This window comes from Gymnodraco acuticeps, unplaced genomic scaffold (assembly GCF_902827175.1).
Source record: "Gymnodraco acuticeps unplaced genomic scaffold, fGymAcu1.1, whole genome shotgun sequence".
Lineage (NCBI taxonomy): Eukaryota > Metazoa > Chordata > Actinopteri > Perciformes > Bathydraconidae > Gymnodraco > Gymnodraco acuticeps.
This window is the reverse complement of record NW_022991216.1, coordinates 4,400,133-4,460,947: the sequence shown is the minus strand read 5'-3', so window position 1 is coordinate 4,460,947 and position 60,815 is coordinate 4,400,133. Positions and strand designations below refer to the sequence as shown.

The window sequence follows — 60,815 nt, the reverse complement described above, 5'->3', positions numbered from 1 at the left end:
CGCCATTGTAACACATAATCACTGATGTTCCGCTGTAACGGTGGTGGACTCATCAGGACAGAGTGGGCGAGCTGACCAATCAGAGCACAGTGGGCTCATGGGGAGGGGGAGGGGGAGGGGGGGGGGGGGGGCAGGAGCCGTTTAGGACAGAGAGTGAATACACATACTATACAGACTGTGTGAGAAACCAATGTGATTGTGGAACATTGAACAATGTAAATGTATTCTGGTAGACCTCAACAATGGAATTATGATCAGTGATATGGCCATGTCATGGGACCTTTAAGATTCATTGAGAAACTTCGTCAACCCGAGTCCTCCAAAACGGAATACACACATTTTGGAAAAAACGAATATACTATTTTAGTATATTTATCAAGCAATCTCAAAGAAAGTGTAAGCTAAAGGAGAAGATAGAAAGTGTTTTTTCATCAAGCCTCCATTAGCCGTATACTTCTTTGACAACATTATGTGTAATTCGCCACAGTGAGGCTTGAAATGACCCCTGGAGTCAGAGCAGGGTCTCAGGGGAGATAAGAGGGTCATGATGGAGAAATATAATGTTAGGGAGAGGGGGGAGTGAGAGAGGGATGGACCGTGGCCAATGATCTGCAAGCAGAATAACTAAAGTAGAGACACAGAGGAGATTTCATAAAGCAAGCAACTCTCCACAGGCCAAAAAACACGAGCATGTCTCAGAGGATGACGATGAAGAGCAGCCAGGTGGTTTAGTCCATTTAGTGATTTTATTCATTAGCCGGGTCATTTCATAGATGCGCAAGCGTGGTGCAGGCCATCAACAAGGTTTAGACTATAGCATGAAACACCTTGTTTGTCCTGAATATGACATCGTTATCCAAGATCCTGCACTAGCGGAGGCTGAGGAGGATTGACGGAACGCATGATTGAAATAATCACGTTTCCTCCCCCCTTGATGTGCTCAAACGGAGGTGTGTGGAGGAGAGAGCGATTGCCGATGCCCGGAGAAAACAGCCGCCTGTGTGCAGGCAGCTGTGGACCAGAGGAAGGTGGTACCTGAGTGTTTATTATCCGGGATCTGACTCCGGAGGCGCGGCGCTGAGGCATGGGCTGCGCTCCCAGTATCCACGTCTCTCAGAGCGGGGTGATCTACTGCCGAGACTCGGACGAATCCAACTCCCCCCACCAGACCACCACCATCTCTCAGGGTACCGCGGCAACGCTACACGGGCTCTTCATCAAGACCGATGCGGCCGAGACCATCCCCTCCGTCCTCACCTACCAGAGCCGCCCCTCGCGGAACAACTCCTGCCGGGATCGCAAGGAGAACAGCGGCGGGCACATCCGCATCGAGGCCGAGACGCAGACCAGCCACAACAGCGTCAAGGTACGGTTATCTCATCTGTCAGAACACTGGCACAGCATCAGCACCGGGTCGTGAGTGGGAATCACACGTGAGGAGGCCTGTCGGTGTGTGTGTGTGTGTGTGTGTGTGTGTGTGTGTGTGTGTTTGTTACCGGAGGAGGCCCAATAAGCCTTCTGATCCGGTGCTTTAATTACAGTTCTGTAATGACTTCAGTTCATTCAGCCTCCTCTCATTCACTGCCTCTATCAGTTCCTCCCTGCAGCCAGCCATCAGTCATGATGCTAGGAGGCTACATATGATGTGACAGTGATCTCATACATGTCTCAGTGCTTTCAATGTTTTTAAAGATTGCTCACAAAGAAGCAGGCAGGTGGGCTATCAGATAAAAATAATGTTTAAAAAGAAAATGCCATTAGTTGGCCCTGACAGGATTTAGCCATTTCTTTAGAGGTCACGATGGTAGCACTTTACTTCAACTTTGGCACAAGTCACTATAAAACATTCATTTAATAGTGCATATCATACTGTATTGTAGTTGTATGCAAAAATTAGGAAATGTGTAAGTGTAAACAATAAAAACTTCTCGTATGAAGACGCATTTTATATTATTACACCTACTATATTTTAATTTATGTTTTTACAAGCTTCTACTGTACATATGGCTGCTGGTGGAAGACATATTGTTGAGAAAAATATGTATTCCACACTCAATCATACATTATAGTTCAATAATATTGAGCAAACCATGTATTTGCTTTCATGCTAAATAAAAGGCGAAATAAATAAAATGTATAAAACTGTTGCTGTGTAGTACAATTGAGTACTGGATGAAAGTGTCCCAAACTCAATATTTGCTATGTCACTATAAGTCTAAATGCGTGCTATAATAAAAGCCTGTTTTCAGATTATTGTTTATTATCTCTAATTTATGTACAGCCGTGCAGCCCCATGCAGGCAAAGGTTTCTAGAAGCAGAATACAGAGTCAGATGAGCAAATCAAATAGTTTTTCTCTTAAGCAACAAAGCACAGAGCACTCTCTGGTGTTCTTCACCTAAATTCAGATTACACAGTTCACGGCAGCACTGCTTCAAAGTTAAAGTTAGAACATAGGGAGACATTGTCCGATTTGGCATGGACACCAAGCTTCACAAGCTTTTTACCTGGTGAAAATATAGTTTTTTATTTGCATAGCTCATTGCATTCATCATGGGAGCTGCTGCATGTTAAAGTCAAGTGTTTGACAACAAAAAAGCCTCAACTCAGGTGTATTAACTAACACTTCCCAAAACTTTCAACCACATCTCAAGGTCTTCTGTTTCTGATGACAAATGAGCGATGTGCAGGAAAAAGAAAAGTTGTGGAAAACCTTTAATAAGTAGTTATTGAGATAGGATTGTTTTTGCCTTTTGTATTGGTAAAATGTAAGAAAACATTCACACACAAAAGTCAAGTTAACAATGCTGAACGTTCCTCACTTAATAAAACCAAATTAATAAGTAGTAATATGTTGGTGTGAAATCTGTGAAGGATCTATGTGTCTTGTAGCAGTTCCATTCAGAGTGTGTGCAGCTGAAACCCCCGTCCAGAGATCATAAACTTGTGCAGTTGTGTACACGTCCTGTCATATTATTTGTGTGCTTGTTGATGTATCTCTCTCATGAGGGAGCATGTGAACAGTTACTTTTTCATATGTATGATCCCCAGAGGATATAGACGGGTTTTGTTAAGAAGTAGTGTAGCAGAGGATCATCAGACCCTCAGAAAAGGTTAACCCATTCAGGCCTACAGCTACAAATTATAAACACATGTTCTATTACTATAACCCTACGATTTTATTCAAAAATAATTTTACTTTTGCACCTTACAATTTAAAGGCTTTCTTTTTGACATTTGTGGATATTTTTCTTTAAATATGTTTTTTTTTAAACTTTTGGCCGGCCTTTAGACATTTTAGGCTCTACACATTGCATGCTCTTTATTTCTGTGTGTGTGTGTGTGTGTGTGTGTGTGTGTGTGTGTGTGTGTGTGTGTGTGTGTGTTGCTGGTTATGTCAGCTGTTCCTTTGTCCTCCCTCAGTTCCTTTCTATCTAAGAGGCTTGAGAGAGGATCAATGATTACATTTATTATTAAAAGCCATCTGCCTTTCCTGCAGGATCTTGATAATCTGCCATGGTGTTGATCATGCACCCGTGTGTGTGTGTGTGTGTGTGTGTGTGTGTGTGTGTGTGTGTGTGTGTGTGTGTGGTGTGTGTGTGTGTGTGTGTGTGTGTGTGTGTGTGTGTGTGTGTGTGTGTGTGTGTGTGTGTGTGTTGTGTGTGTGTGTGTGTGTGGTGTGTGTGTGTGTGTGTGTGTGTGTGTGTGTGTGTGTGTGTGTGTGTGTGTGTGTGTGTGTGTGTGTGTGTGTGTGTGTGTGTGTGTGTGTGTGTGTGTGTGTGTGTGTGTGTGTGTGTGTGTGTGTGAAGTCATTTGTTACGCCTCTCGTCAGTATGGCAGGAGTGTGAACATTCCCATGTGAAGGAGCTGGTGTCCTGTACAGAGACACCCTCAGGGCCTCGTACACAGACACTGACTTATAAGAACTTACAGGGAGAGCATAATTTAGCACTTTTCTTAGCGTCATCGCAACAACCGCTATTTTAGACGCACAAAGGTTAAGTGATCATGAACAATACCGCTTCTGTGTTTTAAAAGAAATGGGGCAAACTTATGCTGGCAGGCACAGCTGTTCTATTCTGACAATAGCCCTGTAGAAAGTGACTTTTTAGATAAAATTACACCATTTAAAATAAAAAATATGATCATAACTACATGCAGGACAAGTGACAAAATCCAAAACAGTACAAGCAGTTGCAGGCCATTAAGAAACAGAAAAACAGTAGACTTAAAGAAACGTTTACATTTTAGAATTATTTGTTTTTTGGTAGAAAATCGGAGATCTCTCGCTTCATGCTTGGTTTTCCAGGTCTTCATGAATGGTTATATGAAGCTAAGCTGACTGTAAGCTAAGTTTGTATCCTTCTTCATGTCTGAAAAACAAGGCCAGTTACATCATTATTCTCACCAAGCAGTAATGCAGAGTAATGGTCTTGTTTACATACATCAGTGGTATCATGCATGGTACACAATATTAGTATTCCTTTATGAAAATTCGTGTCTGTCATGTCATCTTTTTTCCAGCTGTTGTAGTGTGGATATAGTCTGAGTTTTGGGATGTAAGAGGGGGATGTGTGAGAGCAGGAATGTCATCCAGGCTGTGAAGTGGAAAATAGTTTGAATGTTGGACTGGGACAACTGTTTACTTGTGAAGAAGTTCCAGTAGGTGTGTGTTTACATGCATGTTATCTCACTGGAGCAAAGTCTGAATGTGATATGCTTCCATGCTCTTTTTTGGTAATTTTGAAATATTGAATGATCAGTGCCAGGGATGGTAGCGCTTGAATGTTTGGGTGAATTCTGCACTTCAAACTGAGGATTTGATCACTTCACAATTATTCAGATTTGGACTTTCACAAAATTCAACTTTCTCTTCACCATTATCTTGGTCATAGCGAAGTTATAGCGGACCTATAGAACATGAATTAAAAGGATAATATTGCCATCAGTCAGATTAATCTAAGATTAATTAATTAATACGTTTATTGCCATGTAAGTTTATACATGAGGAATTTGATTTGGTGAGGTTCCCTCCCATGCCTCCATTGGACTCCTTTGTTTACTTCCTAACAAAGCGACATCACTATGTAACACCCTCGCTTCTATTAGCTAGCACTTTGTAGTCCAGCTAAGGGGCTGGACTGGTTGGTTGGCCAATCACACCAGAGCCGGCCAGCTAACCAATCGGAGCAGACTGGGCTCTGGTTTCAGACAGAGGGTGAAAAGAGGTGCTGCAGCACAGGCAGTATGAGAGAAATAAAGAGCTTTTTGAACATTAAAGCATGGAGACATATCACAGTAGAGACACTACATACAAATATGAACCTGAAAATTATCATAATGCTGTATGGCCCCTTTAAAGAAGATGACAGTAGCGGTGTGCAGGCTGAGGCGGAATTGAAGTCCTTCGAGGCATTTCAGTAGGCCTGCACTGTAGATAAGACTTGCTTCAAAAACTGTGATTCACATAAACTCCTAGGCCATACAAAATAAATCAAATAACATTTCACTGTTAATATACAGAGGGAAGTGCCCTAATGCATAGGATCAGAAGACTAAGCACTGAAAGCCACACTAATGTCATACTGTATCATATCTGCTCTCTAAACACTCTGGTGAGGTTCAAAGTAAAAGCCTCTCACAAGGTCAACTCTTCTACAACCCTGCTTTGTCACTTCCTCGCAATGATTAGGCATTGGCCAATAAATGTAAACAACTCTTTCTGTTCTCTAGCCATAAAGTAAACTCACTTGGCATCTTTATAAGCTAACATAATTGTAAACAGTGAAAACACCCTCAAAAGAATACATTAAGCATAACGTAACTGTGTTAAGTTTATTGCATTGTGAAGAATAAACTGCAATAAGATGGCAGAGCAGGTACAATGAAAGCAATGTTTAAACTGTCTTGTGTAATGTGTATACAGTATATGCACATGTACATGATGTACCTGGGCCCCAGTAAGTCATTAAGGGTTTATTTATACAGCACCTTTTTAGAGCCAACGTTACAGAGTGCTTCACTGAAACAATACAATGAGTGGAAATGACTTCAATGAAGAGGCTGCAGTCAAACAAAGAAAACGCTTTATAAGGTTAGCAATTAGCTACAAATCTAAATGAGAGTTTTACAACATTTGAGAGTTGGGTTAAGGGCGCAGAAGGAGAAACATGAGGCAAAGATAAAGCTTGAGAGACGCATGGTGCATGCTGGTGTTCTGAAACATTTGGAAGTTATTGTGTAAGTGATAATGTGCGGCAAGGCGGTCATTAATTTAAAAAAAAAAAACACTGTCATGGTGATCAGCATCCTGACGCGAAGAGGACTGATCTTACATCAACATGAAGGTTTTCTATTTTCATTAATAACCGCCTTGCTGTACATTATCCCACTTATAACAAGGCTACCTACTAATTAATCCAACAACTTGATCCACAATATTGTTTAAACACTATTTTATTGATTACATCATTAAAATAGTTACCAACGGCTGGAACGGCGCCGCTAGCAACGTTATTTAACATGACGGCAGCACTGATCGAGGTTCTCTGTATCCGTCCAAGTCTGTTCACATTTTATTTTCCATTAAGCAGTCTTTAAACACTGCAAAGCCATACCGTGTTCCTGTTAGTGTTGACCTCCTGTCGCTCTTCTTTTGCTCTGTCTGTTCCCCTCACTTTCAGTACTTTTATTTAATTTTTCGGGGTACAGTTTAGCCCTCATGAATCCGGATTTTCATTCTCTCCACAAATATGAAAATGTGTGTTCGAGTACGATTTAAAAAAAGAAGAAGAATGTAATTGCCAAGAGATCACAATTCGAGGTTAATTTCTGTTGCATGTCCAGTCACCGCAATAATTATTCATATAAAGGTCTTGCTTATCTACCTCTTTGGGTGTCTGATTGAATTGGTTTCTTTAATAATACAATTTCTCATTAGGTATGAAGTATTCATTTTTCTGTGTCCACATCTACAGTACATGTTCGCATGTACTGATAATAACAAAAATGGCAACACTTTAGTCTTTCTTCAGACTGACCTTTATTTTCTATCCACTTTGTCCTCTCTGTCTTCTGAGCCTCTTTGTTTTCTAAATCCTTACAAATCAAGTGAACTTCATCTCGCTTGTACTTTTCATTTGTACTCTAAGGCTCTTGTCTGTGTAAATCTTCCTTCACCTATTTCCCCTTCCTTTCTTTCCGTGAGTATTTGATCAGCTTCTCTAAGTAGAGATGGTGTCTTGTGACAGATTCACCCAACACTTCTTTAATCATAGTCTTACTGTAAATGTACTGACTCTCCAAATTGTTCTCTTTTTCCAGCGCCTTCCTTCCTGTTCTGTTTCACATCTGGCTGTGTCGTCCTCAAGTACAACACGATTACTCATTTTCTCTGACATCTCTGGAGTCTGTGCTTCTTGTTGTCACTGGAGCACTCAATAATGATTTAGTGCCTTCAGTCTTTTTGTCTCACAAGTCTTTGGCCTTCAACACTGAACCACCAGATGCTGCTTGTTCTCATACTGACTCTGTGGTTCTGTAGTTTAGCTCTCCCTTGGGTCATCTCTTACTCGATTGACCTCATTTCTTTGCCTTGTTGGACCTCATCATGATCTCTGACAACATTAAAGTGAATCTAGCTCAGACTTCCAAGTTCTTCCTCACTCCGAGACAAACAATATTGATGTGAGGTCCACATGACTGTGACGACACAACTGCTTCTCATATGTTGTGATATAGGTTTCTGTGCATGTAAACGGTCTGCAAAGGTTAACATCCCAAAGTTCCCAGCACTCCAATTGTAGTCCTTTGTTTACTTATGTAACATTGTGACATCACTATGTAACACTTGCGCTTCTATTGGCCAGGGCCGCAACACATTGTACGTGAGAGGCTTAGGGGCGGGCAGAAATCTAAGCGGTTCACCAATCACAACAGAACAGGCAAGCTAACCAATCATAGCAGACTGGGCTCTGGTTTCAGACAGAGGGTGAAAAGAGGTGCTTTTTGAACATGAATGCATGTAAATATGTCACAGTAGAGGAACTAAATACAAATATGAACCTGAACATGAGCATAATAGAGCTCCTTTCACTTTCACTGCCACATTTGGGTCAAACAAGCTTACGCACTGGTTACAAGTATGTAGATGGATGGATGTTCTCTTTTTACACCAAATTGGGAAATGATTGTGTTACAGCATTAGAAGGCTATTAATAGTTAGTAATTAGTTAATAAAGACTGCTAATATCAACAGTAGAAAGATCTACACATTGTCTATAGGATACACAAAATAAGCTATATAAAAAGTCACAATAAAAGGCTAAACTATTATTACCTACATAAAAAACTTGTTACTAAATATGTTAAACAAGTGTGAAAGCAGTTTCAAATTGTGTAACGGGGTAGAGTTTAATGTCGAAATTGTCCAATTGTGTGACAGTGAACGTGTTACAATGTGTCCAATACTAATGCTCACAAATGCTGCAATTATTCTACAGTAATATCATATTGCTCTACTAAAGCAACATAGATGCATGTAAACCAAAATCACGCTTTTTCTCAAGTGTCTCAACTAAGGCTCTTAATGACGTTATTGGCTAGTAGAGATGTGGGATGAAGTATGTTCACTTCTCAGCCTAATACCAACGGACAAATAATACCAATGTGTGGTTGAGTCACCAACTTGTGTCTAACTCACTGCTTTAGTCACACAGCTGCGTCTTGGTGACTGGTTAGAGTTTGTGTGTTGCATGTATTATTATGGAGCTTGTACCTCGAGTAGATAACATAAATCCCCTCCCCTTCTTTCGTTGTCCCTCCTCTCTCTTGGATACCTCAGATATTTGTCTTTAACTGGGAAGAGACTACTGTGGGTTATGAGTGCGTGTTTACGATCATAAGCAACAAAATCACATAAGCCACACGAAGACCTTTCAATGAGAAAAATGACTCATGAACACTGAATTTGCTCGAAAACATGCCTGATGGTTAATTCCTGGGCATGACACTCATAGCTAAAGTGATGCAGTATGATACGGTACACCGCTGATTCACTGCTTGTGGGGTAAACATGTGTGTGCTTATTCACACCAGAGTGACACATGGGGTTAAGAGGCCCGCTGGAGCTTCCCAGACAGGCTGTGAAAACACACACACACACACACACACACACACACACACACACACACACACACACACACACACACACACACACACACACACACACACACACACACACACACACACACACACACACACACACACACACACATATAGCTCAGTGTGTGATGCTCCTGCAGTAGGATTATGTAAGTAAACCTGGGAGTTCTATCTGCGGCTGTCTGCTAATACTTTCTTAAGACGTTTGCAGTAGACGGTTCCATTCTGGGCGGCTAAGACTGCGAGTAAATATCCACATCTACAGGGTAGGAGAGGCGTTAGAAAATGAAAACAACCAAGATGAATTGATATTTGTTTTTTCAGCAGACTGTTGCTCTTTTCAAGGGAATACTTGCGTTATTGCTGGACTTTTTAAACTTAAAAAAAGGGAGGTAAGAGAGAAGATTAACGGTGGTGAAGTGCAAGAATAAACAATATGCCAATATGCTTCTGGACATGAATGATAAAATGGTAAGAAGGGTTTTCAGCTTGTTTTGCGTTGTGTGTTTGGTGTTCCGTTTGTTCACATTTCTTCTCATCTGTGTCCTGCAGGTTTCAGCTACAGAAGAATGTGTAGGACCGATGAAACTGACTCAAGAGCCCATTCAGGTAAGAGACTGTGTAACTTCTACAGTCATGTTACTGTTTTCTTCACATGCAAGAAGCTGATGGCAACATAACAGTATCCTCATTTTGTGGTCTGCACAAAAACATTTATTTACATGTTGTATCACTGCATTTCACCAGGTTTAGCTTCCTCGACACCTTTTCATTATTGTGCAGCTGCAACTAAAGATGATGTAATAATTGATGCATCTGCTGGTTATTTTTTTATAAATAATTGAAAATGAAAGAAAATGGCAAATGCCCAAAACAAGTTTGCTCAAATGACTTTAGCTTGCAAAACTGACAAACGATTAATTGATGCATATCATTCATATTTATTTGTATTAATATTATGAATTGTTTAGCTCAACATTAATGATCATTTGAGTTATTTCCCTAGTTTTTGTCATATTATATCATTTATTTGTATTTTCAATTATTGTGCCAAACTGCCATTTTAAACTAGGGACTGATCGCCAATACAACAGTTTGTACTGTGCATGTTTACATCCAATGCTAATACAATCTTAAAGGATAGGTGCACAACTGTTCTGTCTTAAAACAATGGTCCATATAAACACAGAGACTTGAATTCAATCAATGTAAGCGTCCCTCATCCTAAGTTACACCCCCTCATTAACTCTACATTCATAGCTTTCAGAGAATCGTATTGGGGTCAGTCCTGCTGGGGTCTTGCCCTTCAGGAACTTCTAATATATTGCGGGATGGGCTGAGTCAGGGATTGTCTGCGCTCATCCTCTGGTTGGGGATTAGGCCGTGTGCTTGTCAGATTTATCCTTATGTAACAAAGGAAGTGTCTGAAGGTTACCAGCTGGTTGAACTGCAGGTACGACACAGCATTCCTCTCACTGCCAGTCCCTTTTCAGGAATCGGCTCCTTTTATTAGGTGCTTTGATTTAATTTGTTTGAGCTGTGCTTGTTTGACCGACCTCCAAGGCTTTCTGAGTTTAGTTCTTACTCCAATGTAGTGACGTGAGAGGCCTGGCATGCCGCTCAGGTTCCTGCTGAGCTACAGTACACTGCTCTCCACCTCTTTATTCTGCCAAACGCAGCAGGAATCTGTGGCAGCGTGCAGGCAAGTGGAGGGACCAGAGGCTTTATTGAAACGCCTTCTGAGACGTGTCTCAGGCCCCATAAAACCCTTAAACTGCCCTCCCAAAGTTTTACCTACAGCTTTGTGCAGGATCCATGACCTAACTCGCCCCTCTCCAGCTTCACCCCTTGCTCTGGAGCGCAGAGATGAAAAGGGGGAGATAAAGTGCTCTGCAGGAGAGAGTTATATACAGTGACTTTTCCTTGACATTTACTGTTACTGCCTCACAGGCCTGGAGAGTTTCAAGCTGTCCAGATACCTCCGCCTTCAGCTTATCGAATGATTCATGTTCCACTCGTTTATTACACAGATAAAATAACACACATGTTGTATTTTGCTATATTTCTCATACATGTCGTTTTTATATATCTAAAAGTGTTTTCATTCTGCTACTTTGATCCTTTAGTACCCTCTGTTTTTCCTGCAGGATGCTAACACTACATATAAAAGTATTTGGTCAGTTAAACAGAATCTATTAGCAAATGAATCAATTAAACAAGCAACTTGTTATTTGTTTTAGGGAAGTATATTTTAAGCTAATATTTTCTGGTTTTAGAGTTTTCTATGGTACAAAACTTACTAACTGGTCATTTGGTGTTCCCCTTTCCTGTAGTGCGTTATTGGTTTTTGTGCATGTAAATGGTCTGCAGAGGCTAAAATCCTTGTGTTCCTTCCAGAGGGAGTTTCTATCTCCCCCCCCCCCCCCCCCCCCCCCCCCCCCCCCCCCCCGCCCTCCATTGGACTCCTTTGTTTTAGTGACATCTCTATTCAACAGTCGCACTTCTATTTGCTATGCGCTCCAACACATTGAACGTGAAGGCTAAGGGGTGGGATATCTCTAAGTGGTTGACCAATCACAACAGAGCCGTCCAGCTAACCAATCAGAGCAGACTGGGCTCTGGTTTCAGACAGAGGGTGAAAAGAGGTGCTGCAGCACAGGCAGTATGAGAAAAACAAAGAGCTTTATGAACATTAGAGCATGGAGACATGTCACAGTAGAGGCATACTATTCTTTAACACATAGCAAATATGTGCTGGTTTTCAGAGTCTTTTATGATACAAAACTTTTGAATTGGAACTCTTTTGAACTATTTCATACATTTCTCACATGTTCTAGACCAAAGGAATAAATGTGAAAATAATCGTTGTCCAGATAAAATGTGATTTAGAGAAAACAAAGGAACCTTGGACGATTTCTGGCTCTCCAACATTATAGTAAATCCTGAAACACTTTATATCCCTAAATGATTGCAAAGGTTTTAAAAATGCAAAGGAGGGCTGGGTGTTGAAGGGTCGAAATCTTGATTTATAGTGAAGTGCTTTATAGCCTGTAAAGTATGATACAGTTTGTGTGTTGCAGAACCTGTGTGGCCTTTTTATATACACAGAGCTATCTTACATCCAGATACATTTCTAGCTTCAAGTGCAATAACTATTTTTATAAATAAATGTAACATTAGATCTCTATAAAGTATATAGTTTATAGTGAACCATCAAAATGTCCTAAAGCCAAGGTTAAGATATACAAATTGATCTTTTTAATATAGTCCAAAAACTAATATCTGCTTTTCTCCAGAAAGAGGATACTTTTTCAAAAATGTACATGTTTATCGCATTCATAGCAAAGCACACAATATGCATAAATAAAACATGTCCAAATAGGAAGTTCTTGCACAGTGGGACATCTTATTGGCATGTGTATAAAACACTGAAAAAAGTCCTTCCCAATGTCCATCACTTGCAGGTAAAATTGATAAAGACAAACAGCATTGGCACCATGTAAAACGGCCCACCAATCACAGAGCAGCAGCACCTTTACCTGGAATTGTTCGAAAACGGTCAATAAGCTCATACTTCATATCTTATACGAAGTTGCAAGTAGATGCAGGACTGAATAATATAAACATTTAAATCCTGATGCAGGACTCCTTTAAGACTCCGATGCTCCCACACGGATAAAGTCCTCAAAGCCTGTTAGCCCGATGACACCCCTCTGTGTTTGGGAATCTCCCAAAGTCCATGTGCAAACATGGCGGATCAACTTCTGAACTTAAATAATGTGAGTCAGCTCGCAGCAGCCGTCGGGGATCAGTCTCTGCGCCAGCCTACTGTGCGCTGTTTTCAAACAAACTAGGAAGTCAATACGGGACTGTGTTGTTTGTGTAGCTTCTCTTATTTACACTTCGTTCAAACACATTGGAATCAGCTGTTTTATTCTATTTACAGAAGCCTTTCCTTCAGTTATAGCTTTTGTACAACCACAACCACCTATAGAGCACCACACCAATACACACTGTAACAGTATCACTATCACAGATGTGCAATAACACTTTATTTTTACAACTTATTTACTAATTTGTTAACATTACTGGCTCCTTTAATACTTTTATATCTTCACTTGTTTTTTTACCATGGTGTACTTCTTTGTTTTTTTAAAGTGTGCTTGCCTCTTTACTTTATATGTACGTCTATTATGTAACGCCGTAATTCAGGTCAAATTAAAGGATATCTGATTCTGATATTATTTACATTTGAAGAAAGATTGAATGCATTTCTATATGTATTCAATTTCCACACAGTTTTGCACCTTAGGTAAGAATACTGTTGTAACTTATATTTTAAACTTGTTTTCCAGTAAAGAAAAAATAGAGACCCTGATTATATTGCCACAATGGGGCAGTTTAGCTCTAAATATTTTTGGAAGCCATTTTGTCTTTGGGTCTTCTACAGTCTCCTTCTGCAGTGGTTAGATTGAAGATATTTAAACTGGCATTTGTAATCAGAAATACTTTAATAATCCAAGGGGGAATTGATTTTGTGTGACAGTTGTCAACCCCATTACAGGATGAATAAAATAAAAGATTAATATAATATAATATAGGAAGTAAAAATGTACAAAAAAAGAATAAAGAACGATATATAAACATAAGATTTAGAGTAAAATGATAGGATATTGAGTATGAGTGCCTGATATATAACTCTAAAGCAACACACCAGCTTGTGAAAAGCATTATTGTGCATTTTACACTGCACACATTCTGATGCTAAGCTTCCAGTCTCTTTTAGCAATGACTGGTGACTTCTTCTGCTCTCTTTAAACTGTAGCTCAGAGGTCTTTTTGTTTATTTCTACCTTTGACTGTCAGATTGGTTGAGCCATTGTACAGTGTTTTGTTCTCCATGTACAAAGCCAACCCTTCATTCAAAATACCATCTATTAGTGAGGAGGAATGTCTACACCCTTGAAGCAGGAAAGACCACTCAAACATATAGAGTAGTCCTCTCAGTCTTTTCAATAGAACACTATTAAGCTTGTATACAAGGAAACGTTGGTAGCTTTGTATGTTAAAATGGACTTTAAAGATGCTGTCATGTACATTTTGTAAACATACATGTGTGTGTTTCATCAACAGTGAGTGACATTTCAGAAAGTGGTGCTGTGATGGAGTGCAGCCATGTGTGTGTACACTTTAGTTGGGTATTAATACCATCGCTGGTGACATACAGTATTTGGGTAGCGGGTCAGAGAGCCGTGCTGCAGGCATCGTCCAGGGGTCGACTGGGTACTGTGTGTGTGGAATTTCACATGTTAGCACCATGGTTACACAAAGCAGTGGCATGGTTACACAAGCCAGCACGGGATCAAAGACTGTGGGCTTTCACAAGCTCTCACCAATACCAGCTCACTTTCTCCCTCAGTCCTATTTTAGTTCTTCTTCTGCTGTTCTCACCTGTTATTCTCTAGATTCAAGTCTCTCCTAGAGGTAGACATACTAACTTACTGATTTTAAAACTATACGAAAGTGTGTATGTACCCTCTCTCTCTGCTGCACCTCCATGCACTCCCTCTACCCTTTGTTGTCCTTAGAGGGAGTCAAGAGGTGATGCTGCTGAGAGGCAGAGCTGAGTACTGTTGGTTTTGGCTGCAGCCCAGCTGTGTGTGTGTGTGTGTGTGTGTGTGTGTGTGTGTGTGTGTGTGTGTGTGTGTGTGTGTGTGTGTGTGTGTGTGTGTGTGTGTGTGTGTGTGTGTGTGTGTGTGTGTGTGGCCTAGCATTACTATACTTGTGGGGACCTAAATATGTTTACATAGTCACGTGTGGGGACTTGCCTCCCTTATGGGGACACATTGGAGGTCCCCATAAGGGGAATCATTCATTTTAGGGTGAAGACTTGGTTAGGGTTAGGGTAAGGTTAAGGTTAAGGGTAAGGGTTAGGGTTAGGCATGTGTTGGTTATGGTTAAGGTTAGGATAAGTCTCCAGGAAATGCATGTAAGTCAATGTAATGTCCCCTGAAGTGATGTGTGTGTGTGTGTGTGTGTGTGTGTGTGTGTGTGTGTGTGTGTGTGTGTGTGTGTGTTTATGTGTGTGTGTGTGTGTGTGTGTGTGTGTGTGTGTGTCTGTGTGTGTGTGTGTGTGTGTGTGTGTGTGTGTGTGTGTGTGTGTGTGTGTGTGTGTGTGTGTGTGTGTGTGTGTGTGTGTGTGTGTGTGCCATATGCCTCTATTGTATGTGTCTCTACAGTGTTGTATTTCCCCACCACTGTACCAAAGGTGGCTGGTGTGTTTGTGGTCATAACACAGTGTGGGATCAAAAAGTCTCCACTCTGCAGGCTTCACGTATGTACAGTAGGTGTGAAACGCAGTTTATAGTTTATTAGATTATTTGCTGCTCAGTTTTTATATTTATGGAATAATTCAGTGAGAGAAGACATGACGTTTACGTGACATGGTCTGTTAAGCCCAGGTGTCAGTTATATTTGATCTCCTATTGAGAGATATGGCATGCAAAGAGCAAAAGGCACTGACACCAGCACCCTATCACAAGGACAAATGCAGATGGTTGAACACACTCACTATTATGTAATGTGACTGCGAGAGGAAACCCCACGTTTCCCCAGAGAAAAAGAGGCAAACTGTGACAGGGTAACTCATTGTATGTAATCCATTTTATTTATTGATTTATCCTTTAAAATATATGTATTCATATTGAATTGGGGAATAACCCAATTGCAGTGTGTAATAGGATCTGTCCATCCGGTTTGGAAAAAAAATAGTTTTTGTTTTATAAATGTTGGTTCTGCCACCTTATACTGTACATGGTAAATAAATGTTTGTAAAAAATGAAGAAAGGCTAAGATTCTTAATGAGGATTTCCCTGCTGTGAGACATAAATGTAAACATTAAACCAGCGTAATATTTTTACCTAAATAGCACTTATTTTTCTTTGTTTTTTATTTAGTCAAAACGTTTTCGTAACTTTTTCTCTGTCACTAAGAAGCTGAACTTTAAATATGCATCATATAATATAGAACAGAAACATTTTGAGTTGCTGCATTCATAACTATAACTTCCCTATACTGATAATATTGAACATAAGATACACATAATGCTTGTGTTTTGTATTCATACATTCATATATTACACACTATAGAATATAATTACCATCTTTGTGGTTGTTTTCAATGTGTACACCCTATCCACAATTTCCCACAGACTATACCTTAAATCTTTAAAATATGGAGTCTTCCTAATGATCTAAAATAACCTACCCTCAAACGGTAGGTGGGTGTTAAAGGGTTAAATAGCTCTGAGAACTACTGTCAATCTAATCCCAAATTTAAGTTTTCAGGGTCTGAAAGATGGTCAACAGTTATATCTGTTACTGTGTTATTCAGGCCCATATTGAATTCATCACTATCGATGTAAACCTTTTGATACATCTGATAAACTCAAAGTAGTTGTGAACATAAATCAACAAAATGCTTGTAATCCACACTATGACAAGTTATGGTATTCCCCATCATTGTTGAGGTTTTCAAAGGATCCCCCCCACAGACCTCAAAAACCTTAAAAATATGGAATACTGTAGGCCTACAGGTGGGTGTTACGTGGTTAAATATCTCAGAGCTGCTGTCAATCTAATCCTAAATGTACGTTTTCCAAGTTTTAAGAGAGGGTCAACAGTTAGAACAGTTACTGTATTATTAAAGCCCATAATGTCAGTAACCCTGGTGGTACTGGAGCCTCGGTGTCAGGATCATATACCATCTGAAGTCTGGTTCTTGGATGTCTGCAGCTCTGGAGAATGTCCTGTCTGAGTAGTGAAAGTAGTGAGGACCTACTAACAGAGATATCCTATAATTATCACCGTAGTAGCAGCACTGTCTCACCCAGGCGTCCATTCCTCCCCTCAGGTCCTGCTGGTGTTCGCCAAGGAGGACAGCCAGAGCGATGCCTTCTGGTGGGCCTGCGACCGCGCCGGCTTCAGGTGTAACATCGCACGCACCCCCGAGACCGCCGTAGAGTGTTTCCTGGAGAAACACCATGAGATCATAGTCATTGATGGACGCCACTCACGCTACTTTGAGCCTGAAGCTGTGTGCAGGTGAGCCTTACAAAGTATTTGCTCATTCAGTGAGGTCGTTTCTTATTTAACCTTTAATCCAATGTCATCTGTAGAATCAAAAAAGGTTGCTTAAAGGACATTTTTAACATTTTGGGGAATGTCTGCATTTACTTTCTTTCTGAGAGTTACATGGAAAGATTGATTCCACTCTAGTCTCTGTACTGTTAATATGAAGCTACAGCCAGTTAGTTTAGCTTAGCACACATACTGGAAACAATTGGAAACAAACAAGAAACGCTCACTAATGATAATAAAATGTCACTGTGATACCATGAATGATTCAAACTGGACTTCTGTTGATGTTTTCTAACCAGAACGCATACTTGACATTAAACATAGAATTGAAGGGGCTTCATCTGCCAAAAGGGTCAGATTATTTCTTGAAACAAAGATTGTGTAATCCTTCACATCCACAAAAAGAAACAATTCTTTAACTACAGTATAACTACAGTAACTAACTTAAATCTGCAATGTAGTCAAATGTCCTGATTTCACATGAGAATATTGATAGCACTCTCATGTCTGTACTGTTAATATGAATCTAAAGCCCATTAGCTTAGTTTAGCACATACACTGGAAACAAGTGGAAACAGCTAGCCTTGTTATGTCCAAAGGTAAATAAACGCGCCTACAGTAGGCCAGGTAGGTATCTTGGTCTTTTATCGTTATCGTGATGAGATTGAATATCTACTCAGATTGTTGGATTGCAATGTGGTATGCGTTTTCTTTTCTTGGTTTGAAATGTTGCATTACAGTTAATTCATGTAATTTTCTGAATTTGTGAAGGCTTCAACCGTCAACCATACAATTTTGTCGAAATCAATGTAGAGGTCTGTGGTAAAAAATCAAATGTTCTCCTTTACAGTACCTACCTTCCTCAGCCCCATGTTCCAGTACTCTTTCACTGACTGATGGATATCCAACTAATACATAGTCTTTACTTGGCTTGTAATGTGTCCTGTGTTGAGTTTATGGACTCTGGATTTCATTACAGATGAATTAGAGAAATAGTTATTTTTGCTAATCCAACAAGCTGCTGGCCAAAGCTTCATGTTTACCAGACAGACAGTGACCCATACATCAATCCTTCATCTAACTTTCCAAAAGATATGAAATCATATTCATATTGAACTGTGATACCTTGAAGAACTCTAACTGGCACAGCAATCTGGCTTTTTTTGTTTTGCCATCTTCTAACCTGCATGTATGTTTGACATTAAACAAAGAGTTTGAAAAGGCTTCGTCTGCCAAAAGGGTAACAACAAATAACAAAGATATTATTATAAACACCCTTCACTTTAACAGTCAATACTTCAATTACAGCAGGAGGTTCTCCGTAAAACCTGTGCTATACTAAAATGACTTTCAGTGATTTAATTCTCAATGCAGCTTTTGAACTGTAGAAAGCTTTGGGATATTTCAGTGGAGGGATTGTTGGCGCCCTCTGGTGTTCTCTGAACCCTGAAGCTGCACACTGAAGTTACTTCAGTCTGTTGCTCTTACTGTTGCTCTCCCACTCTGTAAAGTGGAAGTGGCTATTTAGCCGAGTGGCCCTCGAGTAAGCCTGAACTACAAACTGTGAGTTTGTTTGTTTGTTTGTTGACATGAACGCTGGATCTTAGCCCAGGGGAACCACGAGTTGTACAAACACAGAAGCCTTTCTTTCTTTCATTCTTGTCCATTTTTTCAACAGCAAAAAAATCCCCTGGCCACTTTTCAGAATCCTCCTGTGTGTGTAGAAGAACCTTACTTCTTCTATTTTACCAGGTGTTAATTAGGTCCGTTTTGGAAATACGGCTCTGTGCTATGTTTGTCCAAGGTTACTTGATTTCTTCTTTTTTTTTAAACAATATCTTTATTGAGTTTTTTTACATATTTTTCCACAATTAGTTATGTTCACAAATACATGCTCAAGTCAGTCAGTTATTCATGTAACATATATATAACTCAGCTGTTTACACACTTGACCGACAACATTTTTTTAAATAATAATAATAGTAAAACACAAAATCAAGTCACAAGACCAGGGAGCAAATCAACATTACAGAAAAAATATATAAAAGTATTCAAATTTAAATAAAGGAATGAAAGACGGACATAAAAGCTCTTAGTATTCCAAAAATGTTAAAGTGGCTTTGTACATTGGCGTTGAATACTTTTTTAGTAAGGTATACCACACATTTAACATTTATTTAGGGAGCATTTAAAGTCTATGTTGTATAACTTTAAAGAGTTTCTTCTTCTTTTTGCTGAGGCACTGAAGAATATTCTAAACCTGTAGGTGATCGTAACAAATAAGGACTAGAAGCTGGATATTCCTTTATCTTTCAACAACTATGAACAAAAGACTTGTGTTAAGAACTTTTATAGGTGTCACATGCGTCAAAGTGTTTAATGTGTGTCCCATGTTTGACTTCATGCTGTGTGAATACCCTCTAGGCATCATTACTACATTTGTAAAGCCCCTTTATTTAGTTGAACTCTCCTTGATTCTCTCTTTGGGTATTCAACGGGTAATACTAATAATAGTGCTTTATCCTACATGCTTACTTCTGTCATTATTCCTACAGATGTGGGGCCGTAGTAATTGTTGGATACAGTACTAGACCATCCAACGTTTTTGGATACACTAAAAGTCACCGTCATATATTTTATCAAATGATTTATTTGCAAGTAAAGCAGCAGATCCATGTGTCTCTCCTGTCTCCTGATTACCACAGTTTGGCAGCTGCTCCGTGTTTGTCCTACACTCCTCCCCCTCATCAATATTCTTTATTCCCCTTCCTCATCCCGTATGAGGATGTCTGCCTTCATTATGGTCCTCCTCTCATCCTCCATCATGTCTTCTTTCCTCCTCCACCCCTTATGTCCCACCAGCAGTGTGGCTTTCTGACCCTCTGGAGCACATGTTTGGTGTTATTGTTTTAATTTCAAAAATATTCTCTTCTTTTCTTTTGTGGCAATGACATCAGCCCAAAATCTGCCCGCATGTTGATGCAAGACACTATTCATAAGCTCACAGTGTGGATTAAATGGACTCCTTTGACTCTGAGTTTTAATCTACATTTCCAGGTTGATCCGCGCCACAAAGCCCTCGGAAAACACAGTTATTCTGGCCGTCTTGCCACAGAAGTAAGTTTATTTTAGACTTTTATAAACTCTGTGTTAAAGGTGTTTTTGCACCATTGTACCTCACTACCCCTGACACTTCAAATCTTAGGTGTTTATATCTGTAAAATGGTTAATGAAAAAGGAGGAAAACGTAGGTTAATTTATTTAGTACTCTAAAACATCTGCTTTAAAGTCTTTTACCTCAATGAGCGAACTCAAAACCTCCTCAATGTTCGCCTTTTGTCTTAAAGTCCTTTACCACAACACTAATTATGTCAGTGCAGACAGTCATGTCAGCGGTACCACTTGGTTGTTTTTCCTCAATGTTAAGTTGGACCACAATTCAAAAAACATAACATTTTCTCAAATGTTTACATTAAAAGCTGCAGCCTTCCCTTTTATAGGTATGCTTTTACATTTAAGAGTTGTTTTAATAAGAGGATCTTAAAATGAATCGGAAATTCTGCAAAGAGTTGAAAACCGTTCTGTGTAAATACATTATAATGCATCTACCTAGTGTGCAGAGTTCCACCCACCTATATGTTCTTTTAAGCGTTGTAAAACAACCAAAAACAGTTTGAGCTTTCGCAGAATATACTGCATTTTAACGTAGGCACCCATCACTTATAGTAATTAATTGATCATGAAAATGTTTTTTTAGAACCTCTTATCCACATTTCCATACAAGTGTAGACCACTGCAAGTATTTGAATGAAAAAGGACTGTGGTTGAAGCTTGATGATTATCTTCTCCTCTCATGTGTAGAGCGGCGGACCAGGAGGAGCCATCTGTTCTTCCTCTCCTCTGTGCCGGATTCAGCAGAGTACGTCCTTGCCTCCGCTTGTGACTTTGTGTTTATATGTTGTTTCTGATAGATGCTTTGTATTGAGCCGTTAAGAGACTTCAGACACTAAAGTAGCATCGAGTTGCCGGTTTCGAAGGAAACACTTATTGTCAGACTGTTTGATTGTGTGAAAATGACATAGGAGGTTGCTACAGAGTAAATCCTGACTCATTCCATTTTCCATTGCCCTTTCTCTCTCTGTCTCTCTTTCTCCTTCAAACTCTACTTAACCCTGTGTATCCTCCAGAGGTTTGTGGAGAACAGCAGTGTGTCGGCCTGCTATAATGAGCTCATACAGATTGAACATGGAGAAGTGCGCTGCCAGTTTAAACTCAGGTACGGCAGGAAAAACACATCGCACATACCCAACGCAGCAATACACTCAGACCAAACTAATCTTTTATTCATTAATCAGGATTTGTTGTGGCTGAGCTAAATGGAGATATCATGGCTGAAAAGTGTATCTGCATGCTTAAATCTACAGTATTCAGTGTCATACTTTCTTTGAGCTTTTGTTCTTAAAGACAATCGAATAAAGTTTAACGCTGCATAAATCAAAGTGCGAATAATATCTCATCTGTGCCTTGTGCATAAATGTATGTTACTACTACTTTGATGGCTATATCAAATAAAATATACTAACTAACTTTTTCCATCCACAGAGCTTGTAATTCTGCCTTCACTGCTTTGGAGCACTGCCAAGAGGCTGTGGAGATCACCAGTGAAGATCACATCATACAGGTAGGTACTATACTCACACACTTGCACACAGAAAGAGTCAGAAGATCCACTTCTCAACAAAACATATCTGGGATAGTGCTGGTCGTTTTCAATTTTTGTGGCACTCCTCAAGAGGTAAAACTTGCCAAAAAATACTTCAAAAAAAGAAATAAGAACTGGTATTGGGTATGAGGGATGCATTCAAAAGAAACTACAGTTGGTGCTTTCATGGTAACAAAGAAACATGTCAGCTAGTGCAACAGTGTGGCTCATATGTATTTTTGGACAGCAATTGACCTCGATGGTTAGCAGAATATATTCTTTTTTGGTTGTTTTATGGGATTTGCTAAGTGTAAGACAATTATTACTGAGCTTAAAGTTCACTTTCTAACTGTACTTTGCTCTGTTTTTTACCAAGTACGTGAACCCAGCGTTTGAGCGGATGATGGGCTACCAAAAGGGGGAGTTGATCGGGAAGGAACTGACTGAACTCCCCAAGAGTGACAAGAACAGAGCCGACCTGCTGGACACCATCAACACCTGCATCAAGAAAGGAAAGGTGAGTCAACGGATCGAGCCACCAACACATCTGGGACATGAGATCAAACTGTATCATGGCTCACTGTTCTGCTGTCTCTGAAGGAATGGACGGGCATTTACTATGCCAGAAAGAAGTCCGGCGACAGTTTACAACAACATGTGAGGATAACGCCGGTCATCGGCCAAGGAGGGTAAGCTAAGAGAAATCAGACCAAACTTCTTACTGTGTGTTAACAAGAAATCAGAATTACTGACAGACTCTTATGTTGCCTTCAACAGGAAGATTCGACATTTTGTAGCCATCAAGAGACCTCATATTGACAACAATAATCAGGTGAGTCAAGTGATTATGTAATGTGTTCCAAAGAAAAGGATAAGATTAGATATTCTTTATTGAGCCCAAGGCTCAAGGCACATGAAAAATCTGATCAAATAAACTGAGTAAACTGTAAAAACCTACATATCAATAGTAGAAAATAAACAAAACAGTTAAACATTTATATATTGTGAGTGAAAGATATATGTCTAAAGATTATCTCTATTGAATATACAATATAAATATACAAAACTGACCATTTCACTTTATTTTTACTTTCAGTTATCATAAGAGAGAGCAAGGCAAGTTTATTTATATAGCACCTTTCAACACAAGGCAATTCAAAGTGCTTTAGAAATATTGCAGCGGAAACACATTATACAATGACATTTAAAAACAGTCATTAAAAAGCAAAGATAATAAAATAAACATGATTATTACATGGCTTAGTTGAATACTCGATTCTAATTGGTCAATTCAGAACATGTGACACATTGTTAATCCAGTAGTACAGACCGGGTCACATCTGCAGAAAGAAGTCCGTCAATTTAACTGTATAAAAGCAAACTGTATACTTCGCGTCGGCTCCCTGATCAGCCTGTCGGGTGTTCCTTTACCCATAATGACCGCCTCGCTGCACCATATCCCTTACATAACACAGGTATAAAATACGTGAATAAACCTGTCTATTAAAGCCTCCCCGACACCTTTTCAAGCGGCAAAAGGAAAAAGTCTTTAGCCTGGAATTAAAAGTAATAAGAGTTGCAGCGGACCTGCAGGATTCTGGGAGTTTGTTCCAGATATTTAGAGCATTATAACTGAACGCTGCTTCTCCATGTTTAGTTCTGACTCTTGAACTCACACAAGAGTTCGATCATCAAGAGTGGCAAAAATATCTTGTTTTTTAAACCTTTGCTTATTCAATTCAAACCTGGGCAAAGTTTTTTTACCCGCACAATTAGCAACTCGTGAAAATATGTTACCTATGTGTTGATTTGCAGGCGCAAAGCCCTACATCTCTAGTTGAAATGCCTACAAGCAGCTGTTTAGAGAAAATAAATGTGCACAACATTATAACTTTCAAAAGACTAATAATCCCCCTTTTGAAGAAACCACAGTGAGTTGTTTTTTCAGCCGTGCAGCTTGAACAAATGTCCATCAGCAGCCCTAATGCTGCAGCACGGCTCGGCCCAGTCAGGTCTCGTGCAGAGATGAGTGTGTGACTCAAACTGGACTCAGATTACTAACTCTACTGGCAGTAATCATTGTATAAATACGTCAAATGAACTGCAGGCTGCAAGTGTTGGATTTAAATACGTTATTGGAGTACTTTACCCTAGTATCTCTCTTTTATAGTACTTTAGACTTCTACTCCATAACATTTGGAAGCCAATATTGTAGTAATACTCCACCACATTTGTTTGACAATATTAGTGACTTCATATTTTTTGATTATTAGCTCATACATTACAAAATATAAATAAACTTATAATTCAACTATGACATATCATTATTGGTAAAATATGCAAAAGCAGTTTACCTAAGAAATTCAATTTAGCTTAATTTGTACTTGCTGTGATTAACACATTAATGCATCAATAGTAATTATCCAGTAATTAAATACTATATGTGATTCTGAAATGGGTTTTTATGCACAATAAGTACTTTTACTTTTCGTACTTTGAATATATTTTGATGCCAATACTTTTGCTTAAGATGGATTTTGAATGTGCGAGGTTATTTTACACTCTAGTATTGGTCACTTTCAGGTTTCATATTTGCATTTTGTGCCTCTACTGTGACATGTTTACATGCTTTAATTTACAACAAGGGACTTAGTTTTAAGCCTTTGCGGCCCAATATCATGCACCTATATAACACACTACAGGAAAGGGAAACCCCCAAAAAAGCACAATATGGACTCTTTCAGTAAAACATCGGAGTACTTCCTCCTCCACTGTGTCGCCTCACAGGCTTGCAGCTCTGTTGAGCAGCATGCACACTTTCTCTGCAGCAGCTGGGTTTCAGGCCAATAACGTCATACTATGCTAAGCTAGGGCTAAGCACCAGGATCCCCTGCTAAGGCCAGGCAGGGATATCAGCCAGGCGCCAGGGCTATTTATACCGCAGGCAAAGCTGTGCAGAGACTAGCTGTAGCTCATTGCTCTTTTCATGGTGTGGACAGAAGGTGAGTCAGACGTTGGCATCTGCCTGCCAAAGCCACATGGCATCCTTCTTGGGATTGGGAATCCTTAGACACGGCAGCGGCCTGATCATATTCTCGGAGGTCATCCCCATCTGAATCATGCAGTGTCCAACTGAATGGCTTTACCAGGGGGGCCCCTTCTTTTTTTAAAGCATTTTCACCACACTTTTTATTACGCAAAGTAGGAACAAAAGTGTTTTATTTGATGACATTTCAAATGAAATCATGCTTAGAGGCATGTACTGCATCTTCACTGAGACACTTGTATTCATCTGATGACCCGAGGCTACAGAGGTCAGGTTAACACTGATCTGATACTGTATCCTTTCTTATGACATGTTCCTCAAAGCACTTCAAACCACACGCTATTCCTCATGTATTCCCACCCAGACTCTTGGCTGTCGACCACGGTTTCCATTTCATAGTGTTGTTTAGTTAGCAGTATTTGTCTAAGCACTTCAGACTTACTGCAGGTTTAGGGTCAGTTTTGTTTGTCTTTCTCCTCTCAATTAAAGGCCATCATTATTTCAACTATTTCCCAGCTCTAGTCGAGTTAATTCAGAAGATTCTTTTTTGAGTTGTCTGTTTGTGTTTAGCAAACCAAGAAGCCCATTAAGATGTAGCCAGCAAAATCTGGCAACCATGTATGTCATTAGAAGTGTTTACACTGTCTTAATCCTATTTACTCAGTATGGGACACAGTGGAGACGTCAATGCAAGCGACATAGATATTTTAAGAATGGGGGATGTTTAATTTAAATCTAAGGAAATCAACTTTTCAGGAACAATTTCCTGTGTCAAATTATAAAAAATCATATATTTGTACAAGTAAAGGCATACATGTATTTGTATGTACACATTTGGCATTGCAAACATGTGCATGGTGAACTGTCAGCATAATGTAAAGGTGCAGTGAGTCACTGGGTGAGGAAAATCTTCTGTAACCGGATTCAACCGGATCTACTTATCCACATCTACATAACCTCAGTGTGACTAACAGGATGTTGCACACATTGTCACCTGCATGAAAAAGTGTTATTTCAAACAGTGGAAGTGTTCGCTACATTCATGAATAAAATAGAAACATGTGCTGTATATGTTATTACATTGATTTGGCATCATTCTTGTATACCATTAGCTGCACTTTAAAGGACCTTTTTCTGCTTTTTTGGGGGGGGGGGGGGTTCCCTTTCCTATAGTGTGTTATAAAGGTTTTTGGAAAGGCTAAAATATCCAACTTTCTGTCCCACACACTCTCTCTGACAAATTGGTGTCCGCTTCTTAAGTTCTGTTTTAGATCAGCCTGTTGATAGCTAAACAAATGAGATGTACTTTAAACTACACACACAGTAAAGGTGATGGAATGGAAATGTAACAGCTGGTTTCCCTTCAAAGGGAAACAAATTAATATCTATTATTTTTTTTGCCTCCTCTCATGAAATGATTTTGACAATGTGATTTATTCTTGATAGATAAAGTGTATATCTTCTCAGAAATGTATTGATTGATCTCTTTCAAAGATATCGCATTGAAAATGAAATAGGAATAAAAAGAGGAATGTGTCTGAAAACGAAATAAACAACTTTATGGGCAACAGTGTATGTAGTGACATCTTTGTGGCTCTTTTTAAGCCTGGTGATTATAATTATTTGAAATACAAAAGGTTGTTTGGGTGAGATGAAAAGATTGAAGTCCTAGGAATTAAGAAGTCATCTTGCCAGCGTGTTGCCTTCAAGGAGCAGGACATTAGGCTGATTAGGTTCCTCACAGCTGTGACCCTTGGTGTTGGTCCAACATCGACTTTGATCTCAATTCAAAGAAGCTTTATCGGCATGACCATATCAAAAACACAGTGTTGTCAAAGCACATTGTATAATGAACTGTTCCTCTGTCTGTCAGGTCCACAAGCTGAACAAGGAGGAGAAATGCAGCGGGGAGCATTCACAGTCAGGTAACTTAAAACACTGTTTTTAAATGTTGACAGTCTCTTTATTGAACTGGTATATTTTTATCCAAGCCTTAGAAGTAAATATAGTAATAAATGTAGTATGACATGCTTTAGATGAGCCCAAGCACTCTTCCATTACATTTGAATCACTGAGTGAAAATAAAAAGCCTCACAAACTGACTGTATTTTTCTTAGTGTGTTAGTATGAAGAAATGTAAAGTTGTATACATTTATATGTACATATACTTTATACTTTTTAACCTCCTATCTGTCTGTCTGTTTAGAAATGATGTTTGTCATTATATCATTTAAGACCTCTCATTTTCCTTTTTGTATAGATTTGATTTGGTCTTGGCACACACTCATTCATCTAATTTGCATTTCATTTTACTTTCCTGGTCACATTTTCACTTATCTAGTACTGTTATTATTATATCTGAATATGCATGCAAGTCCAGATGTGAATGTACAAAAACAAAATGAGAAAATGTCCTTTCTGGTTACCTGTGTTAAAAAAACAAGAGTTACAACTTTGGTTTGAATTGATTTACATTTTGTTATCAAGCAGCAGGCAGAATATGTTTTATCCATGTGGCTATAGCACTCTTTTTAAAAAGGATTATCATAACCTTTTATAGCAGTATTCATTGTTGTAAAATGCCCTAGCTGTCTCTGTATTGATGTATCGAGATGAATCCCCTCTGACTGCAGCTCTGTTTCTTGCATGTATTGCTAATAAATAGGACCTTAAAACTAGTGCAAGATTAAAAAATGGCTTCAGAAGAAAAGGAGCCCTTAAACTCACTTATATCAGTTTAAATCCTTCCCTTAATCAGTCTTAACATACTGCACATTTAATGAAATGAACAACTTCTCTGTACAGAGTGCCATTCTCTACGTCACCGGGACAGGAGGAAAGACTCGATTGATGCCAGATCCACCAGCTCTCGCAGTAGTGACGGTAAGACTTTTCTAATGTTTTGTCTGTCTTTAATTTGGACTATCTGGAGCTATAGTTTTTTTCGCTTTGGACAAAAGAAATAAAGTAATAGGAAGAACACAGAGAGATGTGGTGGGCTGATGACATTGCGTACCCCCCCCCCCCCCCCCCCCCCCCCCCCCCCCCCCCCTCGACTCCCTTTGATACAGCTGAGCCTATTTTCAGCTGCTTTGTCTGCTTCTTCAATCAAACCACTTAACCTCTTCCTCTCCTCCTTCATTACTCTTGTATCAACAATTTCTCTATTTTAAAATCTCCTGTCCTTTTTTGTTCATTTCCTGTATATCCTTTCCTCTGAAGCTTACAATTGCAGGCCCTATGGATGCTATTAATAAGTAGAAGATTAGGATCAACAAGCCACGCCATCATGATACATTTAATCTTTTTTGTTTGATTTCAGCTCCCAGTTTACAGAATCGAAGATATTCCTCCGTCGCCAGGATTCACTCCATGACTATCGAGGCTCCTATCACAAAGGTATTTCATGTTACACCTCTTCAATGATAGTCAAACTGTGTTAAACCTGAGAAATAAAACGTTCCCACTTCCAATTAACAATTGTATGCCTTAAGCACTTTTCAACACAAATGCTTCTTCAAGTGTAGAAATAACTGAGTAGAGTTCATTCCTCCATCAGCAGCACCAGGTTGCACATGTTGGATTTACACCAAGAATGTAGTGCTTTTATGATCCAGAACCAGCTGATGCTGAGCTCATGGCGTTATCTAAGTATGTCTATTCTCAAATTCTAACATTTTAGTGTAGGATAAGAAAACGTTATTGTCCTTACATAACATGAAACAAAATGGTGTATTAGTCATTCTGGCAACACGGTGTAAAACAGTTCAAAGCAGCTAACCATTTTTAACAGCAGCAGTGCAATCAGGGCAGAATGAACACATTACTTTGATACATTGCAAGAAAACTGTGCTATGTATCAAATCACCTTTTGAAGTCAATTTAATCCAGGGTCTCAAGAGCCGCTTCAACTTCAACCCTATTTCTAAGTTAAAGTCAAATGAATGAGAAGGGCCTCTGTTTTTTACTTTTCTTCAAATTGATTTCCTATTCATTCCCATGAGGGCAAAAGATAGCAGTTTTTTGTTTTTTTTGGCTTCTCTGAATTCTCCGTGACTGCTGTCATGCTGTGAGGGTTGGGGGGAGCAGAGCCCATTATAACCCAGGTCAGGCCGTACAGTGTACAGTACAGCACATTGTCCCGCTGCAGGTCCTGTGATGCTCTTGTTCTTTTGAGAAACAGATTTTTATTAGCCATTTTCACCCCAACAACATTTCTATAGCATCACATGCACATCTCACTGACACATGCACAAAGAAAGGAGCACTCTGTTTATAGCATGCTTTGCAGAGGGCCCTTTGTGCAAGTGTATGTATGTAGTGTCTGTTTGCAGCAGGAATAGAGACTTTCCTTCCCCCTCCCCAGGTAATAAACATCATCAATGCAGCCCAGGAGAGCAGTCCGGTGACGGTGGCCGAGGCCCTGGATCGGGTGTTGGAGATCCTGAGGACCACCGAGCTCTACTCTCCGCAGCTCGCCTCCAAAGAAGACGACCCCCACACCAACGACCTGGTCGGGGGGCTCATGAGTGTAAGACACAGTGTGGATACTTAGCATGGGGTGTAGGGGGCACTTTCAGATAAAAAAACAATACTGCATTAAACGCCCCCCGCAAACAATACATACTTTTTTACAACTAGTGCAGTGCTAAGCTGCTGCAAAGCGGGAGCAACAATTGCTTTACTTTTCTATATGTCATTAAAACGTACACTAAACGTGTAACAGGAAGTACACCCAGAAAGTGTGAATAGTCCTCAAGATTGTACATGTTCTCTTGTGCAAAGTGTACAATTCTTTGTGCACGCTATTTTCAGATTTTTTTTAACAAATGATCCTAATGCCAATGTCCCTATCGTCCCCAGTATAAATGACGCCTATGGTACTTAGTATATGCTTCATTCATAAGTACAAGTGGTTGAAAGTCTTTATGAGGAGAAGTTAGGTATAGTCTTTAATTGTCCACGCATTGTAAAAACGTTTCTTACCTCATGCGTGTGAAATGGAAAAAACATTCCTTTTGAACCAAGACATTTTTGGCTTCCAAAAACAAATCTGTGTTTTCAGAGTGCCAGAGTGTTTATTTATTTAACTTCCTAATTTGTTGAATAGTACCAACTATGAGGTGAGTCACTGCACGCAGATGTTGGTCTTACTGCAACTTCCAGCAAATACTAAATTATAACTTTTTCTAACCTTGTTCTTTTTTATTATTGCTGTGGTCTACCAATCTCATGTTAAGACCAAAACTAACAATGTCCAAAGCCAATTTCTGTCTAAGAAAGACTAAAAACAAGTGTGCCTTCATTCAAGGCTTTAAGCCATCCCAAACAAATGCACAAGTAACTTGTGTTTTATTAACCTGGTAACAATTACAGTGTGTTTTTTATTTATATATATTTTTATATTTATGATGTCTTTTTTAAGATTTGTGTCTTCAACTGTGTTCAAACGGTAGTCAGTGTACTGTTACAGTGGGTTATTGTCCTTTCATCTGGTTAGTTATAATATAAACACCAGTACATTTTTCTAATATGTATTTTGCAGAAAAAGATTTTAGATTAAATTGAGCTGCAGCTTATGATGAAATATGTTTTATTATTGCGATGACCCCTCATCCTAGTCACATTCTTTCCTAAAGATAATTAAACTTGTTCTGATGTCTTTCTCTCCAGGATGGGCTGCGGAGACTCTCTGGGAATGAATATGTCTTCTGCAAAAGTAAGCTTTAACCAACAATTGTATTGTCACATATCAGTTATCATGTATCAATCTGATATAATATCAATATTAATACCATATACTACCTCTTAAATGTCTGTCTACTAAATAACTTCGTTCATGGGTTAAGTGTATTGTACAGTAAATACTGAAAGGAGGGGGAAACTGTTATCCTTGCTCTGTCCAAAGTAACATAAATAAAGAATGTAATAGTGCTCTCATAATGTATGATATAGTATACATTAAGAAAAGGGTAGAAGGTGGCCTTCATCTTCACAAACAGTATGGAACATGAGGTCTGTTTTAAATAAATATTATTCATAAAGTGATTATTGCTGTGATTCTTCCATTTGAGTTTATTTCGTAACCCAATTATAATGATTACAATCACGAGAGTACTTAACTGAGAGAAAATCAAGGGCCTATTTTCCAGGAAATGGTCTTTTCTGTCTTTAAGTGGGAAACAGTATTGTTTTCTCAGAGCTGCAGCTATTTCTGCTCTTAAACAGACACCATCTTCTAACAGCATCTCAAAGGGAGAGATTCCCAAAGAGAGGCACTCAGCCAGGATGAGTGCACATGTATATAGATATCAGTATATAGAAGAGCTAAGATTGGTGAAGCCATTTATTATTTACCCGTCAAATCCAACACGGAGCCCCCTCACGGTTTGCCCCTTTTATGGTCAAATCACCAACTGTTAATGTGTGTTCGTGTGTCTATCTGCTAGATATGAGCCAGAGCCAGCTGGCCATCCCCATCACTCTGAGTGACGTCCCCCCCCCCCATCGCTGAGATGCTGAACGATGAGGATTGCTGGGAGTTCAACATCCTGGAGCTGGAGGCGGCTACACACAAGAGGTACAAGAGAAGGGGAAATAAAATGGACAGCGCGCCCCAAAATAAACAATATGTATTTCCTCTTACTTTAAGTGTTTTTTATTCATCTAGATTGTTTGACTGTCTCTGTTCAAAATTATTTAGGTTTAAGAAAAGCTAAATATTGCGTGGTTATAATTTGAGTTTTCAGTCAACCCATTTCTGTAACGAAACTCTTCTGGTGCTCTCTTTACACTGGCACGTTCATATCATTCTGCCTTCAGAAATATGGTTTAATCTCATCAATATCCTATGAATAGTGAAGACAAATGCATGAATGTTATTAAGTCGAGATGACAAAAACTGTTATAATCATCTCAAGTCCAAACATAAACAGTTGTTCAAGGTTTTGGAAATACACGTATTTACTATCTGCTGAGAGTTTAAAGAAAACATTGATCCTCTCATCTCACTAGTCGACCAAAGGACAGTCAACCTTTCTCATATTTTCGAATTCACTCAATTAGTAGGTAAGATACAGTAGGATGGGATACAGTAGGTAAGATACAGTAGGATGGGATAGAGTAGGTAAGATACAGTAGGATGGGATACAGTAGGTAAGATACAGTAGGATGGGATACAGTAGGTAAGATACAGTAGGATGGGATACCATGATGAAGCAAAAAGAGCCTAACATGAGTCAGCACTGTGTAAAGTGTTTTGTGTGATTCTGCAGACCGCTGACGTACCTCGGGCTGAAGATCTTCACGAGTTTCGGGGTGTGTGAGTTCCTGAGCTGCTCGGAGGCCACGCTGCGCTCCTGGCTGCAGCTGATGGAGGCCAGCTACCACTCCTCCAACTCCTACCACAACTCCACCCACGCCGCAGACGTGCTGCACGCCACCGCCTACTTCCTCCGCAAAGAGAGGGTCAAGGTTAGAAGAACATCTGATTTTGGACAAACTGACAACATTTTCCCTTTTTTTTTAAATAATGTGAACAGCTCTCAGGTAGCAGATGCTATACTAATAATGTTAAGTCTTAGAATACACACCTCTTATTCATTCTGCTAATGCTGTTTAACAAGTCATGGATTTCATAGCTTCACATGTTCATGTCAAGGAGCAGAGATGAATAATTAGGACCTGTAACCACAGATATAGTGTTTATTCATAAAGATCTGTCAGATTCTCGCAGTTATATATATAAGAGCGGTCCCTCTTTTGGTGCTCTTCTTGTGGCTTCTTTCCATTTTTGTATCCCTGTAAAAGCGCTTTCTTTGCAAAAATGACCTTATCCATGCTGTGATTCAATGCATTTCACTTGCCTTACATACTGTAGCAAATTAAACTCATCGAAGGGAATCTCAAGAATCACACTGTCGCAAAGAAATGTTGTTGCTTAAAATTATTATTATAAATTCTACTTGTGGTTGCTTATTTTTGAAGAGAGGTAGAAGTGATCTGAAAAAATCAGGGTATGATAGATCTAAGTATCTAAAACAATACGTAATCATTTGTTGTCTATCTGATAATCCATCATACAGATTGATCTATGAACACTACAGCATTAAAACCAGGCTGGTCAGCAGCAGTGTGTGTGACCCCCCTCTGTGTGTGTTTTCTTCAGAGCAGTCTGGACCAGCTGGATGAGGTGGCGGCCCTGATAGCGGCCACGGTTCACGATGTGGACCACCCGGGCCGGACCAACTCCTTCCTGTGTAACGCCGGCAGCGAGCTGGCCATCCTCTACAACGACACGGCGGTGCTGGAGAGTCACCACGCCGCCCTCGCCTTCCAGCTCACCGTCAGAGACAGCAAGAGCAACATCTTCAAGAACATAGACAGGTCCGTACCGGCAGGTTAGTCCCTGTGTTAGTATCAGAGGGATCCAGACCCTGACTTTATCCCCTTCACTGCTCACAGGAATCAGTTCAGAACACTGCGACAGGCAATCATCGACATGGTGCTGGCCACAGAGATGACTCGACACTTTGAGCACGTCAGCAAGTTTGTCAACAGCATCAACAAGCCAATGGCGGCCATAGAAGAGACCAGCACCAGTGTAAGTGTGCTGAGTTTGTTTTATTTTAAATTTAAATATGTCCCAGAAAATCCAGTGCAGAGAACTCCTACATTTTTTGCTGAGATTTTTTGAAAAAATCATTTGAAACATTCATTTTGAAAGAGAATGCTTTAATACTTTATGACTTTGCATTGTTAAGCTGTAAGGTTTAATAATTGTTACGGTGGTAATGCATAAAGACTTGTGTAAATAATTAGGAAGGAACCAAAAATGTAATAGTATGTTGTAAAAAATACAAAAATAAGTCATGGTAGTTTGAGAAAATCCTTAGAAAATGTCATAGTATTGTATCTTGTAAAAATATTATAAAATATGTCATTTAAAAAAGTGATTGGATAGTATGAAACAATAAAATATAGAGAGAACACAGAAAGTCATATTATATCATAAACATGGTACAAAAAGCCATCAAATAGTATTTAATTAAAAAGGTCATTAAAAAAACATATGATAGGATGACGTTTAATTAAAGATGCATAGTATAGTATACTATAGAAATAATTGAAAAGTGATAGGATAGCATGAAAGTAAACTATATAATAAAAATTAAACAAATATGGTATGTCCTATAACATGTCATAATAGTCAAAGTATAATTTATCATTTAAAAAATGGTTATCCGACAGAGTATCTCATTAAATGTGTGTATTAGCAAACATGTATCATCTGTATGTGCAGAGTGTGAACAGCGACTGTGACGGTCAGGCCAACATCAGGAACTCTCCGGAGAACCGTCTGCTGATAAAGAGGATGTTGATCAAGTGTGCCGATGTGGCGAACCCCTGCAGACCCCTGGAGCTCTCCATCGAGTGGGCCGGGCGCATCTCTGAGGAGTATTTTGCACAGGTAACACATGACAACACTCATTTGAGGACTCAAGGATTCAAAGGTTTTATTGTCAAAAGCAGAATAGCTACAACACAGAATTTGGCAACAATAATATTAAGTTACAGGGTCCTACAGCTGTGCAACATTCTATATACATACAAGAAATGAGGAAGTAAAATATAAAATAGTGCAAGTGATACAATGGTGCAAGTTAAATGCAGAAGTAGGTAAACAATGTAAGATAGAATAGGATAAAAAGTCAGCTCAATTTGATCGAACAATGCATTCAAAAGCTGAGAACTGTATATGTAAAGAGAGGCATGTTTATTTCTATCATTATTATCACCTCACTTCGTCAAATCTTTTATGCGGCCTCACATTCAAAGCTTCAGATTTAGCTTGACAGCTTCAATGTGCTTTCTCTGTGTGTGTGCGCGTGTGTGTGTGTGCGTGCGCGTGTGCGTGCGCGTGTGTGTGTTGTGCAGACAGATGAGGAGAAGAGGCAGGGGCTGCCCGTGGTGATGCCGGTGTTTGACAGGAACACCTGCAGTGTGCCCAAATCTCAGATCTCCTTCATGGATTACTTCATCACTGATATGTTTGACGCCTGGGATGGTAAGAGCAATATTTTCCTGTGTGTGTTTATGCGTGCATTTTTACTAGTATTTAAAAAAAAACTATTTAAAAAATGACAGTATTGTATATTGAACACTTCAGAAAAAACGACATGGTAAAGTATGTCTAGAAAAGTCAAATTTAAAGTATGTCGGAAAAAAAAACGACATACCATGCCCCTTGGGGCACTTGAGGGTTTTGCAGGTTGTACGTTTAAAGATTAGTGATTGCAATATATTTCTACAAAAAAGAACATTTTAAAATGAATTTCCATAAGTCTGGTGTCCTGCCTCCAGAACTATCAAAGCTCATGAAAGAAAAGTAACCTCAAGTGTTAAAATCCCTAGTCTTAGCAAAAGTTTTGAAACTGAGTATTGCTATTATTATTTTTCACTGACAATAAGTGTACATTTCAAGTTTAAATGTATTTGTATTGAGGGTGGTCATCCAAGTGATTTTCATCTGAGGAGCAGTCAGCTTCAATCCGGTTACACAGGGTTTAACACAAGAAAAAGAAAAGTCAAAGTAAAGTATTTTTTTAATTCCTGAAAAGAATGTCGAAAAAAAGACATAGTATAGTACGTCGAAATTATCAGGAAAAAAACAACATAATAATAACAGAAAAAACGTCCTAGTATAGTATGTTGAAAACTATAAAAGAGTCATATTATAGTATGTCGAAAACTAGTCATAGTGTGTCGGAAACAACTTAAATGTATAGTGTGTCAGAATAAAGTCATAGTAGCACGTCGATATTTTTTCTAAAAAACACCATAGCAGATGCTTAAGCTTTTAAACACTTTCTGTTCCTTTATATTGGCTTTTATTTCTCAAAACCAGCCTTATTGGAAGACTCTGAATCATTGCCCGCATTTCTGATTTGTTCAGCTATTGAAATGTAATGAACGAAACAAAACATCAGACGATAAAACAGAGCATCATAAATCATAAATGCCTCCAAGGATTTCTTCATTTTTCTTGGCAGATTGCAGGGTAGGAAATCAGAGGAAGGGGATGAGAAGGAGACAAGAGAAGTGGGAAGAGACATCATGGTTCTTTAAGTTCTTCATTCCCACTGAATTTCCTTTTATTTAGTCTCCCCAAGAGGGAACTTGTTTACTGTCAACGCAGCTCTGATGTCACGGAAAGTTTCCAAATGCCAGTGGGACGGAGAGAAACTGCGAGGCTGTGAGGGGAGGGGGAGTTGGGAAAATAGTAAAGGGTATGGGGGTTCACGATCACTCGGTTAAGGGAGGGAAGAGCACAATTTCACTTACGAATAAACACTAAAACACATGCAGCAGCCGCTTTCAATTCACCAGGGTCGCTGTGGGTCACCAAAAGAGGAAGTAAACAACACACAGAGGGAAGGGGGATCCTTTAATGTGGGAGCAACTCTGATGTGTGTTAAAACATTAGCAAATATACATGAACCAAACACACACATCTTCCTGAGCGCATGCCTGATAGCAGGTCTATCTCACCGATTTCTGAAGCGGTTTTTATTTTCACAGAATCCTTAGGTCTTAAAACGTGTGCACTGGAAGAGTTATTCGTTGTGAGTGTTCCTGCAGTTTATGCAAGATCCCCCCCATGATGCAATTTGAATTTTAAGACTGAAATCAGCAATCCCTTTGTACACAAAACGAGTAAATATGAGTCAGTTAGTCTAATCAAGTAGAATTTTCTTTAAAGTTAGTCAACTTGGCACTAAATGATTGAGCCTTAAAGGTGGGGTAGGTAAGTTTGAGAAACCGGCTCGAGATACACTTTTTGTTATATTCCATGGAATGCTCTTAACATCCGATAGCAATGAATATCTTAAGTGCTTTGACAAAAAATCCATAAAAAAATGTTCATCTGTGGAAGCCGTGGCGCTGTAAAAAGCACGACCAATCATCTGACCCGGCCCGGCTAAAGTAACTGGATGGCCTACCTGCCTGTCAGCCTTCCATCTGTGCACAAACTTATCTCGTGCCCTCATTGGTCATGTGCGCGTTCGTGTGTGTTGGAGGAGGGGCTCTGTAAGGAAATGGCATATTTTTTCCGGTTGTGTATTTTCAAATTCTAGCGCACTCGAGCTGGTTTCTCCAAAATTACCTACTCCACCTTTAACAATTAGGTCATTTATTTAGTCATTCTAAACCAAATTAATCAGCATCCTTTTAAAATAAATAACAATTTAAGCTAGGTTTTTAGGGAAGCCGCAACTTCTTCAATGTGGGGATTTGCTGACTGAGGTTAAATAACATTTTAAACTGAATAATGTGGATATTTGAAACAAAACAAGACATTTTAAGATGGAGCACTTTTCCTCCTTATTTGTTTACATTTCAGAAACATATACTTTATTGCTTAAACAAGTCATTTAATAATGTGCAGACTAAACCATAATCCGGCCTACACATTGCTTTCCCAGGCATTTCTGGCTGAGCCCCGGTGGAGGGACATTATTCATAGTGCAAAAGTAAACCCAGACTGCTAGAGCCTCAAGTTAACTGGATTTTACACACATTTTTACAAAAAACAAAAACTGTTTCCATCTCTTAAAAGAAAGTCTATCTTAACAGCCAGTATGAACAGGAGGAATGATTAAGCTTATATTAGTATTGCTGAAAGACCATCTTAACTTGTGTGTGTTTCTCCCGTCAGCCTTCGCCAGCCTGCCTGGTCTCATGGAGCATCTGTCGGAGAATTACAATTACTGGAAGGGCCTGGACGAGATGAAGTGTAAGAGCCTGCGTCCTCCTCCTGCTTCTTGACGGAGTCCTCGGAGCATGGCAGGACAGCGAACGCAGCCCCGCGCTGGAACAATTAGTCTCTTCTGCTGTGATTGGACGGGGACACGGCCCCGGAGCAGGGCCCTCGGGACCCTGAGAGCAGACAGGACGGACACTGAGACGCCGTTTCAATCTCAAATCACAGCCTCTTTTCCTTTACGTGGTTCTCGGTTGAGCTGGGGTTCTTCCAGAGGACACCAGGTTGTCATTTGAGGGCCCTGTCGACTCACTACTCCTAAAAACCCCTCCATGAAACTGTGTGGCCCCTGCGGCCCACCTGACAATCTGCACCATACAGTGTAACACACCACAAACCTGCACTTTAGCTTATCAAGACTATTCCATTTGGAGCGTCCTCTTGCTTTTCACAGTTTTTTCCTGTAAATCTTTTCACTCTACGTCTGTCTATTGCTGAATACGATGGTGACCAAAGCTACAGGCACTGAAGTGAAAGCTTGTTCCTTCAAGATGCCAACTTGTGAAGGTGCTCACCTGGAACCATCCATTACTATGAGCTGTGATGCTGTCTACAGTATGAGACTCTGACTTGTGTCTGGGACCAAAAACTTTAATGATAAAGTATCAGAAATCATATTTAGCCAATTACCAGGGTCCAATCAGAGAGGGAGAACATGCTTCTAAATGTCCAGCCCCGTATCCGAGCTGCCATGGAAGAAGGGCTGCTGCGTTTGAGATTATGTCTTGGTTTAAAGATCATGTAGCTTCATCACGGTATCATTGTCCTTTGTGCACTGTGGAAGAAGTCAGTTAAGATCAAATAGAGGAACATAATTGCACTGTATCAGAGCTGCTTAATTTAGCTGTGATTAAGTAAAAATATAACATAGCTTTGTGACACCAACTGTAGACACCCACATAGGAAGGACACATTTGACTTGGGAGGATCTAAGCAAGAATAACCTTTCCATGAATGTTGTACTGTACGAAATAAACAAATCCTGTAGAGTCCATGCAACGTCAAAGCAGTGAGTCGCTGTGTCTGACCTCTCGGTGACCTCTCGATGTAGGAACAGGCTCCTCATCTTGTTTGGATCCAGCTTGTAAACAGCAGCTGCAGATCGACCGTCTGCTCATCTGCTCCCGCTCTCACGTGGTTTCTGCTGAACCGGTTTGACTGTTTCTAGAAATCTTGCAACTCACCTTGCATTCGGGGAAAAAATCTAGTCTGCACATGATTTTCAGATTATTTAATTTCAGAGAAACAAGACCCTCAGATGGTGATATGTGCAGGAAGTGTCTGCCCTCTGGTGGCCACATGGGGGAATTGCAGTAGCAACATTAAATCTGTGAAAATCAGATTTAGATACATTACCCCACTTTTACCAGAAACATTTCTTATTTTGCTTTAATATGAGCATTTAACTAGAATGACCTCTTAGTGTATGCTTCTGTGTAACTTTCAATTTTAACATAAAACAATTGGGTTGGACATCAAACAGTAATCAATCTGCAGATATCCATATTACCCTTGAGTTTAACTCCAACAAACGCTCATTAAAGTATTAACTAAAGGCACGGAAAGTTATATACTGGTGCCTTATTATTTTATAATTTCGTGCAAACAGAAGTACTTTTAGTTGCAATATGTCCTCCTCTTCTCTCAAAAAAAAGCCATACATGTTTTAGATACTTTAGAATAAAATAACGACCTACAATATGTTGCTTTATGGTCTGTGCTACCGTTTTGTGAGTCAGTGTTAATGGTTCTGTCACAATGGTCCTCACATTTGATCCTTTCTGTTTTGTACGACTGAGGTTGAATCAGGGGAAGTTAGATCAGATGTGAATTCCACTATTGCTTTTAGAGATCTCCTTTCAGTTCCCTTTGTAGAGAACTGGTCCACTTTCAATGTGTTCAGAATAATGTGTTGTCATTTTATTGATGACCAAGGTCTTAATCAAAGCCTTAATCTTGTCATGTCTCAGTGTTTTAGGCCTGCTATTGTTGCAATACACTGTAAACTACCTAATGTACCTGCTGTTCCTGTAAATACTCGCCCACTTTATTATTTTTGCTTTACATTTTCAATTATTTGCTTGTCACTTTTTTTTAGCGGTTATGTGTCGCAGGGGTGATTTCCAAAATCTCAGACTTGAAATGTGGCTGCAGCCCTGAATGTTTCATCACATGAAGATATTTTTGCTAGTCGATAATGAAGATTTCTATACACAAAGACGATTGAAATATTTTAGATTGACATGCCTTTCCTGTGAGCAGCAGTGACTGGAGTTTGATGATATGGATTAGATCAGATCTCAGTCTGCTGAGGCACTGACAGATTGTGGAACTGCTTGTTATGAACTAATGATAAGCCTTCATCACGAACAGTGATTTCTATTTCCTCTCTTCCATCTCTGACACCGATGGCCGTGGCTGCGTGCCAATCCTGTGTGGTTTTCTATCATTTATAAACAACAATTAGAAAGTGACAACATTATATACAGAACAAATTATTTTTCAAAGACAGATTATTGGCCATGAGAACTGTAATGTGTGTTTTGAAAGATGTTACTGCCTCGTGCATAGTTGTGAACAAAAAGCTTTCCATCAGATCAACTAAATCTCTACCTTGTTTGTTTGAAAAGTTGAATTAAGTTTGCTCTCTGGATTATGATGTCTTATTTTGATGTTCTCTGTCAAACACCAAAATGTATTGTGAGAGACGATTAAAGCATTCTTTAAATATCAAGTTGTGACAGGAATGGCATTCCAGAAATGTTAATGAATAGTTTTGACATTTTGGGAAATGTACTTATTCGCTTTCTGGTAAGGAGTTGGATCAGAAGATCTGTCTACAGCCAGGAGATGGATAGCGTTGTCAAAACAAATATTCTTAATTTGACTAATCATCACATCATAGGTTGTTTGTTTTTTTCAACCGAAGCATAAACATTACAAATTCACGATTCACTGGGAGTATGTGACAGGCGATACAATGAAATGAATTCTAGAGGTGATGGTAGCCAATCGTTTCCCTATTCCCCATCTTTATGCTAAGCTAAGCTAACTGGCTGCAGCTTCATATTTAGGGGACAGATATTTAGCCGGTAACGATCTACCAATCTAACAGGAATCTACCAATCTAACAGGAATCTACCAATCTAACAGGAATCTACCAATCTAACAGGAATCTACCAATCTAACAGGAATCTACCAATCTAACAGGAATCTACCAATCTAACAGGAATCTACCAATCTAACAGGAATCTACCAATCTAACAGGAATCTACATATCTAACTTTTTCAGGAAGCAAATTAGCATTTTTCCCAAAGTGAGAACTTCAGAAAAGCAGAAGCCAATAATATACGTGCTGAGCTCCGAGATGTCTGACTTCACATCAACCATATAATGCTTAAACACAGATTGGAAATTGGAGGAGTTTTTTAAGTTACATACTTTAATTGAAGGTGCAAACAACAAACATGATCATTTAAAGCAAACAGTACATTACAAAGATAAGACCATCACGGGAAAGCTTTACATCTCAAGGCAGCAGGTCAAAGGTCAGAGTCCTTCATTCTCCTCCAGCTTCTGGAACAGTGCCAGGCTGCGGAGCTGGGACTGCCTCTCTCCGTTCTTCCACAGGATCAGCAGGTGGTCCGTGGAGCAGGTGACCAAACCGTTCTCCCTGAAGCTCACGAACATCTGACACAGGCACAACATCGGTGAAGCACTTCTGTCTCACTGTTTTAAAGTAGAACATACGTTTGGAAATCATAAAGATCATACCTGGACAGCTCCTGAGTGTCCAATGAGATCCCCCGTCAGCTCCAGCATCCGGATGTTTGGGACGTCCACCACCTTCTTTAACGGAGGAGCGCTCGGTTTGTTCGCCCGGCCGAAAGTCCACATGCCAAAGAAGCCTGGGGTAAAGCACAGAGGAGAAAAAGAGATATCGACGAATATTGGATTGATGAAGACTGCACAATATATATATATATATAATCTATTTTTGTATTGACTGTTCTTGTTACTTATATAATCACAGTTGGTTGTTGATGCATGGACAACATGTGTTTCTGTAGATTCAGATGAAGATAACAGCCAAGTAGGATTGCCTTTAAATAAAATGTCTGAACTACATTTAAACATTGTATAATCAAAAATGTTTGACATAATGGATCAAATGACAACATGACTTCTTCATATTTCTATGTTTGCTTTCTTTCTGACTCACACATGTTTTACCTTAGATGTAATATGGTGAACTTGTAAGCAAACATTTCATATTTACACATCCAGCCGTTAAGGAGCAACATCGTCCACTCGATGAATTTAAATCTAATATCCACTCTCTTTTAAACTTAGTTTTAAAGTCACCTGAGATAAATGTCTGGTTTGTTCAGCCTCTAAATCCTCAACCACCTGCTGATTGCAATTATTCAGATAATTGATTCATCATTTCAGTAATTTTTCAATAACCAATTAATTCCAATATGCTCACTAAAATGAGAAATTCTTGCTTTTCATTGTCATGTATCATTATAAATTAAATGTTTTAGGACCCTTCCACATTGCTACAATTATGGCTAATACACTTGGTTGTATTACAGTTTACATTAAAGAGGCAAGACATTGATTTCTGGTTTCCTGGAGAAATAAAATAACAAACAATAATAATGTATATGAACGACTAATAACAGCTAGACCATCAAAGACAGCACAAACACACACACACACTTCAGAGCAGCCCACTTCAGGAGGAAACACACCTGAGTGCTACAGTAACTCTCCTTTGATATATACAACACACGCCATCTGGACTGCATTACTGCACCTCCACCCCACCATCAAGACACTCAGCCACACATACCAACATTGAGTGCAGGCAATTTCTCCTCATTGAACTTTTGGATTCATACCTATGTGCTACTTATGTATTCTATCACTGGGAACAGAATCCAGTTAAAGTGGAAAATCCACAAGAAGAAATGGGACGATGGCCTACTTCTTGATACACTGAACAAAAATATAAAAGCAACACTTGTTTTTGCTCCCATTTTTCATGAGATGAACTCAAAGATCTAAACATGTTTCTATATACACAAAATAACCATTTATCTCAAATATTGTTCACAAATCTGAAAAAATCTGTGATAGTGAGCACTTCTCCTTTGCCGAGATAATCCATCCCACCTCACAGGTGTGGCATATCAAGATGCTGATTTGACAGCATGATTATTGCACAGGTGTGCCTTAGGCTGGCCACAATAAAAGGCCACTCTGAAATGTTCAGTTTTGCTTTATTGGGGGGGTCCGAAAACCAGTCAGTATCTGGTGTGACCACCATTTGCCTCACGCAGTGCAACACATCTCCTTCGCATTGAGTTGATCAGGTTGTTGATTGTGGCCTGTGGAATGTTGGTCCACTCCTCTTCAATGGCTGTGCCAAGTTGCTGGATATTGGCAGGAACTGGAACACGCTGTCGTATACGCCGATCCAGAGCATCCCAAACATGCTCAATGGGTGACATGTTACATTACATTACATTACATTGCATTTAGCTGACGCTTTTATCCAAAGCGACTTACAATAAGTACATTCGACCAGGAAGACACAACATTGAAGAAAACAGAATCATATAAGTACATCAGGTTTCATAGAGCCAAACATTTCAAGTGCTACTCAACTGGCTTTAGGTAAGCCAGTCCTTTATTAGTATAAAAGTGCTTCGTTAATAGTTCTAACGCTCGAAGTGGAGTCGAAAGAGATGAGTTTTCAGTTTGCGCCGGAAGATGTGCAAGCTATCTGCCGTCCTGATGTCAATGGGGAGCTCATTCCACCATCTTGGAGCCAGGACAGCAAACCCACGTGTTTTCGCCGATGGGAACTTGGGTCCCCCTCGCAGCGAGGGCGCAACGAGTCGTTTGGCTGATGCAGAGCGTAGTGCACGCGCTGGGGTGTACGGTTTAACCATGTCCTGGATGTAGGAAGGGCCAGATCCATTCGCAGCATGGTAAGCAAGTACCAGTGTCTTGAAGTGGATTCTAGCAGTTACCGGAAGCCAGTGAAGGGAGCGGAGGAGCGGAGTGGTGTGGGAGAATTTAGGAAGGCTGAAGACCAGACGAGCCGCTGCATTCTGGATGAGCTGCAGAGGTCGGATGGCACATGCAGGTAGACCAGCCAGGAGGGAGTTGCAGTAGTCTAGGCGTGAGATAACGAGAGCCTGGACCAGAACCTGAGTCGCTTTCTGAGTCAGCTGGGGACGTATCTTCCTGATGTTGTAAAGCGTGTATCTGCAGCAACGGGTTGTAGCAGCGATGTTTGCAGTGAAGGACATGTTGTTATCTAGGGTCACACCCAGATTCCTTGCAGTCTGAGTCGGGGAAACAACTGAGGTGCCGATGTTGATTGTTAGGTCAAGAGTGGGACAATCTTTTCCCGGGAGGAAGAGCAGCTCAGTTTTGTCAAGGTTGAGCTTGAGGTGGTGAGCAGACATCCACTGAGAGATGTCAGCTAGACAAGCAGAGATGCGTGCAACGACCTGGGTCTCTGAGCGGGGAAAGGACAGAATTAATTGGGTGTCATCAGCGTAGCAGTGGTAAGAAAAACCATGCGGGCTAATGACTGATCCGAGCGAGTTTGTGTACACGGAGAAGAGAAGGGGACCAAGAACAGAGCCCTGAGGGACCCCCGTAGTTAATTGACAAGGGTCGGACTCAGACCCTCTCCAAGTCACCCTGTAGGTACGGTCTTTCAGGTATGAGGTGAGGAGGGAAAGTGCAGAGCCTGAAACTCCAAGTTTTTGGAGAGTGCGAAGGAGGATCTGATGATTCACCGTATCGAATGCAGCAGACAGGTCCAATAGGATGATGACAGAGGAGAGGGATGCAGTTTTGGCAGTGTGCAGTTCCTCCGTGACAGCAATGAGAGCAGTTTCTGTGGAGTGACCTGCCTTGAAACCAGACTGGTGCGGATCCAGAAGGTTGTTCTGATTGAGATAACAGGAGAGTTGTTTAAAGACAGCGCGTTCAAGTGATTTAGACAGGAACGGGAGGAGAGAGACAGGCCTGTAGTTTATAACATCAGACGGGTTGAGAGTGGGTTTCTTTAGGAGAGGGTTTACTCTTGCCTCCTTGAGACTGTTTGGAAAGTGACCAGAAGTTAGAGAAGTGTTGATGAAATGGGTGAGAAACGGTAGAATATCAGGAGCGATAGTCTGAAGGAGGTTTGAAGGGATAGGGTCCAGAGGACAGGTGGTAGGGCGGGCAGAGGTAATGAGGGTAAGAACCTCACTTGGAGAGAGAGGGGAAAAGGAGGTAAGTGTGTTGGTGGAAGGAGGGTCTGGTGACCCAGCGGTGAGTAAAGGTGAGTCAGAAAAAGAAGAGCGAATATCATCAACCTTTTTTTTTTTTCTCAAAGTGGGTAACAAAGTCGCTTGACAGAAGTGAGGAGGGGGGAGGAGGGTAGAGAAGATGGAAAATAGTTTTTTAGGATTGGAATAGGAAGATTGGATCTTATCTTGAAAGAAAGTGCTTTTTGCCTGAGAGATCGAAGCAGAGAAAGAGGAGAGGAGAGCTTGATAGGTTAGGAGGTCGTCACGGTGTTTGGATTTCCACCATTTCCGCTCTGCTGCCCTAAGGACGGTTCTATTAGCACGCAGTGCATCGTTTAGCCAGGGAGCAGGAGGGGACTGACGAGCCTGCCGAGATGTGAGAGGACAGAGCGAGTCCAGAGTGGATGAGAGAGTAGAGAGGAGAGTTTCTGCAGCAGAGTTTGGAGGCAGGAGATGGAACGAATCAGAGGAAGGGAGGGCTGAGAGCACCGACGAGGCAAAAGTAGAGGGGGAGAGGGAGCGAAGGTTACGGCGGACAAGTGCAGGATGGGAAGAGATTAGTTTGTTATGTTTGGAAAGGGATAGAGAGAATGAAATGAAGAAGTGATCGGATGTGTGGAGCGGGTTTACAGAGAGGTTAGAAGTAGAGCAGTTCCTTGAGAATATGAGATCAAGGACATTGCCAGCTTTATGAGTTGGTGGGGACGGAGACAGTGAGAAAGCAAAGGCGGTTAACAGAGATGTTAGTTCGTCTATCTTCCCCGTCTGGAGGTTGAAGTCTCCGAGAAGTACAGCGGGAGGGCCAGTTTCAGGGATAAGTGAGAGGAGATTATCTAATTCCTCCAAGAAGTCCCCCAAGGCGCCTGGTGGACGGTAGAGAACAACAATGGTTAACTGTATAGGATGGGTTACTGTGACGGCATGGAATTCAAAGGTGGAAGGAGTGAAGTTAGGTAGCTTGAAGAGGGAAAAGCTCCATTTGGGAGATAGCAGGAGACGAGTGCCACCTCCTCTGCCAGTGGGTCTGGGTGTATGGGAGAAGGAATATGCAGTGGAGAGAGCTGCTGGGGTGGATGTGTTGGATGGAGTAATCCAGGTCTCAGTGAGAGCAAGGAAATCCAGAGACTGCAGGGAGGCGTAGCCAGAGATGAAGTCAGCCTTGGGAACAGCTGACTGGCAATTCCACAGGCCACCAGAAACTAGATGTTGGATCTCAGTGGAGCACGTGGGATAGACGAGAGCAGGCCGGTTATATCGATTAGGAGATACACGGGGCCAGTGATAATTGCGAGAAGACACATGAACAGGAATGGAGAAAATACACATGATTATAGCATGAGGGGCTAGAAAACTAAAGAAAAGATAAATAAGACACCAGCTCAATCAGAGTAGGATTTGCCTCCTCTTTGCCTCCCTCGTGACTCCCGCAGGACTCCAATGTCTTTGTCAGTCTTCGGCTGTCTGACGCTGAAGCTGATGCTCCAGGAAAGAGCTACCCAAAAATGGACGCCTGATTGCTCAGTTCACACAGCTGTAGGGCCACGGCCCTCTAATTAGTTAACTATCTACAGCTGATGGGCGACAATAGACTGGCCGTGCCTATATTAATGCAGGCTTGAGTGCTGAGACCTGTAAAGCAGGTTTCGCCTGAGCAGATCTGAGATTTAAAATCTCTCAAACGCGATTTAGCCGTTAAAGCTACAATAACAATTTATACAGAGTCGAATAAATGAAACAGAGAAGTCTAATTAAACAAGAATATAACTTACAGTGGTTGCTGCGTCAATAGGTAATGTCGTCACCGGGTCCAGATGCACACTGAGTTCATCAGATTTTAAATGCGGTATTTAAATGCTTTTTAAGGTACAAAATGACTGAGTCACGCGGTTGTACTTCACGCTATCAATAGACTGGCCGTGCCTATATTAATGCAGGCTTGAGTGCTGAGACCTGTAAAGCAGGTTTCGCCTGAGCAGATCTGAGATTTAAAATCTCTCAAACGCGATTTAGCCGTTAAAGCTACAATAACAATTTATACAGAGTCGAATAAATGAAACAGAGAAGTCTAATTAAACAAGAATATAACTTACAGTGGTTGCTGCGTCAATAGGTAATGTCGTCACCGGGTCCAGATGCACACTGAGTTCATCAGATTTTAAATGCGGTATTTAAATGCTTTTTAAGGTACAAAATGACTGAGTCACGCGGTTGTACTTCACGCTATCAATAGACTGGCCGTGCCTATATTAATGCAGGCTTGAGTGCTGAGACCTGTAAAGCAGGTTTCGCCTGAGCAGATCTGAGATTTAAAATCTCTCAAACGCGATTTAGCCATTAAAGCTACAATAACAATTTATACAGAGTCGAATAAATGAAACAGAGAAGTCTAATTAAACAAGAATATAACTTACAGTGGTTGCTGCGTCAATAGGTAATGTCGTCACCGGGTCCAGATGCACACTGAGTTCATCAGATTTTAAATGCGGTATTTAAATGCTTTTTAAGGTACAAAATGACTGAGTCACGCGGTTGTACTTCACGCTATCAATAGACTGGCCGTGCCTATATTAATGCAGGCTTGAGTGCTGAGACCTGTAAAGCAGGTTTCGCCTGAGCAGATCTGAGATTTAAAATCTCTCAAACGCGATTTAGCCGTTAAAGCTACAATAACAATTTATACAGAGTCGAATAAATGAAACAGAGAAGTCTAATTAAACAAGAATATAACTTACAGTGGTTGCTGCGTCAATAGGTAATGTCGTCACCGGGTCCAGATGCACACTGAGTTCATCAGATTTTAAATGCGGTATTTAAATGCTTTTTAAGGTACAAAATGACTGAGTCACGCGGTTGTTGCCCGAGGCACGGGCCGAGGAGGTGGAGTTGCAGCCATCTTTGACTCAAGTTTACTTATCAATACTAAACCAAAATTAAATTATACCTCCTTTGAAAGTCTCGTTTTTAGTCTTACGCATCCGACCTGGAAAACTTTGCAGCCAATCTTATTTGTTACAGTGTACCGTGCACCAGGTCCTTATTCAGAATTCTTATCTGAATTCTCTGAGTTTTTATCAACTTTGGTACTTAAAACAGATAAAGTAATTATCGTAGGTGACTTTAATATTCATGTTGACGATGATAAAAATAGCCTTACTGTTGCATTTAACTCTATATTAGATTCTGTTGGTTTTTGTCAGAGTGTAAATAAACCAACCCACTGCTATAATCACACTCTCGACCTTGTTCTGACTTATGGTATTGAAATTGAGCAACTATTAGTCGAACCGCATAATCCTGCTTTATCCGACCATTTCTTAGTAACTTTTGTAGTACTGTTACGAGACTACAAAGCATTAGTCAAAAGCTCCTGCAGCAGAAACCTATCTGTTAGTGCTATAGCCAAATTTAAGGAAGAGATTCCACCAATACTTAACTCGATAGCATGTCTGCATGTAAGGGAGGAAACTTATACAAAATGTACACCACCCCAAATTGATCATGTTGTTGATAGTGCTACAGATGCGCTGCGAATACAATTAGACTCTGTTGCTCCTTTGAAAAAGAAGAAAATAAAACAACATAGACTAGCTCCATGGCATAATGCCGAAACCCGCAAAATAAAGCAAAAGTCGAGACAACTTGAAAGGATATGGCGTTCTACTAAACTTGAAGAATCTCGTTTAATTTGGCATATTACTCTCAATGAATATAAGAAAGCATTGCGTAAAGCGAGAGCAGCTTACTACTCTTCATTAATAGATGAGAATAAGAATAATGCAAGATTTCTTTTCAGCACTGTAGCCAGGCTGACAGAAAGCCACAGCTCGATTGAGCCTTCTATTCCCATAGCACTCAGTAGTAATGATTTTATGTGCTTTTTTAACGATAAAATTGTTACTCTTAGAAACAAAATTAATGACCTCTTGCCTTTGACCAGTATAGTGTTATCAATAGCTCCCGGAAACGTAAGTTCTAATATTACACTAGATAGTAAACTAGAATGCTTTTCAGCCATAAACCTTGAACAATTAAATTCAATGATTCTCTCTTCTAAACCATCAACGTGCATGTTAGACCCAATTCCAACTAAGCTGTTGAAGGAAGTTTTTCCATTAATTAGCACTTATTTATTAAATATTATGAATATGTCTTTATTATCAGGCTATGTTCCACAATCATTCAAAGTAGCAGTGATAAAACCGCTTCTTAAAAAGCACAACCTCGATCCAGAGGTTTTAGCCAACTATAGACCTATTTCTAATCTTCCGTTCCTCTCAAAAATTCTTGAGAAAGCGGTCGCAAAACAGTTGTGTGATTACTTAAAAAACAATGATTTATTTGAAGCTTTTCAGTCTGGCTTTAGAACACATCATAGCACAGAGACAGCTCTGGTTAAAGTCACAAATGACATTCTAATAGCCTCTGACAAGGGACGTGTCTCTATTCTTGTTTTGCTCGATCTCAGTGCTGCATTTGATACTATCGACCATGATATCTTATTGCAAAGACTAGAGCACTTAGTTGGCATACAGGGAACTGCTTTAGACTGGTTTAGGTCCTATCTATCTGAACGCTCTCAGTTTGTACGTGTCAATGATGAATCTTCCACGCAAACCAAAGTTAGCCATGGAGTGCCACAGGGCTCAGTGCTCGGACCTATTTTGTTCACATTATATATGCTTCCGTTAGGCAATATTATAAGGAATCATTCTGTAAACTTTCATTGTTATGCGGATGATACTCAACTATATTTATCAATCAAGCCTGATGAAATTAATCATCTAAATACAATTCAAGACTGCCTTAAGGACTTAAAAACGTGGATGACCTTAAACTTTTTGATGTTAAACACGACCAAAACTGAAGTTATTGTACTTGGCCCGAAGAATCTACGAAACAAATTATCTAAGGATATACTAACTATGGATGGCATTAATTTGGCCTCCAGTGAGACTGTAAGGAATCTTGGTGTTATATTTGATCAGGATTTATCCTTTAACGCCCACATAAAATCAATTTCAAGGACCGCCTACTTCCATCTACGTAACATTGCAAAAATCAGGCATATCTTGCCTCAAAACGATGCAGAGAAACTAGTCCATGCATTTGTTACTTCAAGGCTGGATTATTGTAACTCTTTATTATCAGGGTGTACCAAGAAGTCAGTCAAGTCGCTTCAGCTGATTCAAAATGCTGCGGCTCGTGTACTAACCAGAGTTAGGAAAAGGGACCACATTACTCCTGTTCTGGCTGCCTTACACTGGCTCCCTATAGAACACAGGATAGAATTTAAAATTCTTCTTCTCGCCTACAAAGCCCTTAATGGGCAGGCGCCATCTTACCTTAAAGAACTCATTATACCCTACTGTCCTACTAGGGCATTGCGTTCCAAGAATGCAGGGTTGTTGGTTGTTCCTAGAGTCTCTAAAAGTACAATGGGAGCCAGAGCCTTTTCTTATCAAGCTCCACATTTGTGGAATCAGCTTCCAGTTTGTGTTCGGGCGGCAGACACCCTATCCGTTTTTTAAGAGTGCGCTTAAGACCTTCCTTTTTGATAAAGCTTATAGTTAGGGCTGATTAGATCCAGCCCCTAGTTTTGCTGATATAGGCTTAGTTTGTCGGGGGACATCTTACTTCTTCCTTCTCTCTGTCTATACCTGTGTACTCTCATGTTCCGATTAACCCAGCTTCCCCAAATGTCTTTCTTTTTGGTGTCTATATACGCCGGGATCTGGAGTCATGGATGATCCTGCGCTCCTCTGTCCTGGATCGCGAGCCCTGGATCTTGAGTCGTGGCTGTGGTCCTGGATCATAGGTCCTGGATGGATATCCTCGTGGATTCATCTTCCTATTATACACACATGCATTTCCAAACATTTGGACTACCTATGTTGCAAATGTATTATCTTTTCAATTTACACACGGCATCTATTGCACGTCTGTCCGTCCTGGGAGAGGGATCCCTCCTCTGTTGCTCTCCCTGAGGTTTCTCCCATTTTTCCCTTTAAACTGTGGGTTTTCTCCGGAAGTTTTTCCTTGTACGATGTGAGGGTCTAAGGACAGAGGGTGTCGTATTGTCATACTGATATTTTGTACAAACTGTAAAGTCCACTGAGACAAATGTAACATTTGTGATATTGGGCTATATAAATAAACATTGATTGATTGATTGATTGATTGTACTTTACGCTATCAATAGACTGGCCGTGCCTATATTAATGCAGGCTTGAGTGCTGAGACCTGTAAAGCAGGTTTCGCCTGAGCAGATCTGAGATTTAAAATCTCTCAAACGCGATTTAGCCGTTAAAGCTACAATAACAATTTATACAGAGTCGAATAAATGAAACAGAGAAGTCTAATTAAACAAGAATATAACTTACAGTGGTTGCTGCGTCAATAGGTAATGTTGTCACCGGGTCCAGATGCACACTGTCCGGTGAGTATGCTGGCCATGCAAGAACTGGGATGTTTTCAGCCTCCAGGAATTGTGTACAGATCCTTGCAACATGGGCCGTGCATTATCATGCTGCAACATGAGGTGATGGTCGTGGATGAATGGCACAACAATGGGCCTCAGGATCTCGTCACGGTATCTCTGTGCATTCACAATGCCATCAATAAAATGCACCTGTGTTCGTCGTCCATAACATACGCCTGCCCATACCATAACCCCACCACCACCATGGGCCACTCGATTCACAACATTGACATCAGAAAACCGCTCACCCACACGACGCCACACACGCTGTCTGCCATCTGCCCTGAACAGTGAAAACCGGGATTAATCCGTGAAGAGAACACCTCTCCAACGTGCCAGACGCCATCGAATGTGAGCATTTGCCCACTCAAGTCGGTTACGACGACGAACCGGAGTCAGGTCGAGACCCCGATGAGGACGACGAGCATGCAGATGAGCTTCCCTGAGACGGTTTCTGACAGTTTGTGCAGAAATTCTTTGGTTATGCAAACCGATTGTTGCAGCAGCTGTCCGAGTGGCTGGTCTCAGACGATCTTGAAGGTGAACATGCTGGATGTGGAGGTCCTGGGCTGGTGTGGTTACACGTGGTCTGCGGTTGTGAGGCCGGTTGGATGTACTGCCAAATTCTCTGAAACGCCTTTGGAGACGGCTTATGGTAGAGAAATGAACATTCAATTCACGGGCAACAGCTCTGGTGGACATTCCTGCTGTCAGCATGCCAATTGCACGCTCCCTCAAAACTTGCGACATCTGTGGCATTGTGCTGTGTGATAAAACTGAACATTTTAGAGTGGCCTTTTATTGTGGCCAGCCTAAGGCACACCTGTGCAATAATCATGCTGTCTAATCAGCATCTTGATATGCCACACCTGTGAGGTGGGATGGATTATCTCGGCAAAGGAGAAGTGCTCACTATCACAGATTTTTTCAGATTTGTGAACAATATTTGAGAGAAATGGTTATTTTGTGTATATAGAAAATGTTTTAGATCTTTGAGATCATCTCATGAAAAATGGGAGCAAAAACAAAAGTGTTGCATTTATATTTTTGTTCAGTGTATGTCTGAAAATGTGAACTACTTGGCATCCTATCAGCAGTGTCACATTTAACCATGTTACAGAAGAGGCTTCTCAATTCTTACATTTCCTCTCCTCGACTCCTCGGTCCTCCGGTAGTGACCCGGAAATGAATTTCAGCGCGCCATTTTGAAGGACATCTCATTTCTCTAAATGCACACCGAGGACCGAGGATCGAGCGTCGAGGAGGCTCTCTGGAGGAGCTATAACCGAGGATACACTGATGGTTCCTCCACGGCTCCTCCACGGATGCATTTCCGGGAACGGTGGAGGCGTGACGCACGGCCGGACTTATCTCAGCCAATGACAGCTCTGCATGCATCCCCTGGATATTATTGTAGTAACTGCTTTCATCGCGTCGTGATGTTTCCAGAGAGAACAGCTGTGAGGTCCGTGCAGAAAGCAGAGCAGTGTGTATAATATATATCACTCAGTATAACAGGCCTACTCTCTTTATTTGCTTTAGTTTAGATATCTACAAACAAAGAGTCGATATTTTTCTAAGACCATTGCTTCACATAATAAAATACACAACGGCTTATGCTTTAGGAGCTGTAGGTGTGTGTGGTACAGTGTGTGTAAGTGTGTGTGTGTGTGTGTGTGTGTGTGTGTGTGTGTGTGTGGTACAGTGTGTAGGTGCGTGTTGTGTACAGTGCGTAGATGCGGCGGACAGACGGGTCTCAGTTGGTTTGGTGTCCTCTGCTTACTTTTAATACTTGTAAATACAACTTTTGGCCCGTAATTTCAATTCCCCATTTCAACGACCAGAGAGAGGGGGGGATATATCCAGTCTCTGATTGTGTTACGTTATTATGAGAGTGCTCTCATACTTTAAATTGTATATATTTATATAAATATATACATATATATATATATATGTGTGTGTGTGTGTATATGTCCGCATCTGTAGCCTGTTATTGTCTCATTATACCGCACTGTGAATGAATTAAAAGTAAATATATAAGTCATCATGAACACATCTGTCCATCAGACAGAGGGCTGCTGTGCCTCCTGTCATCATTAATGGACGTCTCTTTAAAATGACCGCTCAGAGGAGAGGAGTTCTCATTTCTCTAACCGCCTGCTGCTTCCCCTCCTCTCTCCTCGGTTCCCCTCCTCAGTCCTCCGCTCGCATCTCCTGTGGGCGGGACTAAGTCTCGAGGATAGGAGTCGAGGAGGGGAGTCGAGGAGGGGAAATTTAAGAATTGAGAAGCCTCTAGAGTGTATGTTTGTGCGTGTGCCCTGTTGTGTGTCACCTGAAGAGGCGGGCTCAGCAGACAGAGGCAGGTCCTGGATCTCCCACATCCTCACACTGCCGTCCTCAGAGCAGGACATCAGCTCGCTGGAACAGAGACGGTGTAAACAACTGTTAGTCTAATCAATGGCTGTTTTAATCACAATAAATCCTAGTGTATTCAAACTCACATCTAGAGCAAGATTTGATTGACACAGATATACATTGTTTCTTAGCCTTTGCTTTAAGCTAACTCTTAATGTTTCTTTCTATAATCTTTGCTTCTTGTACGTCAGGGGTGTCCAAACTTTTTTCACTGAGGGCCACATAAATAAAAGCATACTAAAGTCTGGGCCACTCACTAGAGGTGAGGTATACTGCCTCATAAGTTATAAGTTACCAAATTTATCAAATATAGGTAAATTATGCTTGATACTTGAAGATGCTTATAATAAGGGGAAACATGAGGGGCATTTTTTAAGCTCGTTATGGGCTTTTTTTTATCAATTAAGATTTTTTTTTATTTATTTGAAAAGTGGGCTCATGAAACCTCCTCTGTAATATATGTTTAGACATATATTTAAGAAGTACAATATAAGAAAATAATGCTTTTTGCTGAGGGCCGATTAAAAAAGGCCAACATGCCGCAGTTGGACCCCAGGCCGTAGTTTGGACACCTCTTTTGTACGTTACTAAACCCATTTTAGGTTTTCAAGACATGGAATATTTTTCTAAAAAGGCAGAAAAATTGTCTTTGGTTAAACTCCCGAGAGGGTACAGGTTTTATAATACATGCATGGAGATTTTTTCTGGCCGAATAAACACATTATCCACAAAGAAATGTCCTTTTTGTTTCTTTTCATCCCACATTGAAGCGGTTAGAGACAGGATCTGATATCTCACCTGTCAGACAGCAGCATGGTGTGCAGGACGTTAGAGTCGTGGGCCGCCTTCCTGTAGGCCACCACCGTCTTGGTCAGAACGCTGAACACATACAGACCGCTGCCTACAGCTGCAAGGATGTGCTACAAAACACGTACACAACTTTATTTACAGTATGTAACACAATAACAAAACAAAACACAAACAATGTTTAATGACACACAACAAATACATCCCGTGTTCCTCACCCTTCCATTGGTGGTCAGATGCTGTATGGACATCTCACTGGGTTTGGGAGCAGCCAATCGTATTTCGGCGTGAGTGCAGGCTGGTGACTCCTCCCACAGGATGTGCTCATAGGCCATGATGTTCCATTCAATCGCATCCCATAATATCAGCTCGCCCGCGTGGGAGCCGCTCGCAAAGAGCCCGTCTGAGGAAGAGACAGAACTAAAGTCATATAAAGCTCAGGGGGCAATGTCTCATTCTCTTAAAGCTGAATGAAGCCAGTTAGATAAGTCTGATTATTTTCTTAAATAACTAACCATTGACGTTAATAAGAGCTCGAATTCTGTCCTGGTGGTCGGACAGACAGCGGACCTCAGCCACCGATATGGAAGAATCTGTAGAGACCGTCAGCCTGTAGATCACTGCAAGGAAGAAAATACATACATTTGTTCTGTGCTGTGTTTATTGACCTGTTGTTTTGGTATATCACAAAGTAATGCGTTGGTCCGTTTATGAATATTGTTTTATTTTATTCATTGTTTTTGGTTTCAGTGGCACTTTGAATGACCTTTTTTCTATTAAAAGTGCAATACAAATAAAGTTTGAATGATGTTTGATATCAACAATATTGACTAAAGCCGTGTCGTTTTGCACATATTAAACATTCTGTCTCTTACCTATCTCTTTATCCATTGCAGCTGCTATGCAGTTCTTGGGCAGCTCTATCAAAGCAGTTATTCCTGCAGTTATAAAAAAGAAAACACAAAATAACAACATTAATCAGTGTGTGTGCAAACAGCAGGGATGGGGGGGGGGCATTGTTGGTGCAACAATCACCACATGAGAGGTTTATTGTGACAGTTATTCTTCCTTTGTTCCTCCTCACCGGTGTCGCTGTGGTTGGGTCGGTGACACTGCAGCTGGAAGTCTTTGTTCCACACACACAGCTCCCCCCCGCCCGAGACAAACACACACAGCCGCTCCAGCACCAGCAGACACTGAAGGACACAAGGATCAGCACATGCGTGTTATTTATTTTCATTTTGACGTGCACAAATCAATGCACACACAAACAAAATAATTCAAATACAATGAGCCTTTAGATGCTGTCATTAACCTTAATGTGTGATCAAGGGGAGGCAATAACCATTTCTTTCTTGAATCATAACTGTCAGAAGAAAAAAAGTGTCAAACGTTTTAATTGGTATTTTACCTTTCTTGCCAAAACAAACTTAATTGCCTACACCCTACTCCTACACACTCCCCCTCCGTGACGGCGTGACACTCTCAGCTCAACGAGGCTCCCTCCTGTCAGATGGAGGGAGTAAATACAGCAGCAAGCTTTGGGACGGCCTCCTACGGCAGAAACAGGAAATGCCGTAACTGTATGTAACAACGGTTTCAAATCAGCATCTCTTAGACAAAAAGATTCAGTTTTAAACCTGATGTTTATAAGCTTCTTAGTTTTTGCAACAGTCTGTAAATATACATAACTTTATAATAAAATGCACACATTTACCTTTTTCTAGACTAAACACAGGTATGATCCTAAGTTAAAACATATGAGGTTATCATGAGGTTGTTAACATCGCAGTTTATCAGCGGATGTTTGCTGGAACTACTTGTAAACAGCGTGTTTCCTGACGGACACACACAGCGTGACTCCGGTCAGGTAGAGACCGGTCTCAAGTCAGCACCGCTGCAGACTCGCTGTTTGAGGGCTTGATAGCCCACTCCCCCTCTACACCGCTCCACACTCGTTGCTTTGGAACAGCGCAAACGGAGGGGTAGTGTGTAGGGGTAGGGGGTAGGGCGTTGTTTGGGATTGGGCCATTATGTTTTATATTAGTATGTATGGAGCTTACTGGCCGTTAGAAAATATGGACGTTTCCTTCAAAACTACTGAAAAATCTTTATCTTTCTAGACATGTTCTTGTTAGAAAGTAATGGTTAATAAGAAAAAGCTGGAACATGGAACAGTGAAGTGCACAAAGCAGAAATACATACTATAGCAATAAGAAAAGGAGAATAGGAGTAGTTCCTTACTCAAATGTAACATTAATAGCATTATCTCTAGTCGTTGGGTAAATAGAGCGCAGTCAAACTCAATGATATCTCTATGTGGCTTTTACTTTAAAACATGCCTTCTTCAGGGATGACACCCAACTGCAAAATGGTCATAACATTAACATAACAAGGCTCATGTCTGTAAGGGGCTTATCAATTACCTTTACAGAGGACTGAAGATCTGAAATGGTCTGAACCCTGTTGCCTGTGTCCGGGTCCCACAGCTGACCAATCAGGTTAAGGAAAATAAAGTTTGAATTATAAAACACAACAATAAATTCTGAATGATTTTAGTATGTATTTAAAAGTATTGTGTGCTTTGAGGATACGCTGAGACTTCGGTCAGAGGACGCTGTGAGGAGCGAGGTGTGCGTCGTGTCTCCATCATCACAGGTGAAGGTGGTCATGGCTGTAATCTGCTGGGAGTGGCCCCTCAGCTCCTGGAGTCTCTCTCCGGTCTAACAGTCAGGAAGAAGAGAAAGAAAAAACATTAGTGCCACTGCGTTCATTTTCATAATGCACTGAAATAATCAACTTGCAGCTTATCACCTCAACATTCCACACCAAAACCAGGCCATCATCGCCCGCTGAGGCACATCTGGAAAACATAAGATGACAGTTTGAGTTGTAGACGTGACAGAAATACTTCAGTTCACCTGAAGGCCTCATCTTAAAGGTAGCCAAACACACCAAGTTAATCTCTATCTGTGTGAGGAATCATTTCCTGTAGCTCCATCTCCTCTCAAGGAATCTTAAAAAAAACATCTGTCCTGGGGTTTCCACCTCCACTTGCCCTTTGACCCTCGAGCGTCCACACTACCTGTTCCCAAAATCAACAGACAGGATGACCGGATAAAAAAAGAGATGAAATGAGAAGAGAGGAACTGTCGAGGATACATTTTCGGACTTCAAAAGCAATCTGGAGAGAATTTTCTGCCCTTTGCCCCCGACTGAGGACCTGAGAGCGGAGAGGACGAGACCCAGAGGAGGAGGTTATTACTGGGGGAGACCAGGCGTGAAGCAGCACCCCCCCTACTGACACACACACACAACCAGACCCACATACTTAGTTCTGTTATAAATCCCAATCTGAGCACTTATGCAGACCCACTCTACCATGATGTGTGCAGCATGCTCTCACAAAGCAGCGGAGGAGAGATCAGGTGCAGAACCTTTCCATGTGTGCGTGCATGTGTGTACGGACAGCATTAAAGGGCTTTGTGTATACTGTACTGCACACACAATCACATAGTGGTGATGATTGGGCTCTTGTCATGCTCTGTACGTTTTCTGTAGGTGAGGATCTCCTGTCAATCACAGAGGGATAGAGGCCAGCCAAGGGTAGAGAGGAGAGAGGTTAGAAAGAGAAAAAAAAGAAAAGAGGATGGGGGGGGGGGGGGGGGGGGGTCGTGGTCTGCTTACCTGAAGTCATCAATCTGCACCAGAAATCGAACAATGTCAAAATGTCCTTTCAGCACCTGCAGCTCAGTGAACCAGTTTTTGGGCTGTTCCTCTCCGATGCACAACATGGAGCTTTTCTGCACACATAGGAGGAAAGTAGTGACACACAAGCTGAGCTGCAGAGTGAGAGTCTCTGAGAGAGGGAGAGCAGGGACAAATAACGGTGGAAAGTACATTTATTTAAGTATCACACTTACTACATTTTAAGGGATGTGTACTTTAATAAATACATTTCGAATGGGGAAATATTGTACTTTTTACTGCTCATTATTTTTAGGACAGCTATGATTACTTTTCATATTAAGATTTTACCTTAATACGATACGGTAATTAAAAACCATGCAAGCTTTTGTTCCCTGTCTTTTTGGTTTGGTGCCAATAAAGTTTGTTCACTTGGGCCCCACGGCATGTTTCCGATGTCTTGCATGTGTTTCACCAAAGAGACATTTACCTTCTTACATTGAGGCCAACTGAAGTCAAATGATCCGATATTTCATAATAAAAAAGGAAAGTTAGAGAAAAGTCTGCAAATTAGTTAGTGATTTGTGTTGCAGAGCTTTGCTTTCTCTGCTTTCCTTTTCTCATATTTATCTCACAAGATGTATCATGTGACCTTTCAGAGACCACTTGATGAAACAGCCTACATGTACATAAAGTGCAAGAGAACAGTTTATTAACTCAGCAGACAATAATTATGTAAAATGTGTTGCTGTTTTTAATTGAAAAGTCTACATTTTGTTATTAGCTTCCATGTCAAGTAACGTTTTGTAAGGATCTTTGAATTCCATGTGTACTATGATGAAATGTGCTACTACATTCATAAACTAACCTTAAACCCAGTGACTTAAAATTATTGAAGCATTTAATTACTACACTGGAAGAGTAGGACAAGCCTTTTTAATTGGATTGTAGTCCAACTTTTATTTTATATTGATATTTTAATGAAATGTATTTTTTTAAACGCCCTCATGTCCAAATTCAATCCAGACAGTAATACTGATAGTATGACTATACGTGGATAAGTAGCTTGCGCCTCTTTTTACTGTGTTATATGTCTTCTTCTATTTTGTATATAATTGTGTATATTGATACAATTCGGCAGTTTTTTTATTGCAAGGGTTGATTTTTGCAAACTAAACAGCACAGTCAGTGAGACAGTGAGGGTAAATAGACCGCAGTGGATGACTGTCAGTTACCCAACCTCAAACTGACTTCACAGTGACGTTAAAAACAGATAAACGTTGATCAGACAGTTAGCATAGCATAGCTACCCCGTTACAGCTTACCTCCAATGAACCCTGAGCTTCTCGACCACCAAGAATCCACCGAAGCATCGTTTTGACGGTTAACGTTGGCTGAATGACACAGAATAAAGCAAGTTTACATATTAATCTAAATAAGAGCCAATAACATAACAACTGTGTAACTGAAGCACAACAACACTACAGGTGCGCGTGCACTGCGTCTCACCACTCATTAGCGTAAACAGAAACCAGAGACGCTTCCGCCTGATGTATGTCCTTTTTCTCGCCCTTTCTCGTATTTCCTTTTTCTCGCCCTTGAGAGAAGATTTTAAGATCTATGTTTTGTTCACCTGATATTTTAACCAGAATATAACGTTGTTGCAGTAGTGTCTGCTAGCTACGTGTTAATGTACTGATTCTGTCACGACCAAAACAAACCATTCATGTGACTCAAGCTACGGAAGCATTGGCAGGACAAACATCATTCTGCCGATAAATACTGGTACTTCTTTAACAACCATATACTGTAGGCCTAGGCCTATATATAAACAACACATTTGATTTATTATACGTGTTTTCCTTAAAGATATACGGCAGAGTAACTATAACATATAAAAAATACTGTTTTGATTCATATTTGGGGTTTTCAACAAAAATAAAAATGTATGTACAAAATGTCAATAATTGTATAATGAAAAAGTAGGTTCTCACTTGCAAATCATTTCCGTTGGTTTTTGGTGGATACAATAAACATGAGGAAGGGAATCTGATTTGGCGAATATGTACAGTAAAACTGTTTAAAATTATACATTTTAAATGATATGTTTTGCTAAATCAAGAAATATAAAAACTGTTTTGTCTGAGAAAGAATAGCCCAATCAGAGAACAAAACCGGTCATTTTGAACGTCCCTCTGGTTTTATGCTCCATCAGTAGCCTAGTATTAGCCAAACC

The 60,815-nt window shown here is 40.4% G+C and overlaps 2 protein-coding genes across 3 annotated transcripts; one reads left to right on the top strand and one right to left on the bottom strand.

Annotated features, from left to right (window-relative positions):
• Nucleotides 1–642: 642 nt before the first annotated feature.
• On the top strand, nt 643–40,603 carry pde8b (phosphodiesterase 8B). The gene is given in 23 exon segments (XM_034238989.1): nt 643–1,366; nt 9,714–9,770; nt 17,072–17,262; nt 20,356–20,415; nt 21,160–21,217; nt 21,486–21,574; nt 21,901–21,979; nt 22,377–22,517; nt 22,601–22,689; nt 22,778–22,832; nt 26,920–26,971; nt 27,852–27,929; nt 28,369–28,445; nt 29,413–29,577; nt 30,720–30,765; nt 31,496–31,542; nt 31,544–31,626; nt 32,321–32,519; nt 33,214–33,431; nt 33,510–33,648; nt 34,348–34,515; nt 34,983–35,112; nt 37,765–40,603. Coding segments are annotated over 23 exon segments (2,613 nt in total). The 5' UTR covers nt 643–1,084; the 3' UTR covers nt 37,875–40,603.
• A 690-nt stretch (nt 40,604–41,293) lies between these two features.
• On the bottom strand, nt 41,294–60,314 carry wdr41 (WD repeat domain 41). Of its 2 annotated transcripts, XM_034238698.1 has the most exons (14): nt 60,089–60,314; nt 59,905–59,973; nt 58,580–58,695; nt 57,707–57,755; nt 57,487–57,615; nt 57,319–57,381; nt 55,977–56,088; nt 55,768–55,830; nt 55,408–55,512; nt 55,111–55,295; nt 54,884–55,005; nt 54,003–54,088; nt 41,645–41,778; nt 41,294–41,560 (listed from the first exon to the last, which is right to left on the bottom strand). In XM_034238698.1, the coding sequence occupies exons 2-14, from the start codon at nt 59,950–59,952 to the stop codon at nt 41,420–41,422; spliced, it is 1,353 nt and encodes a 450-aa protein (XP_034094589.1). In that variant the 5' UTR covers nt 59,953–59,973; nt 60,089–60,314; the 3' UTR covers nt 41,294–41,419. The 2 variants fall into 2 exon arrangements, with proteins under 2 accessions (XP_034094589.1, XP_034094590.1); XM_034238699.1 differs by lacking the exons at nt 58,580–58,695; nt 59,905–59,973; nt 60,089–60,314 and adding an exon at nt 57,848–57,909.
• Nucleotides 60,315–60,815: the final 501 nt, after the last annotated feature.

Coding starts and splice junctions, on each gene's coding strand:
- wdr41 (XM_034238698.1), bottom strand. CDS start 59,952: ATGCTTCGGTGGATTCTTGGTGGTCGAGAAGCTCAGGGTTCATTGGAG. Junction 55,296..55,407: donor AGCTCTTATTAACGTCAATG/GTTAGTTATTTA, acceptor TCTCTTCCTCAG/ACGGGCTCTTTGCGAGCGGC. Junction 55,006..55,110: donor ATCTGACCACCAATGGAAGG/GTGAGGAACACG, acceptor CGTGTTTTGTAG/CACATCCTTGCAGCTGTAGG.